Here is a 72089-nt window from a genome sequence, read left to right as displayed (position 1 = left end):
AGGGAAGTAAGTAATTGCTCGGACGCAAATGATTAATCAATAAATTAAAGCGACATGGCCGCCGGGATTACTACTAATTAAAACCTAAGGTATTGGTTAAGTTGGGTTAACAGGGTATGACCCTAACCCGATGACAATAGGAATCTTGCCAAGTTGCAACTGATTCTGGATCGAATGCTGGATGCATTCAGAGAGAAGGATTCACTCCTTAAAAGTTTGCCAACTAAACGACCACTGGAATTGATTGTGCTTGTAACAGTTTAGAAAGCACTGTTTGCATTGTTTGTTCAAGGAACTAAAGGATGAAAGATATATAAATGCTTCAGGTTGAAGGCCTGAAGGGAGTGGCAGCTCAGTTACCCCCGACTGCCTGCCTGACCCTAACCAAGGGGGTTGTTGACCGCGCTGGGAACGTGGACCGAACCCACCGCGAGAGGTCTTTCCGTTGAGCTCTACTTGGAGCAGGAGGATGCTTGGGTGCCAGGGGGGGCTCTGGCCGTAAAACCCTCACCTTCCGGGTCCTGCACAAGAGGCTGACGTGACTCGGGATTGGATCTCGAGGCCCGCATACTAGTCTACGGGCAGAAGCTTGGAATAGTGATCCCTAGCGGATTACTGGATAGCCTTCGGGCGGATTATGAACAAGCCTATGGGCGGAACCTCTGTATTTCAAAGATAAAATAATGAGAACGATGACCTAGAGTTACATCCTACCCGATTTACTCTGTTTTAGGGGAACGGAATGGGACTATGCTTTATGGCAGAGAGGTTGAGCCTTGCATCCCTCTCGTTTTCCATTCTCCTTGAACCAAGTGCAGCGTGAATCCGCTTCGGACCTGGTGTTCCTGCGAAAAGTAGTTCGCTCGGGTCTGACGCTAGTTGCTGTTAGCTAATGACCAAACAGGGAAACCCTAATTCCAGTCGATCCTAAGTGGGAAACGGCCAGGATACTTCCGCTACGTGGTAGACGCGGGAAGACCTAGATTGCAAAACCCGTAACATTCCAAGGGAGTGCCGGGCGGAGTTTTCTAGACATTCTTCCCGATGGACTACTAAGACGTGTCCTAGATGATTCTAGTGGACACGTTACAGAAGTTTAGAATGCAAAAATTATTGGTTGGAAGAGGCTATTGGGATATTTGCATAGGAGATGAAGCTGAACCAAGACTTCTAGAAAGGAATCTAGTTGTAGAACAACTAAGAGCTCATAGGCAGTAGTTAGAAAGAGCTAGCAAAGTATTGCATTCATTCTCATTATGCATATTACTGGTTGTGAAACTCCAAAGGGTGCTTGGGAAATTATCATGAAGAATTATGGCAATATTACTAATGCCCAAAAAATACAATTGAAGTATCAATTCAATAATATGACTAGAAATGGCAAGAGCATTCAAGCTTATACAATAGAGATTAAAACCATTGCAGAACATCTTGCTATTGTTGGTTCCAAAGTTGATGATGATGACATGTTTGCAATCACCTTGAATGGTTTCAGAAAGGAATACAAAGCCTTTGACACATTGATATCTGTAAGGACCAATCCCCTTGATTGGGAATGAGTTACTTGCTTGGCTACCACATGAGAAAGTTAAGCTTGGCTTGAATACAAGTTTGAGTACCTCTCAAAGTAGAGATATTGTATTTTACTCTAGTCAAAGAGCTAGAATGTGGTAGAGCTCATGGAGCTTTTCAAGGTAATGGTGACACTTAGAATACCTATGGATAGTAATGGCAAAGTCAAAATATACAAGGCAGTGAGGATTTGGATCCTTTAGAGGCACGGGGAGATCACCTAGAGATAGTGGTGGTTCTTGGCATTCTCAAGATCAGTCTAACAAAGATAAAAATTGTCATTACTGTGGGAAGTATAGATACATACCAAAGGATTTTCATAAAAAGTAATCTGACATGAAAGAAAAAGGATGAGAACATGGGAATTATGCATCTTCCAGTAACACTTATGGTGATTAGACAAATAGGGTGTTTGCTATGCATCATATTTCTAAGGATATGCCTAAGCAAGCCAAAGCTGATGAGCACTAGTATATAGACTCACATGCATCCAATCATATAACTTAGCATGGTGAGTGGTTTGATGAAATGATCGCATGTTCTCATGGCTATGTATGCACTATGATGATACACAACATGATATCAAGCATATATGTGTGGCATCATTAGTCATGCATGATGGCAAGAAAAAGAGTCTACCTGATGTGTCACATGTACCATCTATCACTAAAGAATCTACTATATGTTGGACAAATGATGGAAAGAGTAGAATTTGCAAGTTGGACTCAATAAAGATGGTTGCTTTATTGAAGAGTATGGAAATAACTACAATGTCATTGCTAAAGGCAACAGAGATGGAAAGATGTTCATTTTGGATACCTTTATTCCTGAGTTAAAGAAAACCATGTTTGCCCATGATAATATAGTAGTTGAAGATGTCCAAATCTATCATGAGAACATTGGCGATGTAAACGCACAAAGGCTAAAAGCTATGTGATAGAAGGAGATCGTACTTGGCTTGCCAATGTTTAAGTATACGAATATAGGATATTTATGTTTTGCTTGTTAGTTTGGAAAGAAATTGAGGTTTGCATTCTTTAGACATGTTAGAAAAAATTCTCGACCTTTGCTACTGGTGCATTCGAATATATGGGGTCTAGCCCATAATACATCTTTTGGTGGTACCAGATATTATGTATCATTTATTGATTATTTTAGCATATACACATGGGTATATATTCTGAAGAAGCATAAAGATAAGGTGCTAGATGTTCTCAAGGATTTCAAAACACATGATGAATAAGAATTTGGATGTAAAAATCTCATGCTTGATATCTAAGGTGCTAGATGTTTTCTAAGATTTCAAAACACATGCTGAATATGAATTTGGATGTTAAATCTCATGCTTGAGATCTAAAAAAGGTGGTGAGTATATATCTTGAAAGCACAAAGATGAGGTGCTAGATCTCATTAGGGGAGTTTTGAGGTCTCGAAAATGCCTTTTAGGATGTGGAGAGAGAGTGCTCTAGACCAATAAGAGCAAAGCCTCCGTAACGGAACTTCTATTTTTAAAAAAATTAAAAATCATTTTACAAAAATTTATAAATATGATAATATTACGAATTTGTATTTTTATTATGTATTTTTAGTCTCTTATATTCGTGATTATGACATCTTTTGCATTAATGGCATAGAGTCTCGGCTACTTTTATTTAATGATGTTTCTAGATTAATGATAATGACTGATGTAATCAAAATTCAAACTGGTGAAAAGCATGACGCTCAGTTTTTTCCCTCCTTTCTTTTATTCCTCTATTGTTTTTCCCTCCGTTATGATAGCCTAGTCCTTTCTCTCTCTCTCTCTCTCTCTCTCTCTCTCTCTCTCTCTCTCTCTCTCTGTGCATGTATCTCTCTCTTCTACCATGGATATAGAAATTCAACCTTCAACAAGGCGTCCAAGCTCCCAAATCACATCCATATCAGTGTTTAACTCATTCCAAATTGATGGAAGATGGATTCCTACTATCATTAGCAAAGGTAGTTGGATCACCATGCAACAAGCAAAACGTGGAAAAAGGCAAAGACATGAGAGCTCGTTTATCTCTGCTTGGAAGGGCAGAATCCGAGATTTTAAGCTTGGAGAAAATAAGAATAGTATCAAAGAGGTACTAGTGCAACATGTGTTCATGCATAGAGAGCTGTGTTTGAAACCTGGATCTTCAAAGCTTCCAATGCATAGACCAAATTGTAAGAATTTGATTCTTAAAGTTTTTCCTTTCTTAAACATGGTTTAGGTTTTTTCATTATAATATTTGTTTGTTTTGTAGATGTCTATCCCTCTAATCTTGAGGAATGGCAACCAGTGGAATCTATTATTGATGTTATTGATGTTATACATGGTTCAATTGGAGAAGAAATGTATAGAGGTAGAAAGAAGACAAAGCTTGCAGAGAATGTAATATTCTTTTATGACCATTCTTATGTTATTCCTATGCGGCGTTGCCAATAGGGATCAATAAAACTCCTTCCTTTGCCAGATTTTTCAAGCTTTGAGTGGCCTTTTCCAAGTCCAGCCACTAGTGAGGGCTATAGATGTAAGATATTTTCTGAGATCCAGAAAGCACTAAAATCTAATATCTCAAGTAGGCTAAGCAAAGTTACTTTATTTATGCCTATTAATATATTTATTGATTTCTTCTCTAATATGGAGATAAGAATAACAAAAATCATGCTTTCAGTAAAGAGACTAACATATGATCATATCATACAATTTGTTGATGAAGTATGGGATACAAGGACAGAAGGAAAAATTATATGTAAGATAGATCAAGACTCTATAGCTTGTAAATATATGATTGCTACTCAAAATTTTATCCTTAGCTTTCACTATAGTCGATGGCATTTTGTTGGTAGTAGTCTAGTTGCTTTAGACTAGAATCTTAATGATTTCAGCAAGGATCCTATTGTGGATCTTGATATTTGGTTCAACAAGGATATTATTGCAATCTTAAAGATAAGAAAATCATGTACGATACATCAAATGAGGATGGATTTACAAAATGAAGACATTGAACTACCATGCTCCTTTGTATTCCAACTTGACAAGAAACGAGTAAGTTTTCACATCATATTATATCTACTTAGATGTATATCAAGATCTCACTTTCTAACTAACAAACATTTGTAATTTATTTTTTGCAGATATCGAAAAGGAGAGAAAATAAAATACACTGCAATGACATTCAAGAAAATATATCTTTACTATCAATATAAAATACATGTACAAATTTTGTAGCAGATGTCTATTTGCCATCTCTATGAGATATACAAGGGCTGAAGGGCAAATTTCTATATATGAAGGCCTACAAGGCGATATGGGAAAGCTATTTCTTTTTTGGAGAACTATCCTTTCTAGGAGTCCCTTTGCCTTTCTTTGATATCTTGGGTATAGAAGGTGTTGAAGCTGTGGATTTGCCTTCTGTGGTTATAGGCACCGCATCTCCTTCATGGTGCAAATCCCCACCAATCTCTATTGTTGGTTGTATACAATTGACCATCATATACTTCAAGAGCTTTGCTTTGATGTACCAAACATGCTCAGATGTATAGCAATCCTTCGAAAACTGTCACACATTTATAGAAAAAAGAGTTTTAGTTCATTATTGTTCTTACAATAGACTATATTTTTATCATCAATGGACTATTTGCAATTAATATCTATCTTAAAGTTTAGCATCTTTCATATTACCTTTACATGTTTATCATCATTAAGATAAACAAAGTTAACCATTCTTCTAGCCTTTGCAATCACCTCCAGCCACAAGAATGGCTATCATCCTGATGGGGACACTGCAACCACCAACACAAAGTAAAACTATAAAGATGACGAATGGTAGTTCATAGAATAAACTCATGTTTCAATTATTTTAATGAATAACTTACCGCAACTTGTCTATATTGCATTGTTGCAAGCAAATCAGATGGCATAGGGGGTCTTTTCTCTAGCTCTTCAATTAATCTTTTGGCACCTCTGTATATAAAATATGTTGAAATTTAGAGTACTTACAAAAAAAAGAATTGAAATATCAAGGAGCCCTTGGATAATATAACTTACAATTTAGCATTTCCATGGCTTCCTTTCATAGAGTTGATTAAAAAGCATTGCTTATCCACAAGGTCTATTGCAATCAAGCTCCAATGAGAACTAAAAGCAATCATATCTCAACAAATTAGTAGGATAAAATCTCAAAAACTCTAATAGAATATTGAATCACTTACTTTTCATTATATGGAATTATAAGCAGCTCCAAAGTATCGAAGTCAATCAAATTGAGCCAGTGCTGAATAAAACTTGTATCAAGCTCATTCCTCATAAAGAATGAGATAGATGGATCAAAAACCTCAAATTTTTGTTGTATATCCAAAGGAAACTCATGCATTATACACCTAGAAAAGGCATAGAAATAGTGAGTATAAACAAGAAAAAATTTATTGCTAAAAAAATATCAAAAAGTATAAGTAATTATGGATGGACATACCTTAGGCCAACAAGAATAAGACTGTCATTTACTTCTCTTCTTTTATCCTTAAGAATATGAACACATGCAGCATCAAAGGAGATAACCTCAGTTCTTTTGCCTAAGTCACCAGGTAAGAAACAAAACACATTGAATCCTTTTGGATTAGCTACTTCAAGAAGGGTGGCTAGCTCATTTTCAAAGGACTCTAGTTGCTCTATTTCCCTTTCTTCAACCCTTTGCCTCCTATACTCTCTCCATTTATCTGCTTGTTCCTCTTTAGCATTCTCCTCTTTTTCATGTTGCCTTGTATCCTTCTCATGGGTGACATCCTCAACCCTGACACCAGAATCATCTTTCTTTCTTCTAGCTGGGGGCACATTAAGGATATTAAATGTCTTCATATTAGTGAGGGGAATTGGCTCAAGGACCTTTGAAAATCTATATCTTAGCCTCCTAAGAATTACCATGTCCTTGTCCATGAGTGTGAGCCTATGAGCATGAGCAGCACAAATGTAGGCATCTTGGAAAAACTCAATTAGAAAATCCTCTGTGGCTTCTTGTATACAATTAAGAGCTGTTCTTGTCCATCTGAAACTATCCAAACTATATCTGTCACAAATTTCCCTGACAAGCCTCTGAAAAGACAACTTTGGAATTGCATTGTCAAGAGCATTTACTGCCTTCCTAATCTCCCTTAGACACCTGACATTTTGAGAAAACCTTCTCCTTGGCTTTGACTTTCTAGAGAGCTTCTCAGGCTTTGAAGACTGATGAATCTTTGATGCTAAATCCCTAGGATCAATTTTCTCTTTTCTTGCTGTTGCCTTAGTCCTAGCCATCTGCCAAAAAAACATATGTTACTTCTTCTCTAGCATGTAAAGCAAAACACGAGTCCCAGACAAGAGTTATCTATGATGCATGGCGTTTTCTCGTATCAGCTTAATTTTTCTCAAGCTGTCTAGTGAAACGCGAGTGTCAAGCAAGGCGCCTCCTTGTAGCTGCTTCTTTTCGCGTTTCACTGGACTTGTTGTCCATTGTGTCCAGTGAAACACGAATTTAAGCCAGGAAACCTGCTTGAAGTACCTTATTTTCGCATTTCACCGGATAGCTCATGAATAGCATAAAAATTGACAAAACCAAGAAAAAAGAGCTTTGATCCAAGGAAAGCTTTTAAGATTACTTAAAATATCCACAGAATTAGGGAGGAAATTTGAAGATTTCCTTAAATTTCCACAATATTAAAGAATGCTTTCACTGTGGAAAAAATTCTTTTGTAGTGGTCATGAGCTAATAATAACATAAAGGATTAAGAAAAAATATCAAAACAATGCATTGAATGGAGCTTGTTATTGAAAAGCAAGATGCAGAAACCATACCTTCTTTTTAGCTTGTTCTTCACAATTTCAGCCTAAAGATGACAATATGCTTGAAGGTTTGCTTTGTTGGGGAAGTAGTGAAATGCTTGGAGATTGGAAGGAAATGCTTGGAGACTGGAAGGAACACCAAAAACAAAGATGGAGTAGCGATGAAATGCGATGAAAGGTGAAGGCGGTGAATTTGCATGGACTCAACGTTCTTCGCAAAGTGTTAGTAACACACGTGTGATGTACTCTCCCTTACCAGAATTTTTTATTTACTTGGAAAAGGGTTATTTAACACACGTGTGACGTATTTTTGGAAAAAGAGAATGCGCATGTCTTCTGAGGAGTTTATTACGCTGTGTTAAGTCAGACACGTGTACACGTATTTTTCCATTATTACACAAACTTTTTCGTTGGAACTATCACCACATGCTTAACGGTCGATATAAAAGCATTTCAAACCCATTTCTCCGACATTGTCTTCTTCTCTGCCAAAATTTCGTCTCGACTTCCCTTCAAGGTCCTTGCATTGTGTGTGGAGAGCAGTTCAACAATCTTTGATAGGTAACAAATTCTTTTATTACAAGCATTTTAACAAAATAAATTTGATTAATATAGAAAGAATGTTTTATAACACTTAAACAATTAAAGATGTTATGTGCTTTCTATCTTTCAAAAGTAGCATAGCTTTTCCAAAAATGATTATATCATCAATTTATATGTTTCCATAGAATTTATTTATTGTTCATGTTTCTTTTCTTCATTTGCAATTTTTGACCAGTGAAACGTGAGACAATGTCTCTGTTGATGGTATTTTGCTTAGTATTGCGTTTCACCGGCCACATATTAGAATAATTTTTGTCTTCAAGCTAGTGTCCGATGAAACGCGATTCCTTTACAGGCATTTGCCTTACACACTTGAATTTTTGTGTTTCACCGGTCAACTAAAAAAATTCTCCTGTTTTGATTTTTGTGTCTTGAAAAATCAATGTTGGGGCCTCTTTCCATGATATCATCTTGTTTTATTGGATATTGGTTCTATTGTGCTTTTTTTTTTCAGGGATAAATATTTTTCTGGTCAAGATGACGAAGAGAAAGCTATCTCTGGAAGGAATGGATGAGGAGGAGATAATTGAGACATCTGATGATAGGCTCTTTGATTTTTTACACACCACTGGAATTTCTTCCAAGTTTTGCTATATCAGGGAAATTTTCAATGTTCCTTTTGATTTGAAGGAGTTATTGGAGGATCTTGATGATAAACTTAAGGAGTACATATGTTTTTATGATAGACATGTGCAAGGTTTGGAATTCAATGGATTTGTTCATTATAGTGATGTCATGGGAGCCACCAGTACATCCAGGTCAACTTTTCTCAGCAGGTTCAACCTCATTGATGAGGAATTCAGAAAGAAAGAAACATGTTGCCCTTTCCACAGGTACCAACACCAATGCCTTCTGATCCACAAGGACGTTGGATTTATTGTGTATCTTGAGTACATGGAAAATTCTTCTCCAGATATAGACCAACAGAGAAAGCTAGAGGATATTGCAAGTATGGATAAGGAGGTCGAAGAGAAGGAGGAGATGTTCCAAGAAGATGTTGAGAATCAACTTGTCCAAGGTTTTGATGTAGGTTTATTCAAGAATGACAATATCACAATGGTGGAAGAAAAGGAGATTGAGCCAAGTGCACAGGTTGATGAAGAAGGTCCTCTTGCCTGTGTTCCAACATTTTCCACTTATCTTATCAACAAGAAGAGATATGTGTTGCTAAATGATATTCAACATCTTTTTGATCTTAGAGAAGATTATTGCTTAGCAATCCTTGCAGGTTGGGGCAAAAAATGACATGAATTTTATAGGTTATGAACAATAACCACTAGCAAGTCTTGATGTTGAGGGAGAGAATTTCCAAGATAGCTCTATAGCCTTACATACATGTATTAATCAGATCATAGAATAAGAAAAGGGGGGGCTACGTACAGAAGAAGAGTTCTTGCAGGTCCAAAAGAAACTTCATATTGATGATGTAGGGTATGAAGAGAGATTGAAGTCTCCATCAGATGAGAAGCCCAAGAGTTCAATAAATCTTTATGATGATAGTCTTCTTGAAGAAGATGAACACCCTAAGGTATGAAATATAATTCAAAGTTACCCATTGAGTTTATGTTAGACTTTATTATGCATTATAGATAAATATCTTATATCTTGTACTGTTGTGGTTTGTTCTATAGATTGAGATTGAAGATCTGGACAACTTTCTTGGAAGGGCCAAGGGCTCTAGGCCAATGAAGCTTGGAAAAAATCAAAGCCTTGGCCATTATATTGGAAACTTAAACAATCAAACAATTGTAATATATCATAGTAGATTGTCAAGCTCTCCAAGTCTACCAATGATGGCTTTGAGAGCTATCTCAAAAGAAATTGGATCTCAAGTTTTCAGCAGAGGTTTGGACAATATCATTTTGGTGGAGAAGGAAGAAGCCATAAGAGTTTTTGGCTTTATGCCTGGATACAGTGGATCTAGAGCTGGATATTTTGGAGTTCTTGGCTCCTATTTGCTCTCTTATGTAGGAGATAGTAAGAATTTGAAGCTTCTTCCAAGCTATCAGAAACAAGAGTTTTTGAAATACAGAGGTCTTATTGAGTGGGATGAAACAAAAGATTCCTCTAGAGGCCCTGTCGAGCTACCTGAAACCAAGGACTCCTCTAAAGGCCCTGTTGAGGTGCCTGAAACTAAGGACTCTTCTACAACACAATCAGACTAGAAGATGCCAAAGATTAAGGGTTTCTTGAAACCCATATTTTCCCAACTCTTTGTTTGGTTTGTAACCATTCTGTAAATCTTTGCTTTGCGCAAGAATTTAAATATCTATCTTTTCTTCTTTGGGTAACAATTTGTATAGTTCTTAAAGATGATGTATTGCTTGATGTGGTTGTATCTTTAAGCTTGAATTTATGCCAAATTTGTCGATAGAACCATTGAAAGACCTCGAATAAACTGTTGGCTTTGTGTCTTCCACCTCCATGTCTTGTATGTCTGAAATATTTTATTCTTGCTTGATAATGTGATTTTTCCATACCTTGGGTTGACCAGATAGATAGAGATCCATATTGTTTAATAAAGTATGGAGCATGGTTGTATAGAATATGCTGCATAGTCAACAAATAAGGAAAGTTATTAAAAAACATTATATGAGTTTGACAATGAAGAAACAAACATATACAAACTTCTTACCATATAGTGAGTAAAGTGTTGATCACCCCAAGCTTTTGTCATCACCTTTTTGAAAAGGTTCAATTGGTTTTTAAAGTCTTTGAGATCATCATCATTCCATTCAGTCTTATCACAATAAAAAAACACTTTGTCTAGTGTTTCCCAAACTTTAGATTTTCTATTTCAAGCTTGTCCATTATCAGTGTGATCCTTAGCTGCATTATGTAGGGATTTCCACTGATTAAATTTAATAGTTGAGCCACCATTTCTCGAGTTTATCTTGCCAAGTCTCCCATGAAAGCCTAGAAACCTTCTAGCCTTCACTCCACCAATAGATGGTTTTTTTGGGACACAATTACCATCCTTAGACTTTTGAAGATCTGGTTCAATAACAACATTGCCACCATGCAAACCAATTGTAGAGAGAACTTTTTCAACCTTTGTTATAGCATCTGTTCTAGTTGATAATGGCTTCAACTTCCATGCAAATCCTATATAGAGATGAACAAGCTTTTCGATTATCCTGCAAAGTGCATGAAGTATACAAATATGAGCATTCGCTAAAGGAATGTCCAAGACTGGTTTAAACTATGGATCTTTATTGTGCCTAGAGGAGGCTCTATTCCAATTGCTTGAGTTTAACTCTACAGCTGGTGACATGTAGTATAAGCAATGAGATCTCGAGTTAGCTCCCTTTGATACATTATACATATATTTGAGTGTCTTTAGGTCACCAGCTATGTACCACTCAATCCTATAGTTCCCTAATCCTTCAACAAATAGCTCCTCTCCTACTTGTTGCCTTTGAATAACATTAGGTATTGATGTTTGATGAAAAACCCAATATAGTATATCAAAATTCTCAGTATCTACCTCAAATGCTCCTAGCCACCAGATGTTATATTCAGATTGAACACTAAATGATGTTGAGTGATTGCAATGACTTGACAAAAGTTCTCTATTCATCAAGGTGATAGAGATTCTCTCCAATTTTTTACATTTCAGAATCTCACTTTCATCAAGTTTAATCACAAATCGAGCCACTCCCTGTGCCTCTGCTACTACTGACAAGTCATAAAATTTGATCATTAAGCATTGTAGGGTGGGCAAGTCAAGGAAAATATTGTTAAATTCATTGAATGTAACCTCCTTTTTCTTGCCCTTGAAGCTAGCCTTGATATGAAAAGGCTCACCTAGAATCTCCATCACTTTGTTATTAACTCTCTGTCTGATAGTCCTAACCACAAATGGTTTCGGAAGTATGCAATTGTGTACCTGTCCTTGCTTCATATTTGATTGTAAAAGTTGGAAAAGTTTCATATAAGCATCTCGACTGATACCAATACTATCCAGTTTTTGTACTAACTCAGAATCCAAAGAATGATACTTCATAAATGACTCCAAGCATTGTTTCTTTGCCTTTTTAAATTTTTTCTTCTCCAAAATATCCTTTGAAACCACTGAAGGAAGAAGATGATAATAAAACTGAGCTGCTTTTAAAGAATCTCTTTCACTTGCATTTGGTTGTAGAAGAGATCTAAGCAAAATTAACATCACAAATCAATGCAAGTAGTTTAAATAAAGCCATATTTAAGATTTTTCAAGTGAAAAAAATATACCTTGCTGCTTGGATTCTTTTACCACAGCCTCCTCCTCCTCATTTGAGATTCTCAATATTTTTAAGAGCTCTTTGTCGATTTCGAAGGCCTAATAAAGTTTGCTTTTGTTGATAAGCTTTGATACGCTTTTCCAATGAATGAATTTTTTGTTGACAATCCTCTAGCTTCTGCAACAACTCTATATTGTGTTTCATTAAAAGATGATTCTCTAGTCCAAGGATATCATTTTCTGCAACAAGATTAAGTGTATAACCTAAAAATCCATTGTGGCAATCACCAATAAACCTCATTAATAACGAGCTATTATAGAAAGGAGGAGTGTTATTTCTGCTAGGATCTTTGGGATATAGCTTTCCATCTAACCAAAGATCAATATTCTTATTTCCTTCAAACCTCAGTATATGTTTCATAGACTCTATAACCATGATAGATTTTGTTCTCTTTCTTATCGGTTCATACTCATTGTCCAACTTAATATGAAGATGATAGAGAGGTCTTTTATGAGAGCTACAGAGATCATTAGATGATTGATCCATAGCTGAGTTACAGAGATCATTGGGTGATTGATCCATAGCTAAGGATATGATTAGAAGCAAGAACGAAAACAAAGAAGAGACTAATAAGGAGGATAAGAAAAGAAGAGAGAAACGATGGAGAAACAATGGAGGGAGGCAATCGACTATCCACCAAAATTCAAATTGAATATTACTTTTCACTTTAATGAGGAGAGGTAAGATCTTCATTATGACAACCTTGCCAACTTTATGGCGACCTAGATTTCTAGGTTTGATGTGACCACGAGAATATCACGACAATGACTTATTAACGAATTTTGATATTTTAACTTACCAAAATATAAACCTTTTAAAAATTTTATAAAATGATTTTATTTCGTAAATTGTTTTCTCTCTCTAGGATCTCTTACAGGGCATTTTCGAGACCTCAAAACTCCCCTAATGTCTCAAGGATTTCAAAACACATGTTGAATATGAACTTGGATGTTAAATCTCATGCTTGAGATCTCACGAAGGTGATGAGTGTAGAGGTGAGCTCAAGCTCAACCATAAAGACCCACGGACCACTTATTATTCAAGCGTTTCAAATGAGCACTAATGTCTACCTCTCACATAACCGACACGCCATCCCTCTCTACAAGTGTAGTGAGTTTACCTCGATGCCTGATTGAGTGGCTTTCTCTCTCAAGCACTCCAATAGCTCCACGATTCTTGATGCACACTCAAGCATCCTCAAGCCTCCACCTCCAAGCTCCATCCTCCATAGCCATGTGCGAGACAAGAGAAGAGAAGAGAAGAGAACAAGAGGAGAGGAGATGGTGGAAAGCTACACCTCCTTGATCCCTCACCCTCACATACTCACTTACTCACACTCTCACACTCCGTCCCTCAAGCACACACAAGCAAGCAAAGAGAAGGGAAGAAGAGAAGAAGGTGAGTCTCTTGTTGCCCCACACCAAAGAATGAGCTCTTATTCACTTTGTGAACATTATATACAAGGCCCTAATTTCCCTTTGGGTGGTCATTCCCTTTTTACATGACCGGCCTAGAGCCTTTTTACCATTTTTCTCCTATCTTCCTAGCTTCCTTCATACTGCCCATCTACATTTACCATGGTGCGCCTTGTGCTCTTTTATAGAAGTATTGACTTGTGCTTCTCCTTGATTTAGGGATTTTTCACACTTCTTGTGTTTTCCAAATTTTCTTAGCATGCCTTCATTCTCCATTCAGCTTTCGCCTTGGCCTTGTCTTTTGCTTTAGATTTTCCACCTTGTTTGTCTAAGGGTTAAGTTTACCCCTCTTCTAGTTGAGTGCTAGTCCCATGGCACTTGCTGGGTGGTGAGTCGGACGGTGTTGATAGGTTAGCCAAGTTGTTTTGTGAGTTTGTATAAAAGCCATGTTGGGGGGTGGGTTGGAGGAATTTATGGAATTGAAAGGTGCTCGATTTGGGAATGAACCTTGGTGTTAGAGGAATTTATGGACCTGAAAGGCTCTTGCATTGGATATGATCCCTCATGCTGGAGGGATTTATGGACCTGTTAGAGGGATTTATGGAACTGAAAGTTCCTTGTGATGGATATGATCTTGGGTACAACTAGAGGGATTTATGGACCTGTTGAAGGGATTTGTGGAACTGAAAGGTCCTTGCATTGGACATGATCCCTAGTGCTGGAGGGATTTATGGACATGTTGGAGGGATTTATGGAACTAAAAGGTGCTTGTGTTGGATGGACCTATTGGAGGGATCTATGGAACTGAAAGGTCCTTGCGTTGGATATGATCCCTGGTGTTGGAGGGATTTATGGACTTGAAATTGATGGTGGTGTTGCATGGATCTCTGTGGGGAGAGAGGTTGATGGGTGGATCCATCTTTAAAATTGCATATGGTGTTAGATGGATCCATCTCCTGGTCCTTCACGATTTCCTTCTCTTGTGTTGTTCCAAATTATCTTCTTCATTCACTTTTTTACTAGGGCTATTGCATCCATTCCTTGCTTTGTTGTGCCTATATGGTAACATGTCGCATAAGATAGGGAGTGTATTGCATGGATGATGGGGTCTCTGGAGTTGGTGGTTGGAGCCCTTTTTTGTACCTGGAAGGAAAATAAGGTGTAATATCTTAGGGTGTTTCTGCCTTACCATGAAATGCCTGGAGCCGGTGCTTGTGGAACTGGGAGATGGGTCTAGTCCTTGGGCAAGCCCTCGATGCATCCACCACTTGAGGACCCAATTTGTGCATAGGGGAGATGCGGTGCATGTAGCTTAGAGTGACAGGTCTTAACCATAGGTGAGTGTTGTGTCCCTAGGTGTGTCTTGCCCTTGATGTGCCCTGAGCATGAAGTGGGGGATCAATATGAGGCTAGAGGGTTAGGGATGGATCCAGCCGACCAGGGCCACTAGATGCACCTTACTTGAGAACCCCTAAGTGCAGTGACTGTGATCGATATGTAGCTTGCAGTGTTTTTTCTTCTTCTTCTTTGTCTTCTTTTTCTTGTTCTTATTTTTCTTTTCTTTTTATTTATTTTTTTTCCATTTTTTTGAAAAATTAATTATAACTCACATTCATAGTCCTGACAGAAGCTAGTCTTCATCATTTGAATGGGGTGGAGATGGGGACTTAATAGATTTATTAAGGAATAGGCGACTTTGGAGATACCCCTTGAGGTTTAGCCAGACTTGAAGGGTAGTGGTGGAGAGGAATGGATTATTGCAGTGGGTGAAGAAACTATAGTTCATATCCTCTAGGAGAGCTAAGAAAAATGAAGGCAATAGAGCAGCTTGCATCATTAGTCAAGCCATTACGTAGCTATCTATAGCGTTAGGATCAAAATGGAGTAGTAGGAGGCCGCGCTCCTGTGGGGTGGGGTATTGCCTAAGGAGTATCCTAAGAAGTCTAAGGTAATTGAAAGTAGTAATAAAGGTGGGTTCAGGGTATGAAGAGAATTCATTAGTGAACTAGATTAGGGTATCATACAAGTTCTTTGACGTGAAGACAAGGGTATCTTCATACGTAGTACAATGAGGATTATAGATTACAGGGAAGTCATAGCGGCCATGGACACTAGAGTCAAAATCCACTCCCACCCTTTGAGGGTAGCACATAAAGGTTGGGTCATTATGCTCGAAGGGTTGAGTGTTGGGAAAGGCCATCCAAGTGCCAAGGTTGGTGTCGCAAACCCTTCTTCTTCAGGTGGGTTGGCATTCCTAGACGGGCATGGACCTTGGTACTTCAAAGACTTTATTTTTTCAAAATTTGGCATTATCAATGGCCCATAATGTAGGGTTATGTGCTCTCTCATCCAACTATTTTTTCTCGAGTCTACTTCCAATGTTAATTACCTCCTCCACCACCTTGATGGGCAAGATCCTACGCCAGGTGGTGGGGAACTGGAAGTTCACTACAAGGATTTGAGCTAGAAGCGACGCCGATTAGCGATGGCGGATAGCGGCGTTGCTACTAGCGTCGCTATTTGCGTCTCCACAGGGGAAAAAAGAGGCCGAAATCGAGCGCGGTTTTCATTTCGCGTTTGCGGCTTGTGTGTTTTTAGAGCGAGAGCGAGGGAGAGAGAGACCGTCATGACAGAAGGAGAGGAAGAAGACTTGCCATCGCCGCCCTGCCGTTGTTCGCGAAGGAGAGGAGGAGCCTTCATCACAAAGAGGAGCCGCCCCACGCTCGCCATATCTCATCGGTGAGTCTCCCTCTCTCTTTCTTTTGCTTGTTTAAGGTTTAAATCACTTTCTCTTTTTTCTTGTTTAGGAGAGGAAATGAGAGGGAAAGAGAGGGAGAGGGAGAGAGAGGGAGAGAATGAGAAAGAGAGGGAGAGGGAGAGGGAGAGGGAGAGGGAGGAAATGAGAGAGGGAGAGAAAGAGAGGGAGAGGGAGAGAGAGAGGGAGAGGGAGAGGGAGGGAGAGTGCATTCTCTCTCTCCCTCTCCCTTTTGCTTGTTTAATGTTTGAATCACTTTCTTTTTTGCTTGTTTAGGAGAGGAAATGAGAGAGAAAGAGAGAAAGAGAGGGAGAGGGAGAGAGAGGGAGAGAAAGAGAGAGAGAGGGAGGGGAAGGAAATGAGAGAGGGAGAGAAAGAGAAAGAGAGGGAGAGGGAGAGGGAGAGGGAGAGGGAGGGAGAGTGCATTCTCTCTCTCCCTCTCCCTTTTGCTTATTAAATGTTTAAATCACTTTCTTTTTTGCTTGTTTAGGAGAGGAAATGAGAGAGAAGGAGAGAAAGAGAGGGAGAGGGAGAGGGAGAGGGAGGAAATGAGAGAGGGAGAGAAAGAGAAAGAGAGGGAGAGGGAGAGGGAGAGGGAGGGAGAGTGCATTCTCTCTCTCCCTCTCCCTTTTGCTTTTGGAGAGTGTTAAGATATATTGTGAGAGGGAGAGGAAATACGAGAGAAAGAGAAAGAGAGGGAGGGAGAGGGAGAGAAAGAGAAAGATAACATATATTGGAATGATAGCATATCCATGATTATGGTAATGGTATCCACTTTACTTTTTTTATGGGTACCATTACATCGACTCCTTAAGAGGGCTAAAAATTAGTCATACCATTTATAAAGTCTAATTAGGAGATTTAAGATGTACGATAATAGGCTTATCAATAATGGTATGCAATGTGCTTTGCCATGGGCCACGTACATTGGTGACGTATTACAAGTTGACCATAAATCTTGCATTGTACATAGTAGTTGAGAGATTTATTGATGTTATATCTTGGCCATGTATCATGCTCAAGGATTTGTTTGTCTTGGTAGATAATTATTCGTTATTGTAAAAAACTGCACTAGAGGGCTTTGAGTATAAGTAATCCATTTATGAGCATCATTGAGGATCTCTTAGTCTAATAATAAATCAGTCTCAACAAAAAGCATCTTAGAAATGTGGTTTTTTTGTCCTAGGATTGTGTATTAAAATTAATGCCATCTATGAAATTTATCAACTATAGTAATAAAATTTATTTCAATCAATTCTACTCATAGTCATAAGACGTGAGAGAAAATATCCTATACTCAATTTAAGGGATTCTTCTTCTATAACAATACTTTTGGGTTCATTTTGATGAAGTACCGTAATGACCATTAGCTAGGGTATCATTTTCTTTTAGTCCTCCCGTTGACTAGTTGGCATGATTTCTAATTTGTTATGCCTATAAAGTTAATACAAAAACAATGAATTATGCATATCACAATTAGATCCCCTACTTGGACATTATGAAGGACATGACCAATTTTAAGCCATCTTAAAGAGTCACCAATGTACGTGGCCCATGGCAAAGCACATTGCATACCATTATCGATAAGCCTATTATCGTACATCTTAAATCTCCTAATTAGACTTTATAAATGGTATGACTAATTTTTAGCCCTCTTAAGGAGTCGATGTAATGGTACCCATAAAAAAAGTAAAGTGGATACCATTACCATAATCATGGATATGCTATCATTCCAATATATGTTATCTTTCTCTTTCTCTCCCTCTCCCTCCCTCTCTTTCTCTTTCTCTCGTATTTCCTCTCCCTCTCACAATATATCTTAACACTCTCCAAAAGCAAAAGGGAGAGGGAGAGAGAGAATGCACTCTCCCTCCCTCTCCCTCTCCCTCTTCCTCTCTTTCTCTTTCTCTCCCTCTCTCATTTCCTCCCTCTCCCTCTCCCTCTCCCTCTCTTTCTCTCCTTCTCTCTCATTTCCTCTCCTAAACAAGCAAAAAAGAAAGTGATTTAAACATTTAATAAGCAAAAGGGAGAGGGAGAGAGAGAATGCACTCTCCCTCCCTCTCCCTCTCCCTCTCCCTCTCCCTCTCCCTCTCTTTCTCTTTCTCTCCCTCTCTCATTTCCTTCCCCTCCCTCTCTCTCTCTTTCTCTCCCTCTCTCTCCCTCTCCCTCTCTTTCTCTCTTTCTCTCTCATTTCCTCTCCTAAACAAGCAAAAAAGAAAGTGATTCAAATATTAAACAAGCAAAAGGGAGAGGGAGAGAGAGAATGCACTCTCCCTCCCTCTCCCTCTCCCTCTCTCTCTCCCTCTCCCTCTCTTTCTCTCCCTCTCTCATTTCCTCCCTCTCCCTCTCCCTCTCCCTCTCCCTCTCCCTCTCCCTCTCTTTCTCATTCTCTCCCTCTCTCTCCCTCTCCCTCTCTTTCCCTCTCATTTCCTCTCCTAAACAAGAAAAAAGAGAAAGTGATTTAAACCTTAAACAAGCAAAAGAAAGAGAGAGGGAGACTCACCGATGAGATATGGCGAGCGTGGGGCGGCTCCTCTTTGCGATGAAGGCTCCTCCTCTCCTTCGCAAACAACGGCAGGGCGGCGGTGGCAAGTCTTCTTCCTCTCCTTCTCTCATGACGGTCTCTCTCTCCCTCGCTCTCGCTCTCAAAACACACAAGCCGCAAACGCGAAATGAAAACCGCGCTCGATTTCGGCCTCTTTTTTTCCCTATGGAGACGCAAATAGCGACGCTAGTAGCAATGCCGCTATCCGCCATCGCTAATCGGCGTCGCTACTAGCTCAAATCCTTGTAGTGAACTTCCAGTTCCCCACCACCTGGCGTAGGATCTTGCCCATCAAGGTGGTGGAGGAGGTAATTAACATTGGAAGTAGACTCGAGAAAAAATAGTTGGATGAGAGAGCACATAACCCTACATTATGGGCCATTGATAATGCCAAATTTTGAAAAAATAAAGTCTTTGAAGTACCAAGGTCCATGCCCGTCTAGGAATGCCAACCCACCTGAAGAAGAAGGGTTTGCGACACCAACCTTGGCACTTGGATGGCCTTTCCCAACACTCAACCCTTCGAGCATAATGACCCAACCTTTATGTGCTACCCTCAAAGGGTGGGAGTGGATTTTGACTCTAGTGTCCATGGCCGCTATGACTTCCCTGTAATCTATAATCCTCATTGTACTACGTATGAAGATACCCTTGTCTTCACATCAAAGAACTTGTATGATACCCTAATCTAGTTCACTAATGAATTCTCTTCATACCCTGAACCCACCTTTATTACTACTTTCAATTACCTTAGACTTCTTAGGATACTCCTTAGGCAATACCCCACCCCGCAGGAGCGCGGCCTCCTACTACTCCATTTTGATCCTAACGCTATAGATAGCTACGTAATGGCTTGACTAATGATGCAAGCTGCTCTATTGCCTTCATTTTTCTTAGCTCTCCTAGAGGATATGAATTATAGTTTCTTCACCCACTGCAATAATCCATTCCTCTCCACCACTACCCTTCAAGTCTGGCTAAACCTCAAGGGGTATCTCCAAAGTCGCCTATTCCTTAATAAATCTATTAAGTCCCCATCTCCACCCCATTCAAATGATGAAGACTAGCTTCTGTCAGGACTATGAATGTGAGTTATAATTACTTTTTCAAAAAAATGGAAAAAAAAATAAATAAAAAGAAAAGAAAAATAAGAACAAGAAAAAGAAGACAAAGAAGAAGAAGAAAAAACACTCCAAGCTACATATCGATCACAGTCACTGCACTTAGGGGTTCTCAAGTAAGGTGCATCTAGTGGCCCTGGTCGGCTGGATCCATCCCTAACCCTCTAGCCTCATATTGATCCCCCACTTCATGCTAAGGGCACATCAAGGGCAAGACACACCTAGGGACAGAACACTAACCTATGGTTAAGACCTGTCACTCTAAGCTACATGCACCGCACCTCTCCTATGCACAAATTGGGTCCTCAAGTGGTGGATGCATCGAGGGCTTGCCCAAGAACTAGACCCATCTCCCAGTTCCACAAGCACCGGCTCCACGCATTTCATGGTAAGGCAGAAACACCCTAAGGTATTACACCTTATTTTCCTTCCAGGTACAAAAAAGGGCTCCAACCACCAACTCCAGAGACCCCATCATCCATGCAATACACTCCCTATCTTATGCGACATGTTACCATATAGGCACAACAAAGCAAGGAATGGATGCAATAGCCCTAGTAAAAAAGTGAATGAAGAAGATAATTTGGAACAACACAAGAGAAGGAAATCGTGGAGGACCAGGAGATGGATCCATCTAACACCATATGCAATTTTAAAGATGGATCCACCCATCAACCTCTCTCCCCACCGAGATCCATGCAACACCACCATCAATTTCAAGTCCATAAATCCCTCCAACACCAGGGATCATATCCAACGCAAGGACCTTTCAGTTCCATAGATCCCTCCAATAGGTCCATCCAACACAAGCACCTTTTAGTTCCATAAATCCCTCCAACATGTCCATAAATCCCTCCAGCACTAGGGATCATGTCCAATGCAAGGACCTTTCAGTTCCACAAATCCCTTCAACAGGTCCATAAATCCCTCTAGTTGTACCCAAGATCATATCCATCACAAGGAACTTTCAGTTCCATAAATCCCTCTAACAGGTCCATAAATCCCTCCAGCATGAGGGATCATATCCAATGCAAGAGCCTTTCAGGTCCATAAATCCCTCTAACACCAAGGTTCATTCCCAAATCAAGCACCTTTCAATTCCATAAATTCCTCCAACCCACCCCCCAACATGGCTTTTATACAAACTCACAAAACAACTTGGCTAACCTATCAACACCGTCCGACTCACCACCCAGCAAGTGCCATGGGACTAGCACTCAACTAGAAGAGGGGTAAACTTAACCCTTAGACAAACAAGGTGGAAAATCTAAAGCAAAAGACAAGGCCAAGGCGAAAGCTGAATGGAGAATGAAGGCATGCTAAGAAAATTTGGAAAACACAAGAAGTGTGAAAAAGCCCTAAATCAAGGAGAAGCGCAAGTCAATACTTCTATAAAAGAGCACAAGGCGCACCATGGTAAATGTAGATGGGCAGTATGAAGGAAGCTAGGAAGATAGGAGAAAAATGGTAAAAAGGCTCTAGGCCGGTCATGTAAAAAGGGAATGACCACCCAAAGGGAAATTAGGGCTTTGTATATAATGTTCACAAAGTGAATAAGAGCTCATTCTTTGGTGTGGGGAAACAAGAGACTCGCCTTCTTCTCTTCTTCCCTTCTCTTTGCTTGCTTGTGTGTGCTTGAGGGATGGAGTGTGAGAGTGTGAGTAAGTGAGTATGTGAGGGTGAGGGATCAAGGAGGTGTAGCTTTCCACCATCTCCTCTCCTCTTGTTCTCTTCTCTTCTCTTCTCTTTTCTCGCACATGGCTATGGAGGATGGAGCTTGGAGGTGGAGGCTTGAGGATGCTTGAGTGTGCATCAAGAATCGTGGAGCTATTGGAGTGCTTGAGAGAGAAAGCCACTCAATCAGGCATCGAGGTAAACTCACTACACTTGTAGAGAGGGATGGCGTGTCGGTTATGTGAGAGGTAGACATTAGTGCTCATTTCAAACGCTTGAATAATAAGTGGTCCGTGGGTCTTTATGGTTGAGCTTGAGCTCACCTCTACACTCATCACCTTCGTGAGATCTCAAGCATGAGATTCAACATCCAAGTTCATATTCAACATGTGTTTTGAAATCCTTGAGACATTAGGGGAGTTTTGAGGTCTCGAAAATGCCCTGTAAGAGATCCTAGAGAGAGAAAACAATTTACGAAATAAAATCATTTTATAGAATTTTTAAAAGGTTTATATTTTGGTAAGTTAAAATATCAAAATTCGTTAATAAGTCATTGTCGTGATATTCTCGTGGTCACATCAAACCTAGAAATCTAGGTCGCCATAAAGTTGGCAAGGTTGTCATAATGAAGATCTTACCTCTCCTCATTAAAGTGAAAAGTAATATTCAATTTGAATTTTGGTGGATAGTCGATTGCCTCCCTCCATTGTTTCTCCATCGTTTCTCTCTTCTTTTTTTCTCCTCCTTATTAGTCTCTTCTTTGTTTTCGTTCTTGCTTCTAATCATATCCTTAGCTATGGATCAATCACCCAATGATCTCTGTAACTCAGCTATGGATCAATCATCTAATGATCTCTGTAGCTCTCATAAAAGACCTCTCTATCATCTTCATATTAAGTTGGACAGTGAGTATGAACCGATAAGAAAGAGAACAAAATCTATCATGGTTATAGAGTCTATGAAACATATACTGAGGTTTGAAGGAAAGAAGAATATTGATCTTTGGTTAGATGGAAAGCTATATCCCAAAGATCCTAGCAGAAATAACACTCCTCCTTTCTATAATAGCTCGTCATTAATGAGGTTTATTGGTGATTGCTACAATGGATTTTTAGGTTATACACTTAATCTTGTTGCAGAAAATGATATCCTTGGACTAGAGAATCATCTTTTAATGAAACACAATATAGAGTTGTTGCAGAAGCTAGAGGATTGTCAACAAAAAATTCATTCATTGGAAAAGCGTATCAAAGCTTATCAACAAAAGCAAACTTTATTAGGCCTTCGAAATCGACAAAGAGCTCTTAAAAATATTGAGAATCTCAAATGAGGAGGAGGAGGCTGTGGTAAAAGAATCCAAGCAGCAAGGTATATTTTTTTTCACTTGAAAAATCTTAAATATGGCTTTATTTAAACTACTTGCATTGATTTGTGATGTTAATTTTGCTTAGATCTCTTCTACAACCAAATGCAAGTGAAAGAGATTCTTTAAAAGCAGCTCAGTTTTATTATCATCTTCTTCCTTCAGTGGTTTCAAAGGATATTTTGGAGAAGATGGAAGCCTCATTTGAGCTATCCATTTAAGCCTCATTTGTTGTAATGTAGATAAGATGGAAGATGAAGAAGGTCTTATTGTTCAAGATCGTGAGACGTATCTTAATCAGCGTGTCCCCTGTCCTTGCTCTCAATGCAAGTTGGCAATTAGACGAAAACGCTCATTGTCTATAGAACACACGCGACGATTTGGCCAGTTTCAATTTGAGATCATTGATCAGGCGATTGCGGATTTTCAGCAAACTGTAATTTGAAGTTAATATTAATCATGCATTGTACTCGCAAGCTAATTGAAAACCATACACAATAAGATTGGATCTTGTTGGCAAATTTTCTATCCAGGGGGGTAATGTCTCAACCCAAGGGAGAGTGCACCCTTTGCGGCCAATTAGAAGAGTTCATGGACGTGCGATGGATGGATTGCAGGAGCCAATCCACCACTCGCAAGGCCCATCTATACCGTCAATGCCAGAGGAGACAGACAACCTTCCCGACCTACCTACAATCTTGGAGCCTGAGATGGAGGCAATGATCGATGCATTGATTCCCATGTATGTCGAGACATCTGACTTGCTTAGAGAGGAAGCATCCATACCATTATATGATGGGTGCCGAGTATCTCAGTTGAAGACATTTCTTGAACTCTTAAGTGTGCAAGAAAAATACGGTTGGAGCGATATGAGTGTGACCGAGTTATTCAGGTACCTTGCACATAGGCTTCATTGATTATTTTTTTTGACAGTATTATTGCAAACATTTGTGCTTTTTCAAGGTGTTTTATGATTTTTTTCAGGTTATTGAAATATCATATATTACCACCTGCAAATACCATGCCTGAGTCTCGTGATGATGCACAACATGTTTTACGGAAGCTTGGCATGGACTACAATAACATCCATGCGTGTATCAACGACTGCATACTGTTTCGAGATGAATACGAGACTATGGAGACATGTCCAAAGTGTGGTGCTCACAGGTATCGACAGGACTTACAAGGGCAAACCATCCCTCAAAAAGTTCTCAGACACTTTTCGCTCATCCCCCGCATAAACCACATGTTTCGCACGTCCGGCATGGCAAGCTTGACAACATGGCATGTGCAGAATAGGTCCACGGATGGAGTTCAATGAATATCAGCGGATTCGCGTGCATGGAGCCACATTGACTCTACCTTCCCAAGCTTTGCACGAGAGCCAAGGAATCTTCGGCTCGGTCTCGCCATGGATGGTGTGAACCCATTTGGTCTGCACTCGACTTCTTACAGTGTGTGGCCTATAATGCTTGTCAACTACAACATCCCTCCATGGCTTTCTACGAAGAAAGGACATCTCATCCTTAGCTTGCTCGTCCCGGGCCGCTACAAAGTAAAAAATATGGACGTGTATCTTCGTCCATTAGTCGATGAGCTTAAGATTTTGTGGGAGGAGGGGGTCACTGTGCAAGATATGAGCAGGGGCGATGGTCGGCGGTCAGCCAACATTCGAGCCATTCTCAAGTGGACAATGCATGACTTTCCGAGATTGGGAGAGTGCTCTCAGGTGAGCAGACCTCCATTCTCGCTGGTAATATCTATATTTTATCTCATTCAATCAAGTATTCACTAGGTCGTGGCTCGCCTTACAGGTCTAGTTACCTCAAGTTATCATGCATGTCCATTGTGTAGGCCACAGTTAGACTCTCGAAGGTCACGAACCATGAAGAAGATGGTATATCAAGGACACGCCGCTTTCTTACCGGAGGATCATGAACTCAGGGAAGGTTTTCTTGGACAACCTCCAACACGTATGAATGCTGCAAGCTGGTACGAGCTGAAAATGGTAAACCCAGAATCACATCCAAATGGAATGCGATGGTTCTCAGTTTTCTACGAGTTGCCATATTGGACCCACTTACAGGTCAACCACTTGTTGGATCCCATGCATATTTTCAAGAATGTGGGCAGCTTGCTATGGGACCACATCACAAGAAAGAGAGACACTATAGGGTCACGAATGGATTTGAAGGAGGTAGGTAAGCTGGAGGCGCTTTGCGAGTGCTGAAGGGGGAGTGCAACTTCCTCGCACTCCTTGGGTTTTGTCCACCAAAGAAGAGCGCATTGTGAAGCAAGTAATCAAGTCTATCTGCATTCCGACGGGTATGATGCGTTCTCTCAGGTCCGCATTTTCTAAAGATGACCAATTGTCGAGGCTAAAATCCCATGATTGGCATAAGATATGTCAGGTTTGTGAACAGAATGGATTGTAATTAGCATGGGCATTTTGCAATTTAAAAAGCGGCCATTATTCATAATGCTTTCTCACTTGTGGCAGTTTATCCTACCGATCGCGATCGAGGATGCCTTACTCTAGAAATTCGCGGGGCCATTTACAAGTTGTCGACTTTTGTGCAATGTATCTCACAGAAAGAGATTAAGACGTCCTCTATTGAATCCACGAGGCGGGGAGTAGTGGAGACGATCTCTCTCTTTGAGAAATATCTGCCCACTAGCATGCTCATGATACAAGTCCACCTTCTTGTGCATCTTGTGGACGAAGTGGAGATTGCTGGACCTATCCATACACGATGGATGTTCTTCCTGGAGCGCTTCATGAAAACCCTGAAAGGCTTTGTGCGACAACGAGCTCGGCCAGAAGGTAGCATGGCCGAAGGTTGGTTGGTGTCAGAGGCGTTAGTGCATATCTCACAATGGCTACCAACGGTGGAACCAAACAATGAAATGCTATGGACGCTGAAGGATGATGATAGATTGACTGGAGATGTGGTGGTTGGAAATGGGGTAGAAAAAAGAATGGATGCCTCAATGGAAGAGAAGGTGAATCACTTTTGTATGTTGCACCATGCCTCCATGGAGACGTGGCTCGCCAAGTACCAGATTGCAAGGCAAGATCGAGAGGAAGCACGAGCTGAATTCCGATGCAATACACGTCATCGACCGATTCGATATCCCGAAGGCATGGAGGAGATGCCGCGGTTTATGTCAACACGATGGTTGCATGGAGCCTTGACCGCAGCATCCAGCAAAGGGACAGAGGTCTCAATGGAGGAGTGGGAGTTCTCGAGGGGATGTAGTCCAAAGATGATGAGGGGTTTAGAATACGTCATATCTAAATTTTATATATACATAATCTAATTTGAGTGTTTCAATGTATAGTACAAAATATATAGTGCAGCGTGGTCGCGTGGATGGCATTTTTGCGTGGAGCGTATTGACAAAATGCGCTCCACAATGGACTCTGGTGTCATGGCAAGGTTTGAGCAAGAGAGGCGGCGACGAGCAAAGGATCCGAACATGGTTGTGGATGAGATCGAGTATTTTGGGAACTTGCAAAGTATTATTACGGTGGATTACCATAGCTTCTCCATGATACTATTCGATGTGCAGTGGTTCAAAGTGGTACTTGGAGGAGCTGGAGCAACAGTTCGACGAGGTCCATTTGGATTTCTCGAAATAGATTCCAAAAAAAAAAGGATAGATTTGCGTGACACCATTGTGTTGCCGGCCCATTGTGAACAGATGCATAGAGTCATTTGCTTGCTAATTGTAATACGACATGGTTTATGTCACAATGGTTTGAACTCGCTTTGTACGTGTTTGTGAATAGGTAATCTTCTATCCAAACCCTCAACAACCTCTATGATGGTATGTTATACCTTCAACTCCTCGAAATGCAAGAGTATATGATCAAAGCGATGTTCCCGGCATAGATGAAGATAATATGCAAATAGAGGGGTCGATATTACAAGGGGTGGAGGCCGCCGCAAGCTTGGAGCCCACATCGGCTAACAATGATGGAAATACAGGAGTCCAAGAATTTTTTGAGAATGAGGCAGACTCATTCTTTTGTGGTGACATGTCTATCGACCTTCCAGTGTATGTAGAGTTGTGTCAGGAGATTAACATGGGACCATAGGATACTTCATTCTTGGAGAATTGTATTACTCAATTCGTTGTTTAGATCTTCCATAAAGGTACATAAGATATGCATTTTAAGAGGGATTTTTTAAAAATGATTTATATTACTGTGCTTTGTATAGTTTAAATTGATTATTCTAACACCATTTTTTATCTGTGCAGGTAATATTTTCAGGATGAGTCGAGGGATGAGCGATAAGGAGTTTCAGGACATGATGGCATGCATGTCTCCAAACCAGCTCACAAGATTCAGAGAGATGGCAGACCAAGAGTTGTCTCATTCTTCGTCAGGGTGCTCTGCTAGATCTGCTTCAGCGCGATCAGATGCTTCAGCTTCGAGCAGACGATCTTGACGCTCACGACTTGGGCCAGAGGGAGGAACTGCATCGGGATCAGGGGGATGCTGCTGTGGAGACACTGATGTGGTGTCTCCGTCTCGTCGTTCAGCTGGAGCTGCGTCACCTCCAGGATTTGTCACACGTGTGGGGACGTCTACTGTAGTTACTCCGGCTTTTGTGCAGCCGTCAGTAGGTGGCACCCCTTTTGGTAGCACCCCTTTGAGTTCCACTCCGAGAGAGGTTACCCCGTCGGTACACCGGATGTAGAGGGGTCTCCTAGATATGCCCAGGAGTGTGGATGGAGATGGGAGAGGACCCATCTTAGGTAGACTCCTAGGGGTTATGGATATCTAGTTGATAGTAGGTCAGGAGCCATCATCATGAATGATGAGGGGAGGAGGGTGATGGCTCGCATGAGAGAGTTATGGTAACAAGTTTTTCGGCACAACGTCATGGATCATTGGAAGAACATACCAGAGGGGAGCAAGGACTACATAGTAGCATCCTTGCACGAGGAGTTTTCGGTGCCAGCCAGAGTAGATAGATTCTCTACGGGCTGGATGATGGATTGCATGTGTGCATACATGTCACATAGACGATTTGACGGACGTAAGGCAATCAAGAGTGGGGTTGCAAAGCCCGAGTGGTTAGATGCAGACGACTGGCGCCGACTGAGGGAGGAGGCTACATATTTGCCAGGACATTGGAGTCAGCAGGCAGGAGGCGGCGAGGGCACGACTCGAGGTCGGAGTGGTCCATCATCTTGGGAGTGGCGACCACATGACATATTTGGAGGACTTTGTAAGTTTCTCTTTTGTTTTGCTTGTTTGCTTTTTTGAAATATTCTTTGTACTGACAATCATGTTTCTAACAGTTAGCATTTTGTTTTCTTTGCAGCACTCCATTACAAATCGCGATCCGCAAGGCCTTGAGACTCGATATGCAGAGAGGCACGGTCTCAATGCATTGATTGACCGATTGTATAGACACGGCGGCCCTGTAATCACTCATCTTTCTTGTCCGTAGTTACCATGAGATATTTGAATGCATTATTGTATGGTGGATTGATGTGTTGTTTCTTTTTCTGCAAAATCTATTTGATGCTCCTTTGTGGCGGGATGAGCTTTCGGGGGACGAGGATTTGTAGCTCGCCCTTGGATCCTTGAAGCTCACACACCTTTAGTTTTTAGTCGCCTGATCTATGTAGACATTTTCTATGTATTAGTGATATCCTTTCATGATTGTACCAATCGCATTTTATGCAATCATGTAGTTATTTCATGTATCAATTTTATGATTTCAGTATACATTCTTTTTGTTTGCAAGCGCTTTGTATGCAGTAGTGTAGAAACTATTTTGTATGGCTCTCATACAGCACACAGTGCTATATGTGGCAGGGCAGCACAATTTTTTTTTCCCTATTACCGTCGCTATTTGCGTCACAAATTTATTGGTTGCATCACTATTGGTGTCGCTATGTGCGTTGCAAATTTATTGGTTGCATCACTATATGCGTCACATTTGCGACACATATAGCGACGCATATAGTGATGCCAATAGCGACGTTTCTATGGCGTCGTCAATAACGACACTTTTTGCGACGATGGGGAAAAATTTTGTTGTTTGTATTTTCGTCGCTTTAAACGTTGGTATAAGGTCTATATCTTGTAGTGGTTAAAATTGAAGGGGCTCCTGGACGTTTCTTGCCTCTCCTAGTCATAAGGTTGGCATGGAAGCTTAATGGGGCATTATCTTCACATGGTGGAATAGGTGCCTAGGGTGCCCTCACTCCCTTGGCATTCCATTTTCACCTTGTTTCCTCCACCATGTGTTTTCTTTTCTCCCTCAATGTTGCCTTTCTTTCTATAGAGGTGTCTGCATGTTGCTGCACTTTAGGCCACAAGGAAGGAGGTGGTGGGACAAGCTCTTCTTCACGTAGTCCCATTTCAAAGTTCATGTCCACCTCTCTTTCCTGGCTTAGCTCTGTAAAATATTACCCAGCGCAGCGAACAGAATCTGAGAAAGAGATAGAAAGTACACAATAGATAAGAGGAGAATCAGTAAATTCTTTAACTTCAAACAACTGATACAAAGATGGCTCTGTCCACCCGTGCGCTTCCACTATGTGAAGCTTAGATGGAGATCTAGACAGAAGATAGGTGAAGAGCTTAAGGCTAGCTGGAACAACAACTCTGACTGGGTGAAAGATAAGTGAGAGATGGCTGCGAAGGGGTTTAGCTTTTATAACCCGCGAAGGTCGTTTCGACCTACCATATGAGCCTCCACTAGTCGGCCAGGGAATATTCACTTTACCATCGGCCCGGGGCCGCTACCCCCAGACCCTCGCCAGGGGGGCCGCTGGCCCCCCTGGGACCCCCCAGCCAGGGGCCGCTTCCGTGGCCCCCGGACCCCACAATAGGGGCCCCATTTAACTCCCTTACACCGCAACTCGATGCAATGCGCCTCGAGTTGCTACCAGCTTAACCACTCCGTCTAACCCAAAGATTAGATCCACAACAGTCACTTTTTTGCATTCCGGTCACATAGACCTCATCTGATATACAAGTCAGGACTCAACCAATGTCCGGGCTCACATTTGGCTTCTCCTCATAATGGGGGCCTTACAACTTTGAGCACCATGGATCATTGGTAGCACCTAATGAGGGTGGGGCATTGATCATATCTAACAGGCTCTTGCTGCTCTCCTTCAATGAGCCCGAGTGCATCCACTTGTTGCGAGGTTAGGCCTGCCAATAAGAGATAATGGCATTGCTCTTCCAAGCTTGGGTCAACCTTGCTAGGTTGTGTTGGCATATGTAGTCCTGCTTTCAGTGCTCTAAGAGTCACTCCCAATTTCCTTTTCATTGCCTCTATGGACTCTCCCTCTTCTGTTTGGGTGACGTCCAATAGGGTATCCAAGAAGGTGCATTGCTGGGTCTAGAAGCTCGCTTGGCCCGCCTTGCTCTACTTTGTGCCAATATCTTTTATTTTTCTACTTGAGCGAGTTGGCGTGCCAAGGTTTTAACTCTTCATTCTGATTAGCCCATTCTTCTACCCTTCTGTTTATATCTTCGAGGTTCTCTCCATATCTCTGGGCTAGCACTGTCAATCTATGTTCTTGGTCTTCCATCTCTCTCCTTAGCTTGTGTTGCTCTTCTTGTGCTACGACAGCCTCTTGTGTTAGTTTTTCCACCTCTCTTTCATATCTATGAGCTCTTTCCTCCCTCAGCTCCTCCAGCTCTTCTATGGCTCTAGTAATTTTCTCCATTCTAGCTTGTAGATACTCTTAGCAAGCCACAATCTCTTCATTGTGCCATTGTAGGCGTCGTATGGCTTCCCTTTCTTCGTTCAATCACACCTACTATTCCACTTCTGTCTCTTCCTTAGCTTGTAGATGCTCTCTCTGCTCATTGACTTCCCTTTGGGCCATGGCCATTTGGTGTGTTCTCTCCAACTGGGATGCATCTATGGCCTCTTTTTCAAATTCAAGCTGTGCTACTCCAATTATCTTATCCTCTTTTTCTTTCTCTAATTGAGAGAGGAGCTCCTTGACGTACTCATCGTAGTTGTCAAGTGGCCTCTATGTTGCGGGGGCGGAGGTTGTGGAGCCTTCCACCTTTTGTCTCTTAGGGTCTCGTGTTTGCCTAACCGGCCTTTTGGTTCCTACAAGGGGGGTTCCTTGTCCTGCTCCTTGGCCCATTTCTTTATTCAAAAAGTATTGGACCCAAGCCGTTAGGTTGTTGGCGTCGACCCGGGTCATAGAGCTGGGAGTGGAGATGGCAGTGGTGATGGCATGTGTCAAGAGAGTGGGAATGGGGGTGATTGGGGCTTTGCCCTTGCCTTCTTGCACCATAGGTGGCATGAATTCTAGCACCTGGGTGCTTAAGCTTGGCCCTTTATTTCTGATAGGGCTCACAAGTTTTGGCTAGTCATGCCTGGACTGTTGCTCAATGGACGTGCGCGTGGCGAGGGCTACCTCTTCCTCCTTTTTTCTCAACTCCTCTTCTTCTTGCTATCCTTGTGCAATTTTCTTCTTCGTCTTCCTAGTCTTTACTTGGCTAGTTTGCTATTATTGTTCCATGTCTTCTTCTTCCTCACTCAATGTCCTTTCATTGGATTGCGCCTCCTATTCTTGGTGAGGTGGCAACATGCTTGGTGTTTCATCCACCCCTTCTCCTCCTTCTTTCTACCCTTGTCCCAAAGCTTCCCTCATGATTGCAGTGAGGATCCCCCCCAATTCCAATGGTTGCGGCCTTTGAAGACGAGGCTTTTCTTTTATCTTTGGTGGTGGGAGATTCCCCTCCTCTAGTCTGTCCTCCCATAGCCAATGCTTTTGCCGAGGACTAAATGGTCTTCCTCATAAAACCATTGAGGCTCACCTCATCCAGTGACCTTGCCGTGACGCTCTCTAGTAGGAGGACATTGATGTGGATCATGATGGTGTTGTATCTTTGACTAGAAAACAAGGTGTGCACCATTTTGGCTTGGAGCTAGATTTTGGGGTTAGGGATATCTACCAAGCTGATGTTGTTGTTGGTGTGGACTTTCACTTTGTCCATTCCTAGCAAAGCATATATATCTCTTTTCAGTTTCCTCTCTACTTTGTTTGCCAAGACCAATGCCTTTTCCACCAGCTCCTAGGTCAATTTAATCTGCACCTAACGAGTTCACTCTCCCTCATACATAGTTATGGTGTTGTAGTTTCTTGCGAAAAGTCCTTTGGAACTCTGCACAGTGGAAGTAGTCCACCCCTTGGCTTACTGCTTCCACCTATTTCTACAGATTGCATTGTTTGATGATTTGCCTCATGACCCACTCTTCAATGACCACATCTTCTAGGTTGAAGATATGCCGGAACTTGAACTGGTTGAAGGCTTGTGCTTCCACCAAAAGTCCATATTTTGCTTGTTTTTCCTCTGAAAAATGCAATTTTCTAGCCTTTTCTTGGCCTGCCATGATGGGTGCTTGTCATGAAGCCATATTCACCATTAGTGGTTTTCAGAATAATTATAAGAAACAGAAAACGACTACATACTTGTTTAACTCAAATGCTTGAGTGCAGAAGTAGACTTTCTCCTCCCATTAGTCTATTGATTTTAACTTTTATTGACCTTTTTCTTAATCACAAGTTGTTGCATTCTACCCTTACACTGAAATACAACCATCTAGAGAAAGAGGTGTGCAATGAAGCTGCTGAGGACTTTCTCACTTTGCTAAGGGAATGAAAGAAGCTGTGTGAGAAGTATTGCCAGGAAGAGGGTTGAGTATTGTCCACTCTTGATTCAGTTGTAGAGCTTCCAAGGTCTTAATCCTCCGTTTGAGTGAGGGTCTTGATGCTCAGTTTAAAAATGATTTGGCACAATGTTAAGCTTGTGATGTGTTGTTGTGTATGACCAAACCTAGTTTATATGAGCATGACCTTTAGAGGTGGTCACCTTTGAATAGGTTGATCAAGCCAAAATAAAGCTATTGATCGCATGATAGGCCTTGAGATGCTATCAGAAAAGGACATGCATCAAGCATAGTTGGAGCAGAGACTGACAGGACTAAGAGTAATGCAAGAATGATGGTTCTACTGGAAAGAAGGTGAATCTCAGTAGTCAAAGCTGCAAGCTTTAAGGTTTCTTGACAGTCTCTTTACATCACTCAGGGAGATTGACAGATCTGAAGTAGATTGCAGGTTGGTTGCTGGACACATTAGTTACAACAGTAGCCTACGAAATAAGAATAGCAGAGTCAAACAGTGAATATTGATGCTTGATCCATAAACACTCTATTCTGGCAATAACAGTGTGTCGTATGCACTTGCAGAATACTCAGTGACTGCATCTCAATTGTTATCATTGAATGAAGATGCTCTGAATGCAAACAGTAGTGGTGAATATGTTTGTGAGCCCTGAATAGTGAGCAACAGTTGCTTAAGTGGTCTAAAATTCTGCAGTAGCAGTGAGCAATAGTTCTGAGGCTTGAAGCAATAGTGGGCAACAATTGCTTATGAGGTCTGAAGTTTAAAGCAATAGTGAGCAACATTAGTAGGCAACATGTATGCATATACTCAACCACATTGTCCCTATGGACAACAACATGGTTCCTATCAGCAGCATGCATATGGAGATTCCTATGCCATGCAACCATATGGGCAGCTGCCTCATGGAGATCCTGATGCAATGCAAGAGCAGCAAGCAAGTGATTATGACTAACATCATTCCAATACCTATGATCATGGACTTGCCGATCATCATACTTATGGTCAGCCTAGGATGCAAGGACACCATTGTAGTCATGTTGGACAGTCATCATGCAATCTTGGGCAGCATGTTTATGGGCAAAAATATGACCAAATTTTTGGTAGTAGTCAACAACAAATAGATGTATTTGGACAGCAGCATGAACATTTTTGTGACATGCATTCTCAGAGAGATTATGGACAGCATGACCAATGCTCTGGGATCAATGATCAAAGGCAGCATGCTTATGATGGTTATGCGTGTGATGCGCAACAGGGCTATTATCACCACATGCAATATGGACAGCATGAGTATCATTATGAGTAGCAGCCTCATTGCTACAACCATCCATATGGATAGCATGAGCATTATGGTCATGAGCATGGAAAGCCATCTGTTGTGTATGAGCAGCATGCTTATGTACGTGAGCAGCAAACATCAGTGAAAACAAATGCATATGCTCAACCAAACTGTCTCTCTGATGCACAGCAGGGTTATTATCACCATATGCAGTATGGACAGCATGAATATCATTGTGAGCAACAGCCACATTTGTGTGACCATCCACATGGACAGCATGAGCATTATTGTCATGAGCATGGACAGCCATCTGTTGTACGTGAGCAGCAAGATGACTATGAGCAGCATGTCAGAACTATTACTGAGCTAACCAATGGTGATGAGCAGGTGTGTAAATTGCTATCTAAGGCTAAATGCATTAGACACCTTACTAGTGATATGATACGGGAATTTCATGCTGCGGGCTTATGCTATCGATGTGCCAAGCCAATATCTTGTAATCATCAAGCCACATGTAGGGAAAAGAGTGCCAAAATACTCTTGGTATTAGAGTATTATGATGCAAAGGATGGAGAAGATCTTGTTGAAGACCATTTTGATATGGGTCCACAACAAAAACTGCAATTCAAGAAAGAAGATCATGGACAGCATGTGGGTTTGGATGATCATGACCCCATGTGGGAGCCCCTTCAGTCCAATGACATGCAGTTTAAATGCTTGGACATCATTAAGAATGCAGGGTCCATGAATATGCAACACTTAGGGGCTGATGCAATCCATGCAATGGTGACTTTAGCCTCATATGCTTTAGTCATATAGAGCATGGTGATGCCTAAGAGGCTTATGGAAGAGCTAGCGAATACCACCATGCTGATCATGCTTCCAGCTATACTTAACTTTGACCTTATGAGAGCTGATCCAATGCATGGCAGCGATACCACTTTCCCTTTTGACATGGGTGGCTACAAGCTGACCTTGACCCTCTGCATAGACTAGTACTACTCTTGAATATTAGGCAACTGGGTCTATGCCAAGAATCCCCCCCCCCCCCATATTTTGCCACTTGTAATGATGTACAGACTAGTACTATACAGCCCACTACTTGGCTATACCAATAAGTGTGATCTTTGTTTTGAGGACAAAAACTTCATTTTGAGTGGGGATGGCTGGCAGCCATGGAAGGACAGGGAAGAAGGTGAAGAAGGTGAAAGGACAAATGTGTATTCCTAAAAAAATTGTCCCTATGCAATGTCCCTCACACCTTTTATACTTAGGTCAACTTGCCCTAAGTATTTCCCCTCCATTACAATCCATCCCCACTCAAAATGAAGTTTTTGTCCTCAAAAAAAAAGATCGGACTTATTGGTATAGCCAAGTAGTGGGCTGTAGAGTACTACTCTATACAACATTACAAGTGGCAAAAGATGGGGGGGGGGATTCTTGGCATAGACCCAGTAAAAGATTGCCTAATATTCAAGAGTAGTACTAGTCTATGCAGAGGGTCAAGGTCAGCCTGTAGCCACCCGGGACAAAAGGGAAAGTGGTATCGCTGCCATGGATTGGATCAGCTTTCATAAGGTCAAAGTCAAGTATAGCTCGAAGCATGATCAGCATGGTGGTATTCGCTAGCTCTTCCATAAGCCTCTTAGGCATCACCATGCTCTGTATGACTGAAGCATATGAGGCTAAAGTCACCATTGCATGGACTACATCAGCCCCTAAGTGCTGCATATTCATGGACCCTGCATTCTTAATGATTTCCAAGCATTTAAATTGCAGGTCTGTGGACTGAAGGGGCTCCCACATGGGGTCATGATCATCCAAATCCACATGTTGTCCATGATCTTCTTTCTTGAATTGAAGTTTTTGTTGTGGACCCATATCAAAATGGTCTTCAACAAGATCTTCTCCATCCTTTGCATCATAATACTCTAATACCAAGAGTATTTTGGCACTCTTTGCCCTACATGTGGCTTGATGATTACAAGATATTGGCTTGGCACATCGATAGCATAAGCCCGCATCATGCAATTCTCGTATCGTATCACTAGTAAGGTGTCTAATGCGTTTAGCCTTAGATAGCAATTTACACACCTGCTCATCACCATTGGTCAGATCAGTAATAGTTGTGACATGCTGCTCATAGTCATCTTGCTGCTCATGTACAACAGATGGCTATCCATGCTCATGACAATAATGCTCATGCTGTCCATGTGGATGGTCATACCAATGTGGCTGTTGCTCACAATGATATTCATGCTATCCATACTACATATGGTGATAATAACCCTGCTGCGCATCAGAGAGACAGTTTGGTTGATGAGCATCTGCATTTGCTTCCACTGATGTTTGCTTCTCACGTACATAAGCATGCTGCTCATATATAGTAGATGGCTGTCCATACTCATGACCATAATGCTCATGCTATCCATATGGATGGTCGTACCAATGAGGCTGCTGCTCATAATGATACTCTTGCTGTCCATATTGCATGTGGTGATTATAGCCCTGCTGCGCATTACACGCATAACCATCATAAGCATGCTGCCTTTGATCATTGATCCCACATCATTAGTCATGCTGTCCATAATCTCTCTGAGAATGCATGTCACAAAAATGTTCATGCTACTATCCAAATACATCGATTTGTTGTTGACTACTACCAAAACTTTGGTCATATTGTTGCCCATAAACATGCTGCCCAAGATTGCATGATGACTGTCCAACATGACTACAATGGTGTCCTTGCATCCTAGGCTGACCATAAGTATGATGATTGGCAAGTCCATGATCATAGGTACCGGAATGATGTCGGTCATAATCACTTGCTTGCTGCTCTTGCATTGCATCAGGATCTCCATGAGGCAACTACCCATATGGTTGCATGGCATAGGAATCTCCATATGCATGCTGCTGATAGGAACCATGTTGTTGTCCATAGGGACAATGAGGTTGAGTATATGCATACATGTTGCCTACTAATGTTGCTCACTATTGCTTTAAACTTCAGACCTCGTAAGCAATTGTTGCCCACTATTGCTTCAAGCCTCAGAACTGCTGCTCACTGCTGCTGCAGAATTTCAGACCACTTAAGCAACTGTTGCTCACTAATCAAGGCTCACAAACATATTCGCCACTACTGTTTGCATTCAGAGCATCTTCATTCAATGATAATAATTGAGATGCAGTCACTGAGTATTTTGCAAGTGCATACGACACACTATTATTGCTAGAATAGAGTGTTTATGGATCAAGCATCAGTATTCACTGTTTGACTCTGCTATTCTTATTCCGCAGGCTACTGTTGTAACTAATGTGTTCACCAACCAACCTGCAATCTACTTGAGATCTATCAATCTCCCTGAGTGAAGTAAAGAGACTGTCAAGAAACCTTAAAGCTTGTAGCTTTGACTACTGAGATTCACCTTCTTTCTAGTAGAACCATCATTCTTGCATTACTCTTAGTCCTGTCAGTCTCTGCTCCACTATGCTTGATGCATGTCCTTTTTTGATAGCATCTCAAGGTCTATCATGCGATCAATAGCTGTATTCAGGCTTGATCAACCTATTCAAAGGTGACCACTACTAAAGGTCATGCTCAGATAAACCAAGTTTGGTCATACACAACAACACATCACAAGCTTAACATTGTGCCAAATCAATTTTAAACTGAGCATGACTCGTAGAGCACACTCTTACAGTCCATGACTACATCCCTTGTTTTTGAGGACAAAAACTTTATGAGACATGATGGTTTGTAATGAACGGGGATCGTGGGAATATGGCATGGGAACATACCAATCACACTAACGGTATATAAGGTGTAAGAGGGTATTTTGAGGCATCACAGAAATTATCAAGAAACTCTCTTGTCACCTTCTCAAGCTTCCAATATGGCTTCCTCTTCTTCTTCCTCTTTCCCTCTTTCTCTCTCTTCTTCTTGCCTTTCTCTCTCCTCTCCCTCTTCTTCTGCAGTCCTTCTCTCTCTTTTTCCCCTTAGTTAGGAAAATTAGGTCTTCTTCATTACATAGATGCTATAACCCTTCTACTCATAAGTTTACAGTGAGCACATATGTTGTTTTTGATGAGATGAGTAGTTGGTATAAACCAGTAAATGTGATTGATGATGTAGATACACAAAATGGTAATGCTGCACAATTCACAGTAGCAGTCATAAAATATTAGTGGACCTGGAGTGTCCTCTAGTAGTGGTTCACATTCTTTGCCATGGACAGGCAGATTGAGATCAGGAGAATCTCCTCAAAACAATGCAAATAGTGGTATGCAGGTTTCACGAAAAGGAAAAGAGAAGGTAGATCAGCCCATGTTTGATGTGAATGCAAGTCACTCTTATGTGGATGGTAAATCCAGTGGCTCAGAATAGAGCATTAATGATGAGTTGGGTATTCCTTCTATTGTTACACCTGGAGTAAGGAAGACCAGGGATGTTTTGAGAGCACCTGGGAGTGAATCTACTTTGCGCAGGTCTACCAGAGCTAGGTATTCTGTGGATAGGTTGAAATATGATGGATTTATAGCCATTCACTATGCCTATATGGTCAAAGTGATACAGGAACCAGAACCCACTTCTTTTGATTCAAGCCATGGGAAAATAAAAATGGGAGAAAGCCATGGATGCCTCGGAAGCAATGCTACATGGGAATTGGTACCTTTGACTAAAGATAAGAATGCAATTGGTTGTAAGTGGGTTTATAAGGTGAAGCACAATGCAGATGGTTCTGTGAATAGATACAAGGTAAGATTAGTAGTCAAGGTGTATGCACAAACATATGCCATTGATTATGAAGAAACATTCAGTCTAGTTGCAAGGATGGCAACCATAAGAGTAGTCATTGCTATGGCTGCATCAAAGGGATGGTCTTTACATCAGATGGATTTAAAGAATGCCTTCTTGCATGGTGATTTGTAAGAAGAGGTCTATATGGAGCAGCCACCAGGTTATGTGCATGTTGTTCATCCTGAGTTTCTTTGCAGGTTGAAGAAAGCCTTGTATGGCTTGAAGCAAGCACCTAAAGCATGGTCTGACAAGATAGGACACTATCTTATCACTATTGGCTTTCAGATTTCCAAGGCAGACTTCTCACTTTATGTGAGAAAAACAAAGAAAGGTATTATGCTACTTGTCATTTATGTTGATGATTTGATTATGACAGGTGATAGTGATGAAGATATTCTTCATGTGAAAATGCTATTGAAGCAAAAGTTTGAGATGAAGGATTTGGAAGAGCTGCATTATTTCTTGGGCATTGAGGTGATTAGATCACCAAGTGGGATACGGCTCTTGCAGAGGCAGTATGGATTGGACATGCTGTCCAAATATGGGATGACAGGCTGTAAGCCTATTTCAGTTCCTTTGGAGCAGAATGTGAAGCTGAGCGCAAATGCAGGTGAGCTTCTTGAAGACCCTACTATGTACAGACGCATAGTAGGAAGTTTGATTTATATGACTATTACCAGGCCAGATATGAGCTATGCTGTTGGATTGGTAAGTCAGTTTATGCAGGCTCCAAGGAAACCGCATTTGGATGCGGCTAGACACATACTCAAGTATGTGAAGTCCACATTGCAGTATGGACTATTTTATGAGACTGGGGTTCAGATACAGTTGCATGGATACACTGATGCTGATTGGGCTGGTAGTATTTTTTATAGACGATCTACCAGTGGATATGTGTTCTCTTTTGGGAGTGCTGCAGTCACTTAGAGCAGCAAGAAACAGCCTATAGTTTCCTTGTCAAGCACAGAGGCTGAGTACAAGGGTGCAGCAATGGCTGCATGTGAGGTAGCTTGGTTGCATAAGCTACTTTATGATATGCATCAGCCTACAGATGGGTCACTTGTCATTTATTGTGACAACATGAGCAGTATACACTTGGCAAATAACCCAGTCTATCATGATAGAATAAAGCACATTGAGGTGCATTATCACTATGTGCGGGAGAGGGTTTTACTAGGTCTTATTGATTTGGTTTATGTGAGCACACAGGATCAAGTAGGTGATATATTCATGAAGGCATTGAGCGCAGAGAAGCTACGCAAGTTCAGAGACGTGCTTGGTATGCAGGAATTGGGATTGAGCTCGAGGGGGAGTATTGAGATATCGAGCTCCACTCGTGATATGCCAGGGTGACCGTTGTGCATTTATATCACCTACTTGTTAGTTGCAGATGCAGTTGGTACACCGCCCATGAATAATAGCTAGATGATAGCTATCCTTATCTACTCTAGTTCGTGGCTCAGTTAATATTCCACCTTAGTTAGTTGAGTTTGGTTTGAGACCCATATATAGGGTTATTCTATTTCTTTGTACTAGAGTTCTTTTGGCTTACACAACTAAGAAGAGGAAAACTGTTTTCAACCTCCACCTTTGTGTGTATTCCCCCATTGTGTAAGTGAGAAAGCTACAAGTGAGACTCCTTCCTTCTCTCCCACAATCTTGACAATGAAAACCATCCTTTATACTTCAGTGTACAATAAGAGAATGAAATATGGTGGCTTTCAACATTTGAAGTACCAAAGGAGGACCATGAAGTACTTAAATTTTTTTTAAACCTCACTAATATACCTAGTGTTATTCAACAGCAAAATAATGGAGTAATTTTACACATGGAGGGGTTTCGGGACAATCAAGTTGACTGGCATCTTGCATGTGATTTAAAAACATTGACGTGTATGTTTGGTTTATCAAGTGCAGCAAATGTAAAATTTCCATGCATATACTATATGCAAACTAGGAAGAAAGGGAAAGATGGAAATAAAGAATGGCTTGCCAAGGCAGGACAACAAGGTGCTCCAATAGGTGATCAAAAAGTCATGAGAAATGGAATGCTAGTTCGAGTGGATCCAAACTCGTGTCTAATTTTGGAAATACCATTAATATGGGTTCACTTTTGCACATTGCATTGTTTGGTTAGAATACTTGAGAAGCTAGTATATGAATATATATGCTTTGCATACAAGATACAAACTATGTCAAGTTGGATTGCACGGGGACCAAGTAGAAATAAAAAAGGATGAGAAAAATTTAGGAAAGAGTTGAAATATCCCTTGTAAGCATTTCTTTGGCGGGCCCAAGGCTAGGAAGTTTATATCTCCACCTCAAGATGAGGAAGGCAATACACTTGTAAAACAACCTGAGAGGTATGAAGCATGGAAAAAGTTACACCTTGCTGTTTTGGATTGGAGCAATGGGGGACGAACGAGGATTGCAAAGGCAAAAGTGTGGATACACCTAGATAGATTAGCAGCTCTCTTACAAAAGTTAAGGTTTAGGCATGGTGATGCCAATACATTTAAAGAGACAGTTGCTAAATTTCATAAGTCCATGGTGGAGGCATGGACTACAAATAGCATAACACAATACATGGTCGGTATTGCCACCATTACAAAAAAATATCATCATGTCGAATGAGTTTGTGTTACTAATCTCCCTTCTTGTGCAACATATACTTGAAGTACATGGTCCATACTTTGCAGATCAAGGAAGTTTAGCAATATGGTCAACTCAAGGCATGGAACAATCTCATTGGCAAGCTCACTGTGTTTTTCAAAAGGCAATTGATCATGGAGGTGGCATCAATGATTCCAATTCTATGAGGCAATTATTACAATTGTGATATAGGAGATTAGAGATACGATACAAGGAAAAAGAAAAGAAGTTCAAAACCTCTCAAGAAGAATTTATAAGTAGGGCAATATATGAAGTGAGAAAAGTAAGATATGAAAACAACACAACTAGACAACACCACATAGAATGGGAGAAAGCCTACTTGAGGAGTGTCGTGCATGCCACATACAAAGATTGAATGATTCCCTTCAAGCACCAAAAAAATGGTTTGTGGCAAGAGGTGCTGTGGACAGTACATAGAAGGTACCCTAATCCTGAGAATTCACGATTCTCAAATGATTGGGGACGGTCAAAGGTGAGAGACGCGCTTCATAACAAGAGGTCTCACCTTATGACATGCACCAAGGAGTCACTGTGGAGATAAGAGCAGGGGTGCCCTAGATATGGCCAACCACCCAATTTCCACTGCAGGGAGTGGAAAGAGGCCAAGAAGAGAGCAGCAGAGAAAAGGACAAGTCGCCAGCATGCAAAGGCGCGACGTATCCAAATGGCAACCATGGGATCGTCACATTATGGATCGGGTGGCAGGGAGTCATGGGAGGCTAAGTTTGTAAGTATTATTTGATTTTTTTTAACATTAAATTTTGTAATTTGTTTCACTTCATTATGTAGTGTGTTCTAATATTTTTGATATGTATTACTTTCAACTAGTGCTTGCGACCATGACCATGCTTGAGGTCACAAGCACTAGAACTCATCATGTAAAAACGTTTCATCTATATATATGAAATTTCGTGTTCTACATACATTGTTTTGTTTTCAGTACAAAAATATTTGAAATAATCTTTCTTTGTTTTCCCTAAGCATACAATTTGATGTTGATGGGGAGAAAAAAAACCAGAGAGCATGTGGCTTGCAAAGCCACATGCTCTCTGGTTTTTTTTTCATACCTCTGTTTTGCGCATCTATCAGTGCGTCTAAATTGCAGGATAAATGCGCATCTAATCTTGTCAAAAACTTGCAGAGTAAACACTTTTTTAGACGCGCAGATACACTCATGTATAGATGCACAATATGAATATATCTAATTTTTTATAAATATGATTATATATTTATGTAGCGCATCATACGCGCGTCTATGTGGGCGTGTAACTCTCACTATAAGCGCACTTTTAGACGCAAAATTTTAGACGCAGCAGTAGACGCGGTAATAAACGCGCCCGATATTTTTTAACACTGTTCAAATATTGTGTCTATAGGCGCATCTACGGAGCCTTTTTGTTGTAGTGACATCTTGTATATCAAAATCTATAAAATCATCATGTGCATCACACCCCATGATACAATATAGTTCTTCTTCTCTTAGCTCCAAAATTTCTATACATCCTGCATGAGTAGATATTCCACCCCCTCGATGATGATAGCATGGAGAGAAGTGAGGGGTGGCTCATCGCTTGTCGGCATCTCATCAGGGCAAGGAGGTGGGTGTACAATGGCTAAGCTTTGCGTTGCCTCTATGCACGGATCAAGTGTGATATCTTGGGGCTCCCTCTCAAAATAATCTAGCTGTGGCCGAGAGGCTGTGTCGATCTCTTCGTCACTATCCTCTTGCACCTCAATGTGCAAAACATATATGGTAAATGCTGCATTGTGCTTGATGAGATCCATAATGGCCTGGTCTTGGGATGAGGTGGACAGTGCTTTGGCCCAAAGATGCAACCCCACATACACAAGGGCTCGATTAATCACCTTTTCATGCTCAATCCAGCATGTAAACTATATAAGAAATCTATGGCGACCCATCTGAGAGCAGAGTTCGGAATAGAGCAAGTGAGAGGGTTTGCCGCATTACAAAACGATGCCACTATACTAGAGCTAGGGTCTACGGCGGAAAGCAAGCTCTTCAGACTCAAGGTCATGCAAAACCTAGGGTATATCTAGTCTCCTATGTGTGCATAATGTGTGGAGCTAATTGATGCGGCGAAGGTGGGAGTGGTGGCCATGGCATACAAAGAGAGAAGGAACGAGAGCACAAGTGTAGGCGAGTAGAGAATGAAAGTGAAAATGAGTTTGGAGTTATAGCTTGAATGTATCTAGGGTTTGAAATAAAGGTTCTTTTTTAACTCTAAAGTTTCAAATTAAAACTCTTATCTTATTTTTGTTATTTCAATACTTTAAAGTCACTGTTAAAATTAATCATACAAACAAATACTTCGTTCAACATTTTTATATCCTGGAATATACTTAGACCACTGAGTATATTCAAGTCCAACTAGAGAAAATATAGAAAAGAAAAGAAATCTAAAAAACCTTCAAAATTCCTTGGATCCAATTTAATATTTAAATTTAAGAAATGCATTGAAGAGATGAACTACAATATATCATTATGCAAAGACAATATTGCATAGATTATAGAATTCTAACTTGTAATTTAATTATGATTTTAACCAACACGGTTGACTAATTATAGTATGTATTATTGCACACTTGGATCATAGTAAACTAAGATAATCTAAATTGAAAGTACTCAAAAGTTTAATTTTTTTTTATATTCATTCTGTATTAAAAAAATTACAAGGATTCCACTATCTCAAGGATATGTGGAGAATCACATTGTTTACATGTCATGGATTGCTCACTACGAATCTTGACTTTTCTATTATCTAACTTGAAATAGAAGTTGTAGAGCGGCTCATTCAATATTAATTGAATTTCTTGTCTCAGAAAAGAAATGGGCCAATGGTTTTCTATGCTGACCATAAAAGGATTATGACGATTCCACAAGATAATCACATCTATGAGAACTGTATGTGTCTCATCTTGGGTGTCTTGATCCAGGTTGATCCACTCCCCTAACAAAAGTCGCTATCTTCTATATCGAAAGAAAATGCACAGAGTTTGTCTAGAGATGAAATACCTATAATAAAAACAAAAATAACAATAAGTAAATGCAACTAACACAACAATTCATCTAAGCAAGACCTATGTCAATTAAATCAAGGCATTCAAAGTAGTAAAAAAGATTTACCTAAATGTGAGATCAGATTGGTTGACCCTACACTCAATCATCTCATCAAAATGTGTTCTTTTGACTTGCCAAGACTCACCCAAAAGCTAACTCATCCATTCCTCGGATGGACACTTGCATTGATAAGTAATCTTTGTTTTCTTCAGAACATCACATGAACCAAACAAATGTGCAAACAATGATAATGGAATAAACCAACTAAGATGCACATCTCTGGAGCCTGTGGTGGGTTTCATAGCACTATTAATGTTAGATTTTATATTGGACTTACATGCTCCTGACAACTCCAAGCTACTAATGAACCATTCACCATCACTAGATATGGCGGCAATGGGACATGCTACAATCTCTGGCTTTCTACTACATACAATGAATGATAAAAAAAGATATTTTGAGTTGCAAGTTGACTTGGAGAGTTATTATCATAGATCAAAGAGCCTATGTATTGATGCCAAACATGTATATTGCCACTCAAACATTCCACATTCTTCCATTCATGCAAAGTTGATGGATGTAGAGCTATCAATAAAACAAGATAGAATTAAAACACTACAAATATTTTTAAAAAAACTCTGATGCAAAAGAATAGACAATGATAAAATTTAAAAACTTATTTTTTTATTTATAATTTGCAATGTAGTTCTTATTGTGTACAGAGATATGTTTGTGCATATAAACATGTTAGAATTTTGTGTTTAATGGAACAAGTACAGAGTTCACAAAATTCTACCTTTCCAATGTTTGCTAGGGTTTGCAATATCCTTATGCTTGACCTTAAAACTCCCTCGAGTACTTGGGTTCATCAAAATTCAATCCAACTAATGGTACTTATCACAAATCCAATTACGGCCACTATCTTTCCTATTGAAGACCTCCACTACAAGTATGTTACTGATGTTTTTCCTTTGTGAAGACATCTATAATAACCAAATAGAAAATAAACCTATCAGCATGTGTATAATTTACAAATTTTCTCTCTAAATAAAATAAAATTTAAATGAAGCAATTTTTTAAAAAACTGTGTACATGTAATTCTTTTCACAAAGAAGCCCAGAGATGTTGAACAAGAAGTTGACTTATAACAAGACCATTGTTCCTTCACTGACAAATTCCTAGAGTACAAAAACAAAAGAAATCTTAGGTCAAAGCATACATATAACTTACATAGGCTTTGTCCAAATGAGTTGAAGCTTAACCATGGAGCAATAGAAAAAAGTGACAATATACATGTGGCTATCTTTGCAAAGAAGTCCAAAGATGTTGAAGAAGTTGAGTTTTAAAAAACTCATTGTTCTCCACCCTTGGAGACTCTTGGAGTAAAAAGACAAAGAAAAGCTCAGTATGCATATAGCTTGCATACATTTTTTCCAAATGAGATAAAATTTAACTATGGAGCAGCAAAAAAACAAGACAACGTACCTGTAACTTTGTTCACAAAGAAAAGCCTTTGTCTTTGCCTCACATGTTTGGCATTAGGCTCTAGGTCAATGTGATGTTGGCATACTATGGGATCAATCCCCTTTAGATCTTTGTACGACCAAGCAAATATGTCTAAGTTCTCCTTCAGTGGGTCTTCCAGGACCATTAGTTCTTCTTCTGGAAGATTGAGACCCACTTTCAAGTGATGTTCACAGTAGTGCCAGTATCCAAGAATGTCACTTGCCTTTCACCTTCCACTTCGCGGATGAATGTCCGACAGATTGCTTCTGGATAGAGGTCTGACTCCTTCAAGGGAGTAGTGTCATCGTTTGATGTTCCACTAGAACCAGTGTCCTCCTTCTGAACAGATGACTCATTTGTTTGTTGAGATTGCTAGAAGGGTATCGGAGCTTTGTTTGTTTCTGTGTGAGTGGTAATTTCTTCTAGACTTAGGGATTCATCTTCAAAGGATGCGTCTAGGAATTGCACATAGCAGGACCTTCTATAAGTCGTGGCTCTGATGGCTCCAACTTATGTTGACAAGGGGCATCATCATCATGTTTTCTCCAGAATGAGTGGTCAGGGCAATAGGAGCCACTGGTGAGCTTAATTTTTATACCTTTGATCCATTTCTTATGCAGATTCTACATACTTTGTGGTCCATTGGTCAACCCAAATGGAACCATGGTCATTCCATCCAACACCTCGAGATCTTTGGCCCGTGAGGTCTCTATACGGACATCAACAATATTGTTCACTATCAGCGGAACGTCTTCATCTACACTTCCATGACCTTCTTCGTTTTCTTCCTTATCATTTTCATCCCCTTCCTCTGGAGGCTCTGTCTTTGCTTCTGTAGAGGCTATGTAGGAGAAGAACAGATCCTCTGTCTTTGTGTTTGCTTTTGCTTCTACCTCTGTCTCTGGCTCTGTCTCTACTGCTCTCCCTATGGGACTGGCTCTCCGACTACCATGTAACAAGGAGAACAATACATCCATGCTTCTATCTCATGTTAAAGGTGATTTCAGAAGTCAATTCTAATTGAGGCAGGAGGTATTCTTCCATGGACAAAGACTTCACTTCCTTTGGTAGTTGGCTTATAGTGCCCACTATTAGGAGCTGTGCCTCTGTTTTCTTGGGAAATATCTATTTAACAGCCTCTTTGTCTCCTGATGTACCATCTGTTACTTAGTTGTAGGAGTCTGTTATGACTTTGATAGATGTGGATCCATTGCCTTTTTGCGATCCATACAATTTTAACACCAATTTGTTGGGTCCTCTGCCTAGGGTGAGGGTTCCTTTAAACCATTCTGTCCTAGCTCTTGCTCCAAAAAGCCAAGGTCTTCCCAATAGAAAAGGGTATGAGGTCCCATAAGAATTTGGTTTGACCACCAAATATGTCAGTCAATAGTCTCTTCTTGCAAGGGTTGTTTTTACATATGGGAGGATGCCCAACGGCTTGATTTTGCTTTGGTCTGCCAATCTAATAAGCCACTAGATAGGTTGAATTCCTTGCAAACTAGATCCTTCATTGGCACATCCATCATTATCTTTACTGATGAGCCTCCATCAATCAATGCATCTGAAATAAAGCATCCTTCTATCCATACACTAATCTCTGGGGTTCTAGGATCTAGGAAGGTGTTAGCCACATCTATTTTCTTTACAGTCTCTGGGGCCTTATTGGTCTTGGTCATTGTTGAAGGAGCAATCCTTAATCCACGTCTTCGAGTCAAGATGCTTTTGAATTTTTTTTTGGCGAACTGGGAGATAGTATCAACAACTGTTAGAATGATAGGTCTAGTTTAAAGGTGTCTAGGTCTTTGACCAAGTCATACTCTTTGATTGGATCTACAAACTTCTCCAGCTTGCTGGGGAATTGGCTTACACCCATTTTTATCTTTCCTTTTTCTTCTAGCAATGGCACTATCGACACTTCCTCTGTTTCTAGAGGTGCTTCTATATGGTCTATCTCCTAGACCTCTAGTCATGTTTCTGGAACTGACTCTGTGACTCTCTATGGCACTGCAGTGCTTTGTACTGCACTCTTATGTCCTGTACTCCTCTCTCCCTTTGTTTTGGCAGGTTGAACTTCACAATCTTGGTAGGGGATTTTTTCTCTTTCTGGACAACTGGTTCCTTCTTCTTGGCACGCATGATAGCGGCAACTTCCAGCTCTACCAAACTGGAGGCAGGCTCTTGTGCCTTCTATTGGCTATCAGTGGCATTGGCTTTGACAGGGACTAGACTTGGACAGTCCTTTGCAGTGTGTCCTTGTCCTTGGTATCGACTGCATAAGGGCTTGTAATCCACATCTCTTCTAGGGTTTGGACAATTTGGTGAGATATGACTCTTTTCTCCACATCTGTAATATCCCACCTCGGATCTTTAACCACTGCCAGATTGTCATCCTCTGTAACTTTGAGAGGAAAACCTCCTTGGACCAAAATTAGGACCAAACTCCCTAGGCTTTGGCCCAATGTCTTGCGTTATCATTTTAGATTCTAGTAAGTTGAATCTTGCATTTTCACCTTTCTGTCCTCATTCGTGCATCTCTTTCACTCTTTCAGAGAGTAGATATCCTCTGCATGGTTCTTTTGCAAACAATAGGAACAGAAGGCTCCATGAATGGTTGGTTTTCGGGTACATTCACTTGCTAAATGCCCCGCTTGATGGCACTTTCTGCACCATGTGTTAGAATGCATCACATCTCTCCCAAATCTCGTAGGAGTAGATATATTAGCGGTATTCACCTTCAACGTCTATAGTTGGTCTGTAATCACATCCATAAGTTGTTTCTTGATACTTGCAAGTGAGTTGGATAAGTAGTCCTTCAGATTTTCACCTCCTGAAGTACTTGTAGTAGGCTTTTGGGAGGCTTGTGTAATTACTGCATGCACTGGTTGAGTTAATCCAAAGGGTCCTCTGTTTTGGTTTTGATTCACAGCTCCTCTTGAGATTTGGGATTGTTGTGGGAGCTTTTACTCAACCGCCAAGACCCACGGACCGCTTATTGCTTCAAGCATTCCAAGGATCTCTAATGGCTATCTCTCACCTAGCCGATGCACCGTCGATCCTACGAGTATAGTGAGCTTACCTTAATGCCGATATGAGTTGCCTCCTCTCTCACACACGCTGGTAGCTTCACGATCCTAGATGCAAGCTCAAGCATCCTCAAGCCTCCTCCACCTCCAAGCTCCATCCTCCATAGCTGTGCGCGCAAGAAGGGAGAAGAGAAGAGAAGAAGAGAAGAGGCGATGGTGAAGAGCTTCACCCTCTTGATCCCTCACTCTCACACACTCACTCCCTCACACTCTCACACTCCCTCTCTCAACAGCACAAACAAGCAAGAAGATGAGAAGGACAGAACAAGAAGAAGACTCTTGTTGCCACACACCCAAAGAATGAGCTCTCATTCACTTTTTGAGCTTTATATATACAAACCCTAAAATCCCATGGGCACCCATCCCTTTTTTACATGACCGGCCATTGTGGCAAGGTCCTTTTTCCATTTCCCTCTTCTAGTCTTATGCCTCTAGCCTACACCCATCTAATATTTTACAATTGGCACAGGAGGGAGCCTAGCGCTCTTTTACAAGAGTTTTCCGAGTTTTTTGAGGTGCCTTTTCATTTAAAGTTGTGCTTTTTGCCCCGGTTCATCTTTAGGCCGCCTGTGTGTCTTTGCTCTTTTTCCATCTTCCTTTTGCTTTTTCCTTCATTTTTCTGCCATCTCGACTTGGGGTTAACATTACCCCCCTCCTAGGCGGGTGCTAGTCCCATGGCACTTCGGCGTTGGATTGGTGTAAGGGTGAGAGCCACATGTAAACTCAGGTGCTTATGGAAGCTTAAGAATGTTGTTTGTCGGAGTAGCTAACTGGATGTCATGGGTTGAGGAGGGCCTTCGAAGTTGGTGGTTTGGCGCTTTTGGGATGCCTGAAGGAGAAGGCGCGGTGCTCTACCTAAGGGGGGTGCTTTCCTTAGCGTGTTGGTGCATTGTGCTCGTGCTAGTGAAATGGGGAGGTGGGTTTAACCGCAGGCGAGCCTAGGTGATGTCCCACACTTGAGGACCTCATTTGTGCCAAGGGGGGTGTGATGCCAGTGGCTTAAGGTGACAGGTCTAACCATAGGTGAGTGTTACCTCCCTAGGTGTGTCCTGCCCTTGATGTTCCCTAAGCGTGAAGTGGGGGAGCAAAAAGGGCTAGGGGGTTGGGAGTGGAGTTAGCCGACCGAAGCCACAGGATACGCCTGACTTAAGGATCCCTAGGTGCAGTGATCGTGCTTTTTGTGGTGATAAGTGCTTCTACAAGTGGTGACGTTGACCAATCGTTTTTTTTTTTGTTAGTGGAATGAATGATAACTAGACCTCATCCTCTTCATCTGAACGAGTGGGGGAAGGAGGCTGGATGGATTTGCACATAAATTGGTGGCTTTGCATGTACCCTTTCAGGATCATGCAGACGTGGAGAGAGGTGGTGGAAAGGAAGGGGTGATTACACCTAGTGAATTGGCTGTCACTCATGTCCTCTAGGAGAGCTAGGCAAAAGGAAGGTAGTAGGCTAGCTCTCATCATTAAGCGTGCCATAGCGCAGCTATCAATAGCATTGGGATCAAAAAAGAGGGGAGGCAAGCCATTCTCCTACGGTGCCAGATCTTGCTTGAGTAGGAGCTTAAGAAGCCTAAGGTAATTACACGTAGTTATGAAAGCGGGATCACGACCGGAGGAGAATTCCATGAGGAAGTGTGTCATGGAGTCCGTTAGGCTTCCTAAATAAAAAAGGAGGGCATCCTTGAAGGAGGCGGCATTGGAATTGTAGATGATGGGGAAGTCATGCCTCCCATGGAGGGTGGCGACAAAATCCACGCCTACCCTATGAGGATACGCCATGAATGTGGGATCATTCCTCTCGTAGGGTAGGGTGTTGCAAAATGCCATCTAGGCAACCATGTTAATATCGTAGATTTGCCTTCTCCAGAGGGGTTGGCAGTTGTAGTCCCTTATGGTATGTGGCACTTTGAGCACTTTGTCTTGCCAAAATTCTGCTTCCTCCGTGCCCCACAGAGTGGGGTGGGGGTCTTTGCCCTGTCGTCCAACCATTTTTGGCCCAGTCAGCTGCCAGCCACGATCACCTCCTCCATTACTTTGATCAGCAGGACCCTTTGAGAGCGGAATTTAGGTGACGGGAAGTGCTTAAAAATAGCTAAAAATTATGAAGATCAAGGGAAAAATATTCACTGTCAAAGGCGGCGGCTCGATCTAGGATGATTTTAAGCGCCAAAGTGCTTTAAAGGCGCCCGAGCGACACTTGGTGATTTTTCATAAATTTTCAGACAGTCGTGCGGGTTGACACAAGCTACTGGTCAATGCGGGATGCTAAGCCGGACGCCCAGGATTTTTCAGAGCTCGATTCCGAGTCCGGACGGGGAAATGGCCAAGAAACCGGTCAAGATTTGAAGAGGTGGACAAAATTTGGCCAAAATGGGCAAGTGACCCTTGGGAGCCCAAATTTAAATGTCACATGAAAGTTTGGGAGAGAAGAGATGAAACAAATCGTGAGGATGGAGGCGCCATACTGCGCCCGAAAATTGCGCTCCATGGCTTCATGGTCAATCTCCAGCCTCAATGCAACCTACCCGAGTGATCATTGGCAGTGAATCCCCTCCGTATCCTGACTCTATCGCCGCCCTTCGCCCGTCGAATGATGGCCTGGTTTGAAATTTCTGATTCTAGTCTTTCTCTCTCCTCCCTCTCTCTCTTCCAAGAGGCAGTTCATGTGTGGGAAGGAGCAATGAAGAAAGAATGATGGAGACTTGTCCGGCATGGACCGGATTGCTACACGGGCTGAGAATGGTGATTTGTGATGTTGCTGGACATGAAGTGTTGCTGTTTTCCAAATCTACAGCCATGGAAAAGAAACCCGAAACACGCGTTTAAGCGGTAAACTAAAAAATTACAAAGAAAATTTAGTGTTTTATGCTTTTGATTGATGGAATGCCGTTCATATGGACTAAGATTTGATTATGCTGTTGATTCTTCTGAGTTTTTACTGTTTATAACCAGAAATTATAAAAAACATGCATTTCATGGCTCGAAATAATGTCAAGAAACCCGAAAACCATGAAAAATGGGGAAAAACAAGGGTTTTGGGCATATAAATGGGGAAAACCGTCGATACACATCAACTAATCTTTCAATTTTGTTGCAAATGAACTAAGGGCCACAGCCCAAAAACTGGTTTTCATTTTCAGCAATTTAAAAAATACAAGAAAATGAAGAAAATGGCGGGAAAATGATAAAAAAACCATGAAAAATAGGGGAAAAATACATTTGGGGCTACGAAAAATATAGAAAAATAGGATTTATGTTTGTTGATGTATAGCAAGGCTGGGGCATGAAGTTATGCTTCAGTTCAGCCTTGTTTATATGTTTTGGTGCGTGTTTCCTTCCTTTCTCCACATAAAATGACAAGGAAACCCTAAAAGAAATGAATGCAATGATGCACTATCACCGGGGAAGGGTAGAGTTGTGGAAAAAATGGTTAAATGCCACTGAGCATGAGGGATAATTTGCTGATTTTATATGCATTGCATCTAGGACGGAATAATAATGATAAAAATTAAAACCTAGTAGCACGAAGATCACTTCGGTGCTAGGTGTTGCAGCGAAGCACAAAGCGGTTAGAAAGAAAAGCATGAAAGAGATGTTTTGCACTTGCACGCTGCTGGTTTTTAAAATGTTTGAGCACTAGGCATCCACCTCTTTGCATGATCATTTAGAGGAAATTAAAAGTATCAGAGTTAGCTCCTGGATATGCATAGCAATTGTTTTCAGTAGGCCTGTGACCCACCGTTGAGAGCGTGAGGTTCCTATGCTGTAGGCTAGTCGTGGGATCATAAAGGGGAAGTCAAGTAAGGACAATGGTACATTCCTGGATACGTTTATTTGGTACCTTCAGTGACGTTTGTGCGAAATGTCTAAATGTTGAGCGGCGCATCGAGGGGCCAATCCCCAAGGTGTAGGAGAGTCGCAGAGGGTTGACGGCATTCAGCCGTAGGAGGAACCCCATGTGTGTGTGATTCGAGCCTTTTGGCTATGTGGAAGGGACTCCCTCTGAGGAGTAATATTGGGTTAGGATCAGTTGGACTACAACGTATTACAAACGCAATGTTTAGAAAGGCAGAGATCTTGATAGACGCTCCTGGCCGCGAGGCCGAGGGGTTGTCTTGTGCATAGTGACGAGGTCCGGCTAGTGCATGAGCCAGTGCCGGCCCGTTTTTAGGTCCATCAGTGGTGCGTCTGCCGGGAGCTGCTTAAAAGTGGCGGTTCTCGAATCCTGGTTGTTTAAGGACCAACTAGCAGTTTATGCCAGAGGATACTGAGCTTGACCCGTTATTTATTGATAAGCATCGTCTAGCAGAAATCCAAAAGCAAGAAAGAGACGAAAGAGCTAGGCGACGTGCTGAAATTTTTAGGAGATATTCCCCTAAGCGTAGCGGTGCTGAACCCTTACGAGGGAGTGGATCTAGTGGTCTTAGGACCACAAGCAGTAAGTTAGGAGAAGGTGGAAGCTCTAGTGCTCCCCTTCCTTCCATAAGCCAGTCCACGTCAATTGCGGGAGGTGTAACCCCACCGTTCCCTATTCCTAGTGCAAATCCAATCCTCGTCATGGCGCAGCCTATTGCAATTCCAGCAGGAACGACGGATTTGCCGGCTCTAGGTTACCCGCTACCCATTTTTAATGGGCTAGTTGAGGAAGATGCGGAACTCCACATTAGGGAGTTTCAAAAGCTGATGTTTAATTGTCGCATTCAAGAAGAAGGGCATTTAATGATGTTCTTCAACATGACTCTCAAAGGAAGAGCCGCTATATGGTATCATGGTTTAGAAGCCGGAACTATATTGAACATTGATGCATTTTATGGAGCTTTTCGAAGGGAGTTTGCCCCTGAAAGGGGTGGGCAGTATTGGTTGCGTGTACTCAATGTGACCCGCCAAGATCCACACGAGGATATTCGTGCTTATGCGAAGAAGATAAAAGAGGTCTTCCGTAAGTTGGACACCTCTATTCCTATCCCCGCAGCTGCCCAATTGCAATATTTCCTACATGGTTTGGACTTCAATATCCAATTGCAGTTGAGTAGTGTCCCCTTGGGGGATATAGATACTGCCATTACACGAGCACAAGAGGTGGAATCCCGACTACAAGCAGCCTATGCTTCTCGCGGCAATTCGAATATGGGTTTAGTATTGGGAAACAATATGGCAATAGCCAATGGCAGTAGTGGCCAAGGGATAGCGATGGCTAACCCTAATGGGAGAGGGAACATGATGCAGAATGTCCCTTTATTACCAGCTCCCCCTAGCATGTCGATGCCGACGGGCAGTCAAATGGCTCCGAGTAGTGGAGGCCAGGCGGTCAATTCTAATACCATGCCTGTGGCTCAACAGCCTGTGCCTAATCATATTGTTAGGCCGATGGAGCGACATGGTAATGACCAAGGCTATGAGTCGAGTTCTTCCAATGTTCTTGGCGAGGTTAAGGACATGATGAAGCATTATACCGACATGATTACGGAGCAGTATCGACAAATAGCTGTTGATGTCAACTTCCTTAAAAAACAACAAAATTTGATAGGAAGTAGATACCCGGAGGAGGGTGCACCGTCGAGGTTTAGTTGTAAATGGTGTGGCGGGCAGCACTATCCAAGAAATTGCCCAAATGTTAAGTGCGACATTTGTGGAAAATCCGGCCATCTAGCAGCTACTTGCTGGAGTAAGATCAGTTCTCTCCAGCGAGGAAGTCGGCAACCAGGGCCTGTCAATCATCGTGCCCAAGGAAATGATTCCCAGCCAGAAAATGGGCCTAAACAAATACTTCAACGACCAAAGACTACAGTGGAGGAGCTACCAAGTGGTAGTGGGGTTAGTTTGATTGAGGCTGTACGTGTTAATGATGCTGAAACCTCTAATCTACGAGCTGTCCTTACAAGAGGTAAAAAGGGTAGAGAAGCCGACATGGATAAGCCTGTCGACGGAAACCCTAAACAAGGCGACAAAGGAACGCAAGTTTTGGATCCTGCCCTAGAAGGGGGACCTTTGAAGCCCGTAGAGAGTAAAGCCGATAAGGAAGCACCAAAGAAGAAGGTGAAAGTTAAGAAAGAGGCAATAAAGCCAGTTCAGCGACCTAAAGAGCGGATGGTTTGGCGTGAAAAGCGAGCTCTATCGAACTATCATGAATTCGATTCGGCGGGCTCTCTTTGCGAAGTCAAACCGGATGTGAACCTTTTGCAGCTTATTAAGCTTTCCCCAGGAGTACACAAGGAATTTAGAAAGATCCTACGTACCGGGTATATCGTAGAACCTTTGGGTATTGCGCGAGTTGGTGATGACTGGTTTGAGCATGCTGAGAAGCATTGCCCAAGGGTTGCAGCCTATGTCGATGGGATATTAGTAGATTATGCTATTGTCGACACGGGATCATCTGTTAACATTATGAGTTCTGAACTGATGGAAAGGTTGGGTCTTGCTATTCAGAAAGATACTTCCACAATTCTCAGAATGGCAGATGACAGTTTGAGACAGCCGGAAGGCTGCATTACTAAGGTCCATGTCACTGTTGCAAATGTAGAATGCCTGTTGGACTTTAGGGTGATTCGTTTTGCAGGGCGGCCAAGTTATCAAGTATTACTTGGACGACCTTGGATCTTGCAAGCGGATTGCCAAGTGGATATACCCGCCGGTCAATTGATATTCGGCAGAGGTGCCCAGCGTGTGGTGGTTGATGCTTACCCTGAGTCCCCGCAGAGTGAGAGAGCTCCTCTATCTTCTACAGAATTGGAGACATTAGAAGATTTATCTGCTAGTGAGACATCATCGAGTGATGAGTCCAAAGAGGGATCCACCACGGAGGACATCTATCAGATCACTTTGAACGAGCCGATAGAGGCCCAAAATCGTATAAGAGATGCAGATGTTATCGAGCTAGACCTTGGTACGCTTGGTGATTCGCGGCCAATCAAATTAGGGTCCATGCTCAGCACAGCAGAAAGGGAGGACTATGTGGCCTTGATCCAGGAATTCCGTGATATCTTTGCCTGGAGTTATGATGAGTTGAGAGGCATTCCTCCTGGTCTTGCTGTTCATACAATTCCGTTGAAAGAGGGCAGTCGTCCTGTGCGGCAGAAAGTAAGGCGTATGCCTTTCGAATTGAGGGACGGGCTGCTTGAAGAGTTACAGAAGCTTCGAAAAGCGGGTTTGATTTTTCCTGTGCAACACACGGAATGGTGTTCGCCAGTTGTGATTAGAAAGAAGAAGAATAATCAGATCCGTTTATGTGTAGACTTTAGGGAGCTGAATAAGCAGACAGTTAAGGACTACTACCCATTGCCGTTTATTGACCAGATTTTGGATCAATTAGCGGGTAGGGAGATATATTCATTTATGGATTGCTTTGCAGGATACAACCAAATGGCAATTGCAGAAGAGGACAAGTTGAAAACAACTTTTATTACTGTATTTGGTACTTTTGCGTACCATGTGATGGCCTTTGGTTTATGCAATGCGCCTGGTTCGTGGCAACGAACCGCCGATAAGACATTCGGTGACATATCCCGTGAAGAGTTGAGGGTGTTTATTGATGACTTAGGGGCCGCCACCGTGAGAGAAAGGCAGTTGATCATTTTGAGAAAATGCTTTGAGCGCTGTAGACAATTTTGCATCGCCCTAAACCCACGGAAGTGTGCTTTTGGAGTACCTTATGGGCTATTGCTGGGCCATGTGGTCAGTTCGGTAGGAATTGCGACAGACCCCGAGAAGGTGAAAGTTATAGTTGCCATGGGTCCACCACGCACTCCGAAAGAAGTTCATAGCTTTCTGTCTTCGGTTGGTTACTACCGTAGATTCATTAATGCCTTAGCAGAAAGAACGTTACCGCTTACAAATTTATTGTCCTTTAGCTGTTCGTTTGTATGGGGTGACCCTTGCAAGGTAGCATTCGAGGACGTGAAACAAGAGCTAGCAAGAGCGCCCGTTTTAAAAGCACCTAAAAGAGGTGAGGTGTTCTATATATTTTCAGCAGCCACCATGTATAGTATCAGCTGCTGTTTAGCCCAAATTTGGGAAGAGAAGTGGTACCACCCAATTGCTTTTGCCAGCCGGAAGCTGGGGGTATCCGAAATCAATTACACCTACATGGAGAAGCTGTGTCTAGCGATGGTCTTTGGGACCAAGAAGTTCAGGCATTACATTCTCTATGAGAAAGTCGTGCTTTATACGAAGGCGGAGGGACTTCGACTATTGATGAACAAGTTACAGCCGCCTGATCGTTTAGCGAAGTGGTTGATCACTTTGCAGGAATTTGATTATGAAATCAAGAGTAAGCCACCAAGGTTGCAAGGCATCGTGGAATGTCTAGTGGACTTTGGGGAGCCGAAAGAATCTGTGGCTGAAGGTAGTGACATGGAGATGATATTTAGAATAGATACGGCATCTATTCCCTCTTGGTATGCTGCAATAACGCATTATTTATCAACAGGAGAGGCGGGATCCGAATTATCTAAGGCTGAGAAAAGGAAAATTAAGCAGCAAGCGTTAAAGTTTGCCTTGATCGCAGGTACATTATATCGGCAAGGGGTTGATGATATCTATCGCCGATGTGTGATGCCTGACGAGGTGCCATTCATTTTGGAAGAGTGCCATGATTCTGCTTGCGGTGGCCATTTTGCTGGACGGCTTACAGCACAAAAGGCTTTAAGAGCAGGTTATTGGTGGCCTGCCATCTTCCAGGATGCGTTTGCGTATGTTAAGCGATGCGATATTTGCCAACGACATGATAGTCGAGAGAATAGGAAACGACCACTCACCCCTATTATGGCGATACTTCCATTTGAGAAGTGGGGAATAGACTTTGTGGGTCCTATTACTCCGTCATCGACTACGCAAAAGCGGTACATCATTGTAGCAACTGACTACTTCACAAAGTGGTCAGAAGCACGTGCAACAAGGAAAGATGATGCTAAAGAAACTGCTAGTTTCCTTTTAGAGCAGATAATATGCCGGTTTGGTCCGCCGAAAGAATTAGTGTCGGACCGCGGAACTCATTTCCTGAATAAGGTGATCAAAGGTTTGACAGAGTTGTGGAACATCAAGCATAACAAGACAACCCCATATAATCCGCAAGCCAATGGGCAAGTCGAAAGTACCAACAAGCAGCTTGTGGGCATCCTGTCCAAAACTGTGTCGGAAAAGAAACGGGATTGGGATAAAAAGTTATACGTGGCAGTGTGGGCCTATAATACGACTTTCAAACGAGCCACTGGCCATACCCCGTTCAAGTTAGTATATGGGGAGGAGTGTGTCTTGCCTTTAGAGATTGAGCTGCCGACTATTCGGTTCGCCATCAATCATTCTTTGAGCGATGAAGACGCTCTTTTTGAGCGCTTGACGACACTGGCACATTTAGATGAGCTTAAATTGCAGAGCTTATTGCACCAAGAAGTGGCGAAGCGCCGAATGAAGAAGGTACACGACCTTAAAGCCAAGAAGTACACCTTCAAGAAAGGACAGCTTGTTCTGTATTATGACGCACGACGTGAATTATTCCCAGGCAAATTAGAACCCAAATGGGATGGGCCTTATAGGATCGTTAGAATAGGAAAGAATAAATCCACAGTTCTGTTAGCTGACCTTGAGGGGATAGAATTTAAAAATAAGGTTAATCTTAATAAGATTAAACCTTATTACTTCTGATTGTACTAATGCTATGACTGCCTTGCAGGTCTAGGCAAGATTGATCAAACATCTGTAAGGAGATCGTGATAGAGGTTGATGGGTCGTCTGATCCCTTACTTAGAACACCCATATTTGGAACAGAGATATCATCAGGGAAAGCTCATTTGGTGGAGCAAAGGATACAAGGTGATTGAGCAAGAAGGCGGGACATTCATTTGGGAAATCAAGGTCTTCTGCCATCATTGCCTACAACTTTTGACGAGCATCCCTGTTGAATTCAATGATGATGGAGGGATGGAGCCTACAGTCCACCCGTTGAATATGCTGAATTTCGATTACCATAATTACGCGTAGAGTCCAGGATGGCAGGATATGTAAACCCTTTATGGAGTACACCTTGTACTTTGATGGGGCGTCCAGGGGTGCATGCAAAAAAGGAAGTGTAGGAGTTGTCATCCGAGACCCCCGACGACGCATTGTCATGAAGTTAGCTGCTTATCTCGGGGCGAATTTTACTAATAATATGGCCGAATACAAAGCCCTGATCATGGGTTTGAATATTGCAAAAAAGGGTGGTATCCGCCAATTGTTGGTGAAAGGGGACTCTCAGTTGGTTTTAAATCAACTCAATGGGACGTACATGGTGCGGAACCCGATCCTTTGTATGTACCATCACACTGCTATAGCCCTGCTAGACGAATTCGAGAGAGTGTCTTTTCAGCTGATTCCACGGAATTGGAATCAGTTTGCCGATTCATTGGCTAATCTTGCGTATGAGGAGGACCTCTTCTTTAATTGTGGCCCTTGTCCCGATATATCTATTGATGGTGAGACAGGACCTGGTCGTTTGTGGGGTATGCTTTCTGAACATGCCCTCTTTGGCAGACGATGGTTGATTTGGGTGATGCAGAGGGTAAGCGAGACTCATCTACCTTTATTATCTCGGACCCATAGACTGATTCGACGACATGTGATGCGAACACCTCTTGCGATATACGCAGGAGGGATAGGTCATAATTTAATGCACCTAGTTTAGGGCTACAAGCCCTGTTCCCCTGGGAATAGTATGCTTTGATGTCTATCATGGTTGTTTCCAGGAGGATGTTATGCATAGTATTGTTTTATTTCATTAGGCCAAGAGGGCCGATTCAGTTTTGTAGCAAAGTCATGTCTGATTTCATTAGGCCAAGAGGGCCATTTCCCTGTCTCGTGCGGGTGCGTTTAATTGGGTTTTTGTTTGGTGTTGTGCTGGACAGATTTTGTGGTTCGTGGAATTTTGTGGAGCCTGGAGGAGCCTTTGCTGCGATGGAAGCTTCTTGTGGCCACTCCAGGTGATATTTCTCCTTTACGAGTACCTTTCTTTCCTGTTATATGTGTATTTGTACTTGTTGAGGGGATACTTTTTGTTGGGGACCGGCGACCAAGGCATGAAGTCCCAGGTTTAGGCTACGTATGTTTGAGGGAGGTCGGAGTAGTCATTGCCTTCTGTAAAGACATTGTCAGGCATTGAAAGACCTGTTTTAGAAGGAAGCCCTAGTGGCTCTGTTCTGCTGGCCTGCTAGGCAGCCGTTCTAGGAGTTCTTGTTAGTAGTGAGGCAGTTAGAGAAGCCTGCTAGAAGATAATAATAATGATGTCAAGAAATTCTGAATATCCTAAAAGATGAATATAAATGCGAAGGTGTGTAAAAAGGGGTTCTAACCCCTATCAAAGAAAAGAAATGAAATAACAAAATATATAAGCCGTTGCTCATCGCCTTGCGAAGGCCTGGTAGGTTCCTGGGGACGAGTCAGACCCGGGGCCGATACCTTGTCTTCCTAGGGGTGGCTTCTTGCTGGAAAAAGTAATATCAAAACCAGGAAGGTTGGAGCGAAAATAAAAGTGAGCGTTAGAAAAGGATTAAGTGTCGCCTTGCGAGGGCTTGGTAGGTTCTTGGGTGCCGAGACAGGTCCTGAGGCCGATGCCCTGTTCTCCTTGGGTCACTACGCTCAGCTTCCTCCTTTTTACATCCCCAAGTATGTGCATCCAATAAAAATCCTAAAAGAAGACATGTACTGAAAGAAAATATCCTTTGCTCAGGCTATAGGAGTCCTCGCCTTGTAGGAGCTCCTAGTTGTGTTGTCTTTAGTTGGTCAGTAGTTCAGACTACCACTTAGGGCAACCTCTTTGACATTTCTTTTTAGTTTGGCTGTGTTGGCGCAGCTGGTTAGTGATTCACTTCGGATCTTCTATTAGATGATGCTAGGCCTACTCCTTGTGGATGTCATGCCTTGGTTCTGTCTAGGGGTAGGGGGAGCATTGTGCTGAGTTTTATTATATAATTGTTTTGTATCAGTTTGATGCTTCTTTGGTCGTTTATGTGCAGATATGTTCGTGGATTCGACGGGCTGAGTCGCCCTATCCCGTGGTAGCCAATGAGAGCGGAATTTAGGTGACGGGAAGTGCTTAAAAATAGCTAAAAATTATGAAGATCAAGGGAAAAATATTCACTGTCAAAGGCAGCGGCTCGATCTAGGACGATTTTAAGCACCAAAGTGCTTTAAAGGCGCCCGAGCGACACTTGGTGATTTTTCATAATTTTTCAGACAGTCGTGCGGGTTGACAAGCTACTGGTCAATGCGGGATGCTAAGCCGGACGCCCAGGATTTTTCAGAGCTCGATTCCGAGTCCGGACGGGGAAATGGCCAAGAAACCGGTCAAGATTTGAAGAGGTGGACAAAATTTGGCCAAAATGGGCAAGTGACCCTTGGGAGCCCAAATTTAAATGTCACATGAAAGTTTGGGAGAGAAGAGATGAAACAAATCGTGAGGATGGAGGCGCCATACTGCGCCCGAAAATTGCGCTCCATGGCTTCATGGTCAATCTCCAGCCTCAATGCAACCTACCCGAGTGATCATTGGCAGTGAATCCCCTCCGTATCCTGACTCTATCGCCGCCCTTCGCCCGTCGAATGATGGCCTGGTTTGAAATTTCTGATTCTAGTCTTTCTCTCTCCTCCCTCTCTCTCTTCCAAGAGGCAGTTCATGTGTGGGAAGGAGCAATGAAGAAAGAATGATGGAGACTTGTCCGGCATGGACCGGATTGCTACACGGGCTGAGAATGGTGATTTGTGATGTTGCTGGACATGAAGTGTTGCTGTTTTCCAAATCTACAGCCATGGAAAAGAAACCCGAAACACGCGTTTAAGCGGTAAACTAAAAAATTACAAAGAAAATTTAGTGTTTTATGCTTTTGATTGATGGAATGCCGTTCATATGGACTAAGATTTGATTATGCTGTTGATTCTTCTGAGTTCTTACTGTTTATAACCAGAAATTATAAAAAACATGCATTTCATGGCTCGAAATAATGTCAAGAAACCCGAAAACCATGAAAAATGGGGAAAAACAAGGGTTTTGGGCATATAAATGGGGAAAACCGTCGATACACATCAACTAATCTTTCAATTTTGTTGCAAATGAACTAAGGGCCACAGCCCACAAACTGGTTTTCATTTTCAGCAATTTAAAAAATACAAGAAAATGAAGAAAATGGCGGGAAAATGATAAAAAAACCATGAAAAATAGGAGAAAAATACATTTGGGGCTACGAAAAATATAGAAAAATAGGATTTATGTTTGTTGATGTATAGCAAGGCTGGGGCATGAAGTTATGCTTCAGTTCAGCCTTGTTTATATGTTTTGGTGCGTGTTTCCTTCCTTTCTCCACATAAAATGACAAGGAAACCCTAAAAGAAATGAATGCAATGATGCACTATCACCGGGGAAGGGTAGAGTTGTGGAAAAAATGGTTAAATGCTGCTGAGCATGAGGGATAATTTGCTGATTTTATATGCATTGCATCTAGGACGGAATAATAATGATAAAAATTAAAACCTAGTAGCACGAAGATCACTTCGGTGCTAGGTGTTGCAGCGAAGCACAAAGCGGTTAGAAAGAAAAGCATGAAAGAGATGTTTTGCACTTGCACGCTGCTGGTTTTTAAAATGTTTGAGCACTAGGCATCCACCTCTTTGCATGATCATTTAGAGGAAATTAAAAGTATCAGAGTTAGCTCCTAGATATGCATAGCAATTGTTTTCAGTAGGCCTGTGACCCACCGTTGAGAGCGTGAGGTTCCTATGCTGTAGGCTAGTCGTGGGATCATAAAGGGGAAGTCAAGTAAGGACAATGGTACATTCCTGGATACGTTTATTTGGTACCTTGAGTGACGTTTGTGCGAAATGTCTAAATGTTGAGTGGCGCATCGAGGGGCCAATCCCCAAGGTGTAGGAGAGTCGCAGAGGGTTGACGGCATTCAGCCGTAGGAGGAACCCCATGTGTGTGTGATTCGAGCCTTTTGGCTATGTGGAAGGGACTCCCTCTGAGGAGTAATATTGGGTTAGGATCAGTTGGACTACAACGTATTACAAACGCAATGTTTAGGAAGGCAGAGATCTTGATAGATGCTCCTGACCGCGAGGCCGAGGGGTTGTCTTGTGCATAGTGACGAGGTCCGGCTAGTGCATGAGCCAGTGCCGGCCCGTTTTTAGATCCATCACCCTTCTCAGGCTATTAGGCATAAGGAAGTTGAAAGAGAAAGGGTCCTTTTCAATTTCCTGCCGTTCCCAGACCACCAGCTTCGTGTGAAATTGCATTGGGAGGTCATCGGGGCATGGTGGGAGGGATGCAGATGGCCGCACAACTGCCTTGGCCTGCATCCACCTTTTGGCTTCTTCCACCAATTTTTTCCGTCGCTCCTTGAGCGTGGCTTGTCTGTATAGGGGAGGGTCAAGTGGTTGTTGTTCTTGAATGTGTGGCGAGGGGGGTTGTGGGTGTTGAGATATCGAGCTCCACTCGTGATACGCCAGGGTGACCGTTGTGTATTTATGTCACCGACTTGTTAGTTGCAGACGTGGTTGGTACACCGCCTATGAATAATAGCTACATGATAGCTATCTTTATCTACTCTAGTTCATGGCTCAGTTAGTATGCCACCTTAGTTAGTTGAGTTTGGTTTGAGACCCATATATAGGGTTCTTCTATTTCTTTGTACTTGAGTTCTTTTGGCTTACACAACTAAGAAGAGGAAAACTGTTTTCAGCCTCCACCCTTGTATGTATTCCCCCATTGTGCAAGCAAGAAAGCTTCAAGTGAGACTCCTTCCTTCTCTCCCACAATCTTGACATGGTATCAGAGCCTTGTTCGTGGTAAGGAGCTCAAGAAAGCAAGCCAAGCTTGCGGTGTTCTGGTAAGAGGAGCAGTGTTGCTTTCATTTTCTGTTTTGGGAGCAGATCTCTGCAGGTAGCACAGTCGGAAAGTGTAGGAGTGCATTGTCTCAAGTTGAGACGCCCTTCACGATGAAGCAAGAGGGCATTATATGCTGCGAGAAAAGGGCTTTAGCCATTGGCGACCTTTTTTTTTTAATTTGAGGCCATTTCGAGGCCTATTTTGGAGGCGGAAGTTTTTTGCACACACTCAGGAAAAGGCCCAATTTTATGCTATGCAGCCACTGTTCTACAGGTCGGTGAAAAGTTACTGTAGAAATTGCATCGTATGCTTGTGGGCAGAGACATTGGGAGTTACAGAATCATCCCTGTTGCCTGTTGATGCAAAATCGTCACTAGGAAGTGACTGTGTGGTCAAATACCACTTTCGTCAGTTTTGCAGATTTGCCTTTGTGAGGCTGAAGCTGTGTTCTTTGCAGTGACATAATTTTTTGCAGTGTTTTGTAATGGCGTCTGATTCTCTCTCACAGATTGTCACTGAAAAACTTGACAAGAACAACTTCCAAGCATGGAAGTTTAGAATGACGAATTTCCTTATGGGAAAAGGATATTGGGAATTTGTTGCAGGAAATGAAGAAGAACCAGTTCTTCCTGATGTTCCCAATCGACAGCAAATGCAGGCATTTAAAGCATGGCATGAGAGAGCCAGGAAAGTTATGTACTGGCTGTCTATTAGCATTTCAGACTCTATGATTGTGCATATTCAAGATGCAAGTACGCCAAAGGAGGCATGGGATACTTTGTCAAAAATATATAGCACAAATACGCAAGCCAGGAAAATGCAGCTCAAGCAAGAGTTGCATAATGTGCAAAGAGAAAATATGAGCATCAATGACTACCACATGAAGGTGAAGAAGATTGCAGATGCACTTGCTTCCATTGGGTCGCCAGTGGAAGATGATGATTTAGTTTCTGTGACCTTGAATGGTCTAGGAAAGGATTATGCACAGTTCCGAACATCCATTTCCGTCCGTGAAAGATTTTCTGATTTTGAGGAGTTGATTGCTCTTCTAATTTCTGAGGAGCAGAGAAATGGTGGTGCATCTTCTTCAGGAGGAACTTCAAAAGAAGCTGTCTTCTACTCAAATACTGGAAGAGGTAGAGGTAGAGGTAGAGGAGGCCGATTTGGAGGCCGTGGTAGAAATCAGAATATGCAGCAAACTCAAGAAAACCAGTCCTATGGAGGAGGATGTGGTAACTCTAGAGGCAGGGGGAGCCAAAGAGGTCGTGGTGGATGGCAAAGAGGCCAAAATGCAAACAATAATGTTGAATGCTACTACTGTGGTAAAATGGGTCATATGGCTAAAGACTGCTATAAAAAGCAGAATGACATCATGAATGGAAAACTACAACAAGGGAATTATGCATCTTCTAGTAAACAGGGTGATGACAGAAATGAGCACTTGTTTATGGTGCATCACATGAACAATTCTATGACAAGTGCAGAAGAAAGCAATGATGTATGGTATGTTGACTCAGGTGCATCAAACCACATGACAGGTCATGCAGAATGGATGGAGGATGCAAGAAAAATGGAAAAACCAGGATTTGTGGAGACTGGTGATGATACTGCACATCCTATTGTGCAGATTGAAAAAATTCATTTGTCTATGCAGGACGGGAAAAAGAAATACCTGTCCGATGTATTTCATGTCCCGAATATCACCAAGAATCTGGTCTCTATTGGTCAAATGGTTGAGCAGGGCTTGCAGGTCAGATTTAATCCTCATGGATGCTTTATTGAGGATATGAAAAATAAAGGTCGCTTGATAGCAAAAGGAAAGAAGAAGGGCAGAATGTTTACGTTGGATACAGGCATGCCTGAATTGAGTGCAGCAATGTTTGCACATGGGACCGGTGTAGTTGCAGATATTGATATCTGGCATAAACGCATTGGTCATGTTAATGTACAGCGACTTAAATCAATGCAGGCCCAAAATATTGTTGCAGGATTGCCCAAATTCAAGGTTGCAAAAATGCATAAGGTATGTGAAGCCTGTCAGTTTGGAAAACAGGCAAGGAAACCATTTCCTAAACATGTTCAAGAGAGTGAGAAGCCATTGGAATTAATCCACTCTGATGTGTGGACTACTAAAGCTGCATCTCTTGGAGGCTGTCATTATTTTGTCAATTTATTGATGACTATAGCAGAAAAGTTTGGTGTATTTTATGAAAAAGAAAAGTGAAGTTTTTGGGCACTTCAAAACTCTTAAAGCTATGGTTGAAAAAGAAACAGGCATGCAGATAAAATGCCTAAGGTCAGATGGAGGGGGAGAGTACCTCTCAAATGAGTTTGCAAGGTTCCTGCAGGAGCATGGCATAAAGCAACAATATTCATGCAGTCATACCCCACAACAAAATGGAATTGCAGAAAGGAAAAATAGGCATATTGGAGAGGTATCTCGTGCCATGCTCAATGAAAAAGACTTGCCAGATTTTTATTGGGCTGAAGCAGTTTCTACAGCAGTCTACATAATGAATAGGACTCCCACTGCAGCAATACATGGAATGACTCCAGAGGAGAGGTATATTGGTAGGAAACCAGATATTTCTCATTTGAAAATTTTTTGTTGGATTGCCTATGTACATGTGCCAGATGAGTTGAGATCCAAGTTGGATCCAAAAACTGAGAAGTGCATCTTTATTGGTTACTCTCTACAGCAAAAAGGGTATAGATGCTATAACCCTTCTACTCGTAAGTTTACAGTGAGCAGAGATGTTGTTTTTTATGAGATGAGTAGCTGGTATAAACCAGTAAATGTGATTGATGATGTAGATGCACAAAATGGTAATGCTGCACAAAATTCACAGCAGCAGTCACAAAATATTAGTGGACCTGGAGCGTCCTCTAGTAGTGGTACACATTCTTCGCCATGGACAGGCACATTGAGATCAGGAGAATCTTCTCAAAGCAATGCAGATAGTGTTATGCAGGTATCACGAAAAGGAAAAGAGAAGGTTGATCAGCCCATGTTTGATGTGAATGCAGGTCATTCTTATGTGGATGGTGAATCCAGTGGCTCAGAACAGAGCATTGATGATGAGTTGGGTATTCCTTCTATTGTTACACCTGGAGTAAGGAAGACCAGGGATGTTTTGAGAGCACCTGGGAGTGAACCTACTTTGCGCAGGTCTACGAGAGCTAGGTATCCTGTGGATAGGCTAAAATATGATGGATTTACAGCCATTCACCATGCATATATGGTTAAAGTGATACAGGAACCAGAACCCACTTCTTTTGAGGAAGCCATGGGAAAAGAAAAATGGGAGAAAGCCATGGATGAAGAAATGGATGCCTTGGAAGCAAATGCTACATGGGAATTGGTACCTTTGCCTAAAGGTAAAAATGCAATTGGCTGTAAGTGGGTTTATAAGGTGTAGCACAATGCAGATGGTTCTGTGAACACATACAAGGCAAGATTAGTAGTCAAGGGGTATGCACAAACATATGGCATTGACTATGAAGAAACATTCAGTCCGGTTGCAAGGATGGAAACCGTAAGAACAGTCATTGCTATGGCTGCATCAAAGGGATGGTCTTTACATCAGATGGATGTAAAGAATGCCTTCTTGCACGGTGATTTGCAAGAAGAGGTCTATATGGAGCAGCCACCAGGTTATGTGCATGCTGTTCATCCTGAGTTTGTTTGCAGGTTGAAGAAAGCCTTGTATGGCTTGAAGCAAGCACCTAGAGCATGGTCTGACAAGATAGGACAGTATCTTGTCACTATTGGCTTTCAGATTTCCAAGGCAGATTTCTCACTTTATGTGAGAAAAACAGAGGAAGGTATTATGCTACTTGTCATTTATGTTGATGATTTGATTATAACAGGTGACAGTGATGAAGATATCCTTCATGTGAAAATGCTATTGAAGCAGAAGTTTGAGATGAAGGATTTGGGAGAGCTGCGTTATTTCTTGGGCATTGAGGTGATTAGATCACCAAGTGGGATACAGCTCTTGCAGAGGCAGTATAGATTGGACATGTTGTCCAAATATGGGATGACAGGCTGTAAGCCTATTTCAGTTCCTTTGGAGCAGAATGTGAAGCTGAGCATAGATGCAGGTGAGCTTCTAGAAGACTCTACTAAGTACAGACGCATAGTAGGAAGTTTGATTTATATGACTATTACCAGGCTAGATTTGAGCTATGCTGTTGGATTGGTAAGTCAGTTTATGCAGGCTCCAAGGAAACCACATTTGGATGCAGCTAGACGCATACTCAGGTATGTGAAGTCCACATTGCAGTATGGACTATTTTATGAGACTGGGGTTCATATACAGTTGCATGGATACACTGATCCTGATTGGGGTGGTAGTATTTCTGATAGACGATCTACCAGTGGATATGTGTTCTCTTTTGGGAGTGCTACAGTCACTTGGAGTAGCAAGAAATAGCCTACAGTTGCCTTGTCGAGCACAGAGGCTGAGTACAAGGGTGCAGCAATGGCTGCATGTGAGGTAGCTTGGTTGCATAAGCTACTTTATGATATGCATCAGTCTACAGATGGGACAGTTGTCATTTATTTTGACAACATGAGTAGTATACACTTGGCAAATAACCCAGTCTATCATGCTAGAACAAAGCACATTGAGGTGCATTATCACTATGTGCGAGAGAGGGTTTTACTAGGTCTTATTGATCTAGTTTGTGTCAGCTTAGAGGATCAGGTAGCTGACATATTCACGAAGGCATTGGGCGCAGAGAAGCTGCGCAAGTGCAGAGACCTGCTTGGTGTGCAGGAATTGGGATTGAGCTCGAGGGGGAGTGTTGAGATATCGAGCTCCACTTGTGATACGCCAGGGTGACCGTTGTGTATTTATGTAACCGACTTGTCAGTTGCAGACGTGGTTGGTACACCGCCCATGAATAATAGCTACATGATAGCTATCCTTATCTACTCTAGTTCGTGGCTCAGTTAGTATGCCACCTTAGTTAGTTGAGTTTGGTTTGAGACCCATATATAGGGTTCTTCTATTTCTTTGTACTTGAGTTCTTTTGGCTTACACAACTAAGAAGAGGAAAACTGTTTTCAGCCTCCACCCTTGTGTGTATTCCCCCATTGTGCAAGCAAGAAGGCTTCAAGTGAGACTCCTTCCTTCTCTCCCACAATCTTGATAGTGGGAACACATCTTCTCTAAATCTGCCCACGTCAAATTTGAGTTCAGCTTTCTCCCCCTACCGGTTTCCCTATAGTGCTCTCTCTTCAAATCCTAGGGCATCCACTTCCTGGGGGGTTAGGCCGGCTAGCAGTAGGTATTTGCGTTGCTTGTCCAGGCTCGGCCTAACCTCCGTAGGTTGGGGTGGCATTTGCAGTCCTGCGTGTAGGGCTCTGCGTGCAATGTTGAGCTTCCTTTGTGCCACCTCCAATGACTCTCCCTCCTCTAGGTGGGTAGTGTCCATGATGGTGTCGAGGAAGGCTTTTTGTTAGGCACTGAAGGCCACTTGGGTAGCTTCTGCCTTGCTCTCTACAATGATCTTTTCCTTTTCTACTAGAGCAAGGTGCCATGCCAGTGTCTTCACCCTCTTTTCATTATGCACTGCCCACTCCTCTGCTTTCTTATTCATTTCCTCCACGCTCTCCCCTTGCTTTAGGGTCAGTATCATGAGCCTTTGCTCTTGGTCCTCCAATTCCCTGATCAGCCTCTCTTGTTCTTCTTTTTCAGAGTTCAACTAATCGGTTAGGCGCTCAATCTCTTCTTGCTGCCCCTCCATGTCCTGCTTTCTTTTCTCATTCCTGGTGTTGAGCTCAGCCATGAGCTCTTAAACTTTTGTAGTTTTTGCAATGAGCTCATGGGGTTGCATTATCAACAGCTTATGTTCTCTTTGCATCTTCACCAGCTCCTATGTTTCATTCTCAATCTCCAGTGTCTTCCCAGTAATCCTTAGCCTTTATTTCCTGCTTGAGATCCGCGATCTCCCTTTGCTGCATGGCTATCGTCCTTGTTTTGTCAAGCTGGAAGGTGACTATTGATTCCTTCTCAGCTGCCAACTCAGCCACCGCTATCTTTCATTCCTCTTGAGCTTTCTCCAACTGAGAGAGTAGCTCGGCGATGTATTCGTCGTAATTAGCTGGCGGCGTCATCATTGTTTGGATGGATGTTGTTGAGGCCTCCACCCTCTGTCGTTTAGGATCTTGCCTAGACTTTGTGTCTGTGGCCGATTGCTTTTGCCCTGTAGCCGTAGTTTCAGTGCTCTTCCCCTGGGCTATCTCCTTGTTAATGAAGTACTGCATCCATGCCACAAAATTTCATACGTCTGCACTGGTGGAGATGCTGGGGGTGATGGAGGTTGGCTCAGTGGGAGGCACCAATAGAGGAAAATTTGGGTAAATCAGGGCTTTGCCCTTGCTCTCAGTGACAACGGGCGGCACAATATCTGGCACCTGTGTGCTTGACCCAGGCCTTTCTTCTCTATGTGGGCTCAAACTCCCCAGTTCATCTACTCTGCTTTGTTGTTCGATGGACTGGTGTGTAGCTTTAGCCAGGTCCTCTTTCTCCTTCCTTCTTAGTTCTTCCTCTTCTTCATCAGACTTTCTTTGTCTTTTCTCTTATTCTTTTCTCTGCTCTTCCTTCTTTTTCTCTTTCTCCTCCTTTCCTTTCTTCTTCTCTCCTCTGCCTCCTATTTTGATGCCTTCTTAGCCTTTTGTAATTGCTCCTTTTCCTTTTCTTCTTCCTATTTTTTCTTCTTCTCCCTCTCCTTGGCCTCCCTAAGGGACTCTCTCTTGGCCTTCTCTAAGTCCTCTTTCTCTTTCCTGCGGCCCTCATCATCCTTTTTCTTCCTTTGAGTGGTCTTCTTTTTGGGTTTCTTGGTCACCTTTCTTCTTTCCCGTTCTTCCCCTTCTTCATCTTTTTCAGTTCTATCGGTAGATTCTTCTCTGTCCTGGTGAGGGGGTGTTCTATCGAGCATTTCTCCTTCTCCCTCCTCTGAATTCTACATCTCTCTTATTTCCTCTTGGATGAGTGCAGTCAAGACACCTCCATACCTGATGTAAGAGGCCTTGGATGAAGCTTTCTTCCTTTTTGTAGCTTTGGAGGTTGGAGACCCTCCATCTGCTAGCACACTTCCTAAAGCCAATGCTTTAGCTGCCTGGTCAATAGTTTTTCGTACATACCTATTCTAGTCAACTTCATCCAGAGTGTGGGCCGCTATGTTCTCCAGCACAGGCACGTTGATTCGATGCATCAGGGAGTTGTAGTGATGGCTAGAGAAGAGCACATGTACAAGCTTTGCTTGCAGCCTAGCTTTTGCGTCGGGGATGTCTAGGATGCTGATGCCGTCATTGGTGAGCACCTCCTCCTTTTTCATTTTCAGCATAGCATAGACATCCCTCTTCTGTTTTCTCTCTATCTTTGGCTCCAATCCCAATGCCTTCTCCACCAAGGCTGGGTCTAGACGGACTCGCACCTACTTGGCACTTTCTCCTCTACCCACTGTCACTGTGCTGCATTCTTGGTTTGGGTCATATGATCTGAGAAACTCCACACACTTCACGTGGTCCGGCTCCTGTGAGAATTTTTCAAGGTACTTGCTAAGGTTACATTGCTCGAGCACCCTCCTAGCTACTTCCTCCCTAGCCACCACAACTTCTATGTTGCGGACGATTCGAAACTTAAGCTAGCTGAAGGCGTGGTTTTCTAGGTAGATGCGATATTGCTCTCTTTTCTCATCTGTGAATGGGAGTCAGTGGGTGCGGTCTTGCTGCGACATCTTTTGTTCCTGTCATAAATCGTAATTTTTATTAGTGCTTGTGACATAATAATTTGTTGAAAAAGAAAAACTCTATGATTTTGAATGAATTCATTAAGATCCAACGTAGATTCTCCTTTTCAGACTTTGACTTTTTGCCCTTTACTTCAAAATTTTCATGCCCTTTTCCTACCCCATCCATTTTCCATAATATATGTCTATGTGCTTCACTGACTTTGATTTGATTT

The sequence above is a fragment of the Lygodium microphyllum genome, chromosome 14 (genome assembly GCF_053477565.2).
Source record: "Lygodium microphyllum isolate KBCC chromosome 14, Lygodium_microphyllum_v1.1.10, whole genome shotgun sequence".
NCBI lineage: Eukaryota > Viridiplantae > Streptophyta > Polypodiopsida > Schizaeales > Lygodiaceae > Lygodium > Lygodium microphyllum.
This window is presented reverse-complemented; position numbering follows the sequence as displayed.